At 57.0% G+C, this 69299-nt stretch overlaps 1 protein-coding gene, 1 long non-coding RNA gene and 1 other non-coding gene across 12 annotated transcripts; 1 reads left to right on the plus strand and 2 right to left on the minus strand.

Moving 5' to 3' along the window:
• Positions 1-4480: 4480 nt before the first annotated feature.
• PAQR5 (progestin and adipoQ receptor family member 5) lies at positions 4481-56752 on the minus strand. Of its 10 annotated transcripts, none has more exons than XM_074354001.1 (9): positions 56582-56746; positions 40654-40776; positions 34695-34860; positions 25419-32707; positions 24200-24405; positions 20454-20580; positions 12450-12546; positions 10559-10700; positions 4481-7700 (listed from the first exon to the last, which is right to left on the minus strand). In XM_074354001.1, the coding sequence occupies exons 4-9, from the start codon at positions 25766-25768 to the stop codon at positions 7459-7461; spliced, it is 1164 nt and encodes a 387-aa protein (XP_074210102.1). In that variant the 5' UTR covers positions 25769-32707; positions 34695-34860; positions 40654-40776; positions 56582-56746; the 3' UTR covers positions 4481-7458. The 10 variants fall into 10 exon arrangements, 8 of the variants coding, with proteins under 8 accessions (XP_074210102.1, XP_074210104.1, XP_045372890.2 ...); XM_074354003.1 differs by having other exon boundaries at positions 25419-25546; positions 56582-56742; XM_045516934.2 differs by lacking the exons at positions 40654-40776; positions 56582-56746 and adding exons at positions 35531-36923; positions 37402-40642 and having other exon boundaries at positions 25419-25546.
• On the plus strand, positions 21704-41391 carry LOC141575226 (uncharacterized). The gene is made up of 3 exons (XR_012502648.1): positions 21704-21831; positions 31574-31764; positions 41255-41391. It is a non-coding gene; the product is annotated as an uncharacterized LOC141575226 (long non-coding RNA).
• LOC123616937 (U1 spliceosomal RNA) lies at positions 32395-32552 on the minus strand. The gene has a single exon (XR_006725032.1). It is a non-coding gene; the product is annotated as a U1 spliceosomal RNA (small nuclear RNA).
• Positions 56753-69299: the final 12547 nt, after the last annotated feature.

Raw genomic sequence — 69299 nt, forward strand, 5'->3', positions numbered from 1 at the left:
TGTGCTCTCATGGAACGCTAGTCCCATCTCCTCTACTTCCTGCAGGACCACACACCAGTAAGGATGGACGTAATTAGTATCTCCTACCCATACTGTTCAACATAAAGATGCTTCCAGTCTTTGCAGCTACAAACATGGTTACAGTGAATAAACTTGGAAACTCATCCTTTTACACAGAATTGCTGTGTCAAAGAGTATATGCATGCATAGTATTTCATGGGTATTGCCAAATATAAAGGTCCGAATGTACCATCACACCAGCCACGTATGAGAGCACGTGTTTCTCTACCATTCTCAGACAGCAAAGTGCTACCAAACTTTTCTGTAGATGTTGATCTAATAGAGGAAAACACATCACTAATTTTTTTCCTCTTATGATGAATGAGGTTGGGTCTGTTCATATGCTCAAGGGCCACTTGTGTTTCTCTCTCTATGAACCATGTTTGTATCCTTTGCTTCCTTGTTATATTGGGTTGTTAGTTTTTCTTATTGATTGTAAAAGCTCTTCACATATGAAGGAAATTGGTCCTCATCCAAAATCTGAGTTCAAATATTTTTATAGTAGCCAGATTTATGAGGCTTTTCTTTTGTGGCTTCTGTTTTGTGTCATACTAGAAAAAGTCTTCCCTGCTCAAGATAATTTTTTTTATCTTATACTTTTTCCTAATGCTTTCATTGATTTGTCCTTTATGTTTAAGTCTTTGAACCATTAGAACTTTGTTATTAAATGAAAGGCTGGAATCTATATTATTTAGGAATTGGGCTGGGCTGCTGGTTACTCTGCAGTCTGGCTTTGGCCTCCGTCTCTCCAGTGGAACTCTTCTCACCAAGATCAAAACCTCCTTGATGCTAAGACTATTTGACCCTTCCACACCCTTATCTTACTTACCTCTTAACATACGAAAAAGTATTTCCCATTCCTCTCTTCTTGTGCCTTTGTTTTTTCTCGCAGCGTGCCAGCCCTTCTTTCTCAGCCTCTTCTGTGAGTTCTTTTTTTCTCCCTTAAATGTTGTGACTTAGGGTTTTGACCTGGTAGTTACTAGCCACACCCTCTTCCCAGGCACCCCCAGCCACTCCTATGGCTTCACACAGGATTCACATTTGCTCTTCTGAGCTCCAGACCCGTTATGTCCAACAGCCTATTGAATTCTCCACCTGCATGCCCCATAGGCGCCTCACACCTAACACATCCTAATTTCTTCCCCTGAACGTGTTCTCCCTCAGTGGATGGCATCACCATCTATCCACCACCCAAGCCGATTGTCAGGTACCATCTTTGACTTGTGCCTCTCCTTCTGTTCCACCACTCAACTTGACAGCCCTACCACCTAAATAGCCTTCAAATCTCCCCCATTCCCTCCATTCCCTTGGCCACCACCCCTCTTGTCTGAGTGACTGCAGCAGCCTCCTAGCAGGCTTCCTGCTGCCGTCTTCCAGTCAAGGCTCCATTTTGCCACCAGCCCACCACTAAATCACAGATCTGATCACGTCGACCCCTGCTTGTAACTTTGGTAGCTCCCACTGCTGGAGACCCACACAGGCCCTGCGACTCTTCTTTCCCCAGCTCATCACCTGTCCCTTCCCCTTGCACCTCTTCAGCCTCGATGACCTGTGAGGCCCCGAGCACCCTGGGCTCACACACCACTCCCTCTGCTGTCAAGCACTCCTCCTTCCCTTCCTCTGACAACGGCTCCTTACCTTCAGTTCCCAGCAGATCTTCTGCCAACAACCCTGCCCTGGAAGCCTGACCCCTGCTATCTGTCCACCGCCCCCTGCTCTCCCCTGGTCACTCAGCCTGTTGATTTGCTTTGGAGCCGCATCCCAATTTGCAGTCACTGCTTTCAGTCCCCTCTCCCAGCTTATCCCCGCGTCCTCACCGCTGCTTCCGGTGCCCAGCAGGGAAGGTTCTCCGCCAATGTTTGGAGGAATGAAAGCTTCCATCCCTTCACAGGACACCCCAGTCAAGGACACCACCCCCAGCCTTCAGACAGGTTTCTTCTTCCTCCTTCACTTCTATCCTCATTAAAGCTCACTGACTTAACTTTTTAAATGCCAATTCGTTGTATCATTTCTCCACTCAAAAATGGTCAAGCACTCCCCATAGCCAGTAAAAGATTTGCAATTTCCCCTAGAACTCGAGATCCAGACCAGAAAGGAGGGTAAGAGCAGAGGGTAAAACTGGGAGGCTTCTTAAAAGATCAGGTTTATTGAGGTGTAATTTACATACAGTAAAATTCACCCTTTTGTGCCGTCTGTGTATCTGACAAACACACACCGTCCTGTGACTACTGCCACAATCAAACACACAGTACTCCCGTCACACAGAAAATTCCCTGTGCTGCCTCTGTCCCCAGCCGCTGGCCACCACTTTCTGGATCTCCTTCCTTAGAGTTCTGTCTTGTCCAGAATGTCTTTCTTTTCTTTTCTTTTTTCTTTTTTTTTGAGGGTAATTAGGGTTTTAAGAATTCAGTTTGTTAATGGAGGTGCTGGGGACTGGACCCAGGACCCTGTGCATGCTAAGCACACGCTCTACTGCTGAACTCTGCCCTCCCCGCAAGAACAGCTCTGCTGTACCTCAGCTTGTGCTTCTGAGACCCGTCCACGTGCCTCGTCCGTCGGTAATTTCTCCCTTTTCATTGCGGAGTAGTGCCCCCCCCGAATGACGGTTATCCATTCTCCAGCTGATGGACATCTAGGCTGCTTCCGCTTTTTGGCAATTGTGAATGAAACTGGTGTGATTATTTGCATACAGTTATTTATGTAGACATTTCTGTTTCTCTTGGGTGGACTTGCTGGTCTCATGGTAAGTTCAACTTTAGACTCAGGGAGGGGGTCTTGTGCAAATCACTGAAGAGGGGCTGACACTACCCAGACTGGAAACCATAATTAATCCAAACACTCCCTTAAAAAAGTCCAGCTGGGGGAACTGAGCCATGAAGCACCAGAAGTTGCCAAAGCCCAGAGGGTTTGAGCGAAGGCGGTAACATGGAGACCAGAGGCCTGCGACACACCCAGCACACCCAGCGCAGCCAAGGCCTCAGAGGCCTTGGCAGCGCAACCCCACATCCCCAGGCCTGGGCAGAGCTCTCCCAGGCCGCTTGTAAAATGAATGAGTGGGCATTAATGTTAATGTTATACAAACTCAAAAAACAAATTAATAAAATCAAGCTTGGGGGAGGGTGTAAAACTGATACAGAAAACCCACGAATGATCGGAGCCACATTGCAAGTGAATAACACACTCACAGAGAAAGGAGGCTATCCTTTCCCCGAGTTATTCAGACGGTTTCAAATGCAGTGTATGCCCTTGGGCTCAAGACAAGAAGAACTTGAAACACACATTGAATTCTAATTAGTAGGCCTTTTTGGAGACCCGGGTTAGTAGTTCTGAATCGACATTCTGCACATTCCAGGACTGAGCAAGTAAACAAACACACTGCAGATAATGGAGCCTTCCGCTGGTGGAGCAGAGAGTTTCCTAAGTATCTAATGCGACAAGGGTGAAGAATACTGGGGAATTCTTTGTACAATTTGGTGTTCTATCAAAAAAAAAAAAAAGAGAGAGAGAGAGAAGGAATGGTTGGCCTGTATCAGTGCTGCTTAAACTCCCTTATATTATTAAACATCACCTGAGCTTTTGATAAAAATTCAGAACTCCAGGGCCACCTCCCCCACCTTCCTCCCCCAGCTAGTCTACACTTGAGAATGTGCATCTGACACCATCAAACAAGTTTTTGAAAGGCTGGACTGAATTATCTCTGAGGTTCCTTGTTCCATGCTCTGGAGGAGGCAGAACGTAAGCCCGTTTTAGACTTGACACAAAGAGAAGGTGTGGGACAGCTATTTGCCGAGGGGCACTTGTGGCAGAGGTGAAGAATTTATACGGGTACCAAGGGGCTGCAGGAAAGTCCCTTGGGCCATCTCCCAGGAGGGTTCAGAAGAAAGTTTAGAAGTCATCCAGTCCAGCCACGCTCCTGCCTTCCGCAGCTACACATTTCAGGAATGAGTGGCCTGATTTCCAGCCTTCCAATAAGACACATGCCTGCTGGCCTCAAGGCCTTTGCGCTTGCATGGATCTGAAGTACTCACCCCACATGCTGGCAAAGCTGGCTCATTTTCGCCCATCAAGTCTCTCCTCAAATGTCAGTTTATCGGAGCGACCATCCGATCTCGCCGGCCCTTCCCCACACCTCCCTCTTCCCTCACCAGACTTGTTTTCTTGACAGCATGTACCATTATCTGAATTTTTCTATGTCCCGTGTCCCACTGACTGCCCAGGGCATCAGCCTCACGAGGGAGGGCTGGTTTGGGCTTTGTTCACCCCGTACCCCCAGTCCCTGGGGCGGGGTTTGTCCTACAGGCTCCAGGCACTAAGTAAGTATTCGCCGGCTGATTTAACAGTCCGCACACGTAAGGGACTCTGCTGCCCACAACGAGTGAACGTGTTTGCAGTGTGTTCAGTGAAATGCACCCAAGCCAGGTGAGAACCAGGAGGCCTTTATTATCATAAATAAATTTTTTCTTTCACACAGTTTAAGAAAACCAGACATTAGTGTAAGCTGGAAGAACACCTCTGAGTTTGGAAACAGGTTTCTGCCTTCTCATCCCTAATGGACGGTCGACTGGAAGACCAGAGCCTGGCGTTCATTCAATGTTGTAAAGTGTTGTTACGCGGCGTTAACAGGGGTTACATATAAAAAGGGCACCAGGGCCAAAACGAACTTTAAAGACAGCAGGTCCAAATGAAGAGTTTCTCCAACATATCTGACAGCAGCAGTGGCCCCCAACCTGCCTTCCACAGAACGTCTCCACCAAGAACACTTTGAGGAAGACTGCAGACCAAATATTTAAATCACTGTGTATCCAAAAGGCTGCTAAACATCCCACTGCTAATTCTAACCCACAATGACAAGTTCATGTCTTTAGAAAGAAGAGGAGACCTCTCCTCTAGAAGCTGAGCAATGGGAAATGCAGCTCCCCCATCTGGGAGTGGAGGGAGAGGCGCTGACTGAGCGGCCTCATTCAGACGTGCTCAGTCTTACCGCAGCGACGACGCCCGGTAAATGTCACGGTGGCGCTTCTCAAGCAGGGGGAGGAGGACGAGGCACACCCCTTTAGGAGTTGCCCACCTTGACCCCTCCCTTTAGGAGACAAGGCCCTGGGGAGCAATCACCACAGTGGGAGGATGGGAAGCCTCTAAAGCGTACTGAGACAAAAAAAATTGAGAACGGCCACATTAAAAGACATTTCTCCAGTGAGATTTCAACTGACCCCCTGCCAACCTTGTTGAATTTCCGGAATGGCTTAAGCAAAACTACACCCACATCCAACCTCATAATACTTAATAATTAATAGATTTGAACCCATACAATATATTCTCACTCGACATTAGAAGCTTCCAAATCAGTGTATTACAAAGCGTTATAAAATTGTAGTTTGTAACACTGTCCAAAAGTATACGATGGGACTAGGTTTACCAAACTTATAAAAACATTATGGGACACTTGGTCTGATATTGTTGACTTAAAGTTTACCATTTCATCTTCCTCACTAACCGTGCTGGAGAAGCAACGTAACTTTCAAATAATCCTAAAGTCCTTCAAATTAGTCACCCGTTATCTTTCAACTGTTTCTGGGCTAAGCGAAGAACATTATTTCACTCTCTACCAACAAGAGAATGTAAAAGGCTTCACGCCTCTGGCATCACTAGAGTAGGGTGTTTAAACTTTGTGCCTTTGTTCACCATAAAACTGAACCGAACTTACAGTAGGACGAGACAGAAGCCCACAGACCCTGCTGGAGTAGAATTCCACTTGCAACGTCAGCCTCTTGCCAAAATCAAATTCTGTTGTGCAGCTTGCAATTAATGTACCAAAAATTTACCAGCCCACATCATTTTATCAGTCCACTGTCCCCAGAGGAAGTAAACAGGTAATACAGCTAACGAATCATATTTCTTGACCACTCTCAGCCAACATAAATTGTTACTTGTCCCCAGAGGACTGAGCGGTGAGCAGCTGACAAGCCCATTCGGGTGTCTGGGCCAGTCCACCACAGAGGCAGTATTCCAAGATATGGGGGTGCTCCTGAGTCAGCTGTGGCGGGTGGCCCCTTAAGTCGTTCCCAAGTGCACGTCAGGGGTTGACAGGCCTCCGTGAAAACCTGTTTTGCGTCAGCATTTCTGTACACTGTGAAGACCCCATGAAATACGGGACCTTAATTAGTCACGCAACAGATGAGAAAACACTCGGCCTTTTAGCACCGCATGGAGTGGAAAGCAGGGGACTGACTCACCCTGAGGTGGTGAGCTGCTGAAGTTAGACCGACCGAAACCAAGCCAAGAGCCCAGTGCCCTCTGGGATCTGTGACGCCAGCGCGTCTTCGAGCTCGGCCCATGGCCCTCCTGGCTTAGAAGCACCCAGGGGACTTGCTCCAGCGCAGACCCTCTCCAGGAAACCCACGTTTTAAGCTAGTAAAACAGGGTCTCTGGCTGTGCCCAGGGGAACCTGCATTGGCACAAGCTCACCAAGTGTTTCCGTCTCTCTGGCAAGGCCTTCAGCGTCCTCCGCACGCGAACGCTGCATTTTGCACCTATGAAACGCTGAGGCAACATACAGTCACTGGTTTAAAAGCTGAGGGCCGAGCACCGCCAGCTGGGGCTGGCTCAGCCGGCGCCCCAAGGGGCACACTTCCCCTGCACTGCCTGACACCTGCGGCACCGAACCCGCGACAAGAAAGCAGAGCAAAGCAGAACGCACGACCCCCAGTCCCGGATTTTAAGAAAATCCAAGTCCATATTACTTAGGAGCTGCTCTGCGAGGCGGGGCGGGCTCGTGGGGAAAGAGGGCTCTTCCTACCCGGCCCCTTCGCAGGTGGGGAAAAGATGAGACCCCTCCCCAACCAGGCTCCTTCCCCCCGGATCGCCTTCCCAGCCCGGGGCTCCCATGCACCGGGCCTCCTCTCTGTCAGGTTCCCCTACTGGCCGGTAGTTCCAGCTCATCCTCCTCCCACGGTGGGAGCCCTCGGAGAGACTCTGCTGCGTGAGACTCAGCAGATGAAGCGCATTCTGTCCTCAGGGGCCCACCGCGAGGGCAGGGAAGCCCAAAGCAGCTACTTAATGTGCAGCTGCAGGGCGGTGGGCCCGCTCCAACTGCTGAGATAGAGCTGGCGAGCTCACTTTAAACAAAGCTAACGCTTCGTGAAACATTAATGGTGTGCCTGCCTGAGGACCTACCTGGACCCATGTTCCCCCTTTAAAATCACACATGCAGAACCACTGCACACCCAGAGACATCCCCCCAGTTGAACACCTTATTGACAGGAAGCCACTCAAAAGTGCCGACACCAAGCTCTATAAATATTTCCAGCCACTGTAAACTGGAACCACACCCCTGGCTTAGGGGCGTAGGATGTTGCAGGCTTGGTGGTGACATTTGGCACAGAAGGCTTATGGTCTGAATCATGTTTCTTTTTTAAGTAATTCTGGCTCGGGAATCCGATACAGAGCAGCTGAGAAATAAACTATGTTGCTCAGGCTGCAGACGAGGCACAGGAGGACGGCTCCAGCTATGTGAGGGAGCAGCAGGGGCCTGGAGTTGGCCAGGAGCCATTCCTTCCTCAGAGTCTTGTCCAGAAGTATGGCTTCCATCTGCATGTGCGTGGCCAGGACCGCGCACACGTGGAACAGCTGGTGGCTGTGACCTACAGCAAACACACAGAAGGCCACCAATCAGCAAGAAAAGACGTCCGGACAGGTGCACAGTACGGCAGGTATGCAAAAACCATCGCGCAGAGGAAAAGAAGCCGATACATGAGGCCACATACTGATGATTCTGTTTATACCAAACGTCCAGAAAAGGCAACTCCACGGGGGCAGAAAGCAGACTAGTGGTTGCTCGGGCAGGGGCGGGAGCTGGGACTAGCAGTACCTGGGCACGAAGGAGCTGCCGGGGGTGATGAGAATGTTCCAAAACTCGTTTATGATGGTTGTACAATGTGGTGAATTTACTAAGAAAATCACTGAACTGTATACTTGAAATTAAAGAATTATGTGATAATATATGCTTTAATAAATTTATCTTTCAAAGGTAACATGAGAAAAATAAAAAGGCCACCAGAACAAACCAAATCCATTTTTAAAACAACCTGTCCACCGGTCCTGTTTTTCACGTGAACAGCTCTACTAACAGCAAGGGTACCTCTTGGGGGCCGGCACTACGCAGCTCAGAGCCCGACCTCAGGGCCGGAGGAACAGCCGGTCGCGCTTTCTGTGGCTGCTGATGCGGTCCTCCTCTGCCTGCTGCTGGTTAACCCCAGACGTGACCAGGGCTCTTCCTCACCGGGCACACGTCCACAGAGGGTGGGGCCCAGCAGGCGGTGGGGGGAGTGGCAGGGAGGTGCTGATCTGGTGGGAAGAGGAGCACACCGCCCAGGGCTGGGGGCGGCTTCGGGGACGACCCTCAGACACCAGGAGTAAGGGGAGACCACACGTTTCACGGGCTGACTTCTGTCTCCCTCCCCCAGATGTGCACCTGGAAGTCCTAACCCCCGTACCTCAGAAGGTGACCTTCTGAAGACAAGTGAAGATGAGGCCAGTAGCACAGGACCCACCCTGCCTGGCGTCCTTGTAAGAAGAGGCGATTAGGGCGGGGCACGCACGCGTGCAGGCGGATGGAGAAGGCCGCCTGCGCCAGGAGACACCGGCCCTGCCGCCCGCCCGGCCTCAGGCCTCTCCCCTCCAGAGCTACGAGGAAAGGACCTGCCGGTTCAGCCGCCAGGCTGGTCCCCGTCACCGCAGCCCTAGCTCACTGACGCAACCCGAGGGGTAAACAGGGTTCTCCCTCAGTTCGAGCAAAACAGAACAGCAGCGAGAATTCAGTGCTGTCCTCCCAGGAGTAAGCGTTCAGTGACTGCGCCCCAGGAAGGGACCAGCCTGGCCGCCGCGCTGCCGAGCAGGAGCAGGAGCAGGAGAGCCGAGTGGGCGGCGGGGGACCCAGGTCTGCATCCCCCGGGGGAAGCTGAGCCGCAGGGCCAGCCCGGCCTCACCAACCACACTCACAGGCTGTGAACCGTCTCCAGACCTGCGTGTGAGCCGCTTTGGTTCCTTATCCAGCCGAGAGCCGTGCTCTCCAAGGACACAGGGCTGAGCTGGAGGTGACTGGGGCGCTCACCAACTGAGGCGCAAATCTGTCCCCATTAGGGCAGGAGATAAAAAGGCGAAGCGGCCACGAGTGCTGACTTGACAGACGGGGCTGTGGCTGCAGCAGGAAGAGGTCCATGTACTGCCCAGGCAGGAGTGGGAGGGGCTCCCTGTGGGCCTTGGAGACAGACACCACCCCCCCACCCCCCCACCCCCGGTCTGGCGGAGGGCTCTCCACAACCAGTGGAAGATCTGTCCTGAACTGCTCTCTGGCAGTTTCCCCCTCGAGGGACGCCTTTCTGCTCTAGGCCCAAGAGGACAGATGAGGGCGAATAAATAAACCGTTACTGAGAGTCCAGAGTTGGCAGAGCAAGGCCCAGGGCCGTTTCCTGCCGCGCCCAGACCTCCCACCACCCGCCTCCACTCCGTGGGGCCGGGCTGGGGTGTGGTCGCGCCGGCGGGCTCCCTCCTGCTCCGGGACCTCCTGTCTCCCCTCTTCTGAAACCTGCCCTCTAAGCATTTTGCTTCTTGTAATCCCTTCGGCCGGAGAGCGGGATAGGCTCTCATCAGAGTGAACAAAGCAAACTGTTGGCCACATGTCTTAGGTGGGAGGACGTGGGCGCTCACGGGCAAAGTGGGCTTGGGGAGGCGGGGGCTCCTGCCCACCACGGCAGACAAGCGAGCCCCACGACCGCTTATCTGAGGAGCTCTCATCCCAGGATGCATCAGCCTCGCCAGCAGTGGCCCAAGGCCCCTCCTCCAACCAGTCCCAGAGCTGGGGTCCGGGAGACACGCTCTGCCCTGCCACCCACTTCCCGAGACAGAGAGGAAGGAACCCTGCCGGCAGGAGTGAGTGGACCACTGTGGCCCTGACACCTCCTCTCCACACTGTTTTCCAGCTTGAGTGAGCTCAGGTTCGCCGGAGAACCACACAGCTCCCCAGGGAGCGCCCGGCCCGGCCCACATGATTCTGGGATGGGACATCTGGTGGGAGGTGCAGAGAATCCGCACATTCCCAGAGGATGCTGACGCTGGGCCACCCCGAGAACCACTGCTGCCACCATCCCTGGCCCATCACACCCACCTGAACAAGCAGAGGACTCTCCCCTCCTCCACACAGCCCCCTACCAGCTGGTGCCCTGGAGGCTTCCGCACTCGGGCGCTCCTGTTCCTCCGCAGCTGCCTTCAATCTTCACTTAATAATGGGATTTCACACCAGGGTAATCGTGGGACTCTCCCGGCCCCACACCGGCTAGGAACGCTCCAGAATCCCAGGCCCTCCTGCTCTCCATCCCCCGCCATCCCACCTGACCGCTCACTCCCCGTGGTCTGTGCCCGGAGAACTTTCTGAAGAACTGCTTCTCTCCCTGCCCAGCCTCCCTGGTGATGGGACCCCCAACCCCAGGCCGCCCGCACTCACCGATGTAGTCGAAGCGGCCAGGGGCCAGGCGCTCCGGCAGATGTGCGGAGTAGAAGAAGGAGGCCAGGAGGGTCATGGCCATGTGCTTCTGGTGGTACAGGGTGGCTTCATTCTGTGCACTCCCCCCGGGGAGCAGGAACAGCTGCAGGTATTCAAAGACACGTCAGGTCTCGCGAGGAGGCCGCGGGCACCTCTGCACAGGCGTGTGGACTCCGCCAAGGCCCTCCCCGGCCCAGGCCTGTGCTGGAAAGGGGGCCCCGGGGGCTGTGTGAGCAGGCCTCCCGTTCTGAGCGGATGGAGACCCAGGGAGATTGCAGTTTAATCCCCCACGTGCTCGTGACGGCCTTTGGGTTATTTCATTACATAAAAAGAAAGAAAGAACAGAAGGGAGGAAAGGAAAACAGAAGAGCAGAGGAAAGGAAGACGGTCCTGTCAGACAGGGCGCTGCCCCTCCTCGGGGGGGTGGGCCAGCTCACACTCGCGCTCACGCCCAGCAGCACGCCCCCTCAGCGATGCTCTCCAGCCAGCGCATGGAGGTCCAGAAGCCCCGGGAAGGCTTCCGGGTCGTCAGAAAGCACTGACTCCAGCCGCTGTCCTGTTTGGAGTGAGGTATGGTTTCTGCGTGTCCGCCACTTGCTGAGGGCACCAGGCCAGGCCGTCCACCTGCATCATTCATCGGAGCTTCAGCAGTGACCCCAAGGCAGACTCCGTTTCTCCCCTTTTGCACGTGAGGAAACTGGGCTGGAGGGAGTCTTGCCAACCACTAATCAGTAATGAAGTCAGGCTGATTCCACGACCGGTTAGCTCAGCAACGGCGCCGATTAGGAGAAGACCTCCCCCCACCCCCCGCTGCCTGCTGCCCGCTGCCCACGGGGCTCTGCTAACACAGGAACTGCGCCGTGGGCTTCCGCAGCCCGTGGGACCGGCCTGTCCTCTCTGCCCTGGTTTCCTGTGCTCCTGCCAGGAAGGCGTCGTGGGGATGGGCTGCGTCCCCATCCCTGGGTCTCCCCCAGGCCCACACAGGCTGGGCATGGGGCACGAGCTCGGGGCCTCAGCTGGTGGAGCGGCTGGACGCCTCTCCTTCACCCGGCCCTGCCATCTCAGCTCAGACTCCCTCTGGGAGGGGACTCCCACTCTGGGAGCCTGGGCCAGGCATTGCTGAGCCCACCAGATCTCTTTCTTGATGAACCCCCTCTTGCCCTCTGTGAAGGAGGAGACATCAGCCTCATTTACAGAGGAGGAAACTGAGGCTCAGAGAGGTTGTGTGCACTGCCTGAGGTCACAGAGCCAGTGAGCAGAGGGACTGGGATTTGAACTCAGGCCCATCTGATTTGAGAGCACATGGACTTTCTTCTTTGTGTTCTTCATCTAATTCCCATCTATCCTTTAAGACTTTCATTGATACTTTTTTTTCATTACTACTAATACGTGAATTGACGAGACTAGATGACGATGTATCCACAGGAATATTGCCACGTGCCAGCACTGTCCACACTGTCTCGTGTGATCCTCCCCGCAGATGAGGAAAGGAGGTTATTAACCACCAAGGCACCAAGACGACAGACAATTTGCCCAAAGTCTTGCGGGGAATAAATACTAGAGCTTTGCCTCCAGAGCCTGCTCTCCTGGTCGCTCTGCTAAACCTCAGGCCCCTCCTCTGCCCAGCCCTCCAGGACTGCTCCTGGGCCCCCAGTCAGCACTGGCCACTGACTGGCCTCTGTGTTCATGCCATCTGCTAACTAGTCTGCAAGTGTCATTCTGGAAGCAGCTGGGGCTCAACTCCCACGTGTCCTACTGTGACCAGGACAGTGCTTTGACCCTCAGAGCTCAGGACACAGCTGATTGCCTGGTGTTGCCAACAGGCAGAGAGGGGATGGAGCCGGGCCCTTACCCTGGAGAAGATGGGGAGGGAGTCCCAGGTGTAGGGATAAGCGAAGGCCAGGATACGGAGCAACTTACAGAGCCTGGGCTTCTGGATCTCAAGAAACCTAAATCGGGGAAGGAAAGGGGGGAGAAATGAGAATGAGAAAGGGTTTCAGTAAATCACACACACACACACATACACACACTCATGCGCAGGCGCGCGTGCGCATAGAAAATAACAGCGGGCCAAGTAACCAACCGAACACAAGCATTTTGGCACAAGCTCCGCCTGCGGCCAGCAGCCTCTCCCCAGCCCTCTCCGTTCCTTCAGTCTCAGATGTGAAGAGAGTTGGGGCGGGATGGGGGGCGACAATCTCCTGGCACCACGAGAAGCAGTGGTATCAGGATGAGACAGGGACAGGCACTGAGCAGCAGTCCTTCAAGAGCCATGTCACCTAACTGCCGAAAGGCCTTCCAGACCAGTAACCCTCGGGCCACGGGGCATGCGGGTAGTGGTGGCACGGGCTCCCGGGGCCAGCACGCCCGCAAGGGCTGAGATGCCGAACTAGTCGGAGCCGCCAGGTGACCGCCCTGCAGAAGCCGCAGGTGCAATCAGGAGTTAATCAGTTCAGAGATTCCTGGAATATTTAGTACCACACTCAGGGACAACGGACGGGGAAACTGAGTAAACACCGTCTTTTGTTCTTTCTTTCATCGCCGCCCCCGCCTGCCTCCAGTTCAAAGGCAGATGAAACCAACATTAAAATCAGGGTCCTGACTGTCCCAAAGACAGGTGGGTCTTCCGGGATGGACACGATGGGTCCTCAGCTAGCGTGGGCCCAGCCTGGGAAGAGGGCAGGGAGATGGCAGGCTGGACACCAGGAGGATGGGGAAGGGGAGGTTCCACACAAAACCACAGCCCTGAACTGGGGCGCGGGCCAGGGAGCACTCACGCGGCCAGGCTGGGCCTGGTGGCAGGACAAGTACCTGCTTCATCCGCAGTGTCTGTGGAGGGCTGGTCCTCCCTCACTACCCACCCGGGCGCATGGCGAAGCCAGAGGCCCCCACGGGGTGGCGAGCAGGGCCAGGGCTGGTGCGGTCTGTAAGGCGACCCAGGCGCTGGGGCCAGCTCAGCCTCTCCCACTCCCCCTCGTCCACTCTCCGGAAAGGATGGAGTGTGTGCCCCCAACTGAGCCTCACTTCTCTTCCCCGACGCCCTGTCTCAGCCCACAAGCCTGCCCTTCCTCCATCCCGGGCCCACCGCCCCTGCCCTAAGAGCCAGTGCAGTCACCTGACTACAAGCCCCCTGTGCCCACATCCTTTGGGGTGGAATGTGGCCGAGATGCCCATGTCCGCCTCCTGGGCGGTCAGGGACCCCTCCTCAAGGGCAGAGCTGGTCTGGATCCCCAGCACCCAGCTCAGAAGCCTGTCTGAGGACGCAGATGTCACCTGGCTGGTGCGTCCTGCCCAGCCCTCATGGCAGCTCGGCCCGGAGATCCCTGCTCTGGGTAAGAGGTGGCCACCGTGGGCCCCGAGAAGCCCTGCGGCCTCCAGAGATCCAGAGATCAGCTCCAACTTCTCTCAAGCCCACGGGCACCTCCCTCCTCCTTTCCTGACCCTGCAGACACTGGGCGGAGAAGGAAGAAAAGCTTGAGGAGGAGGAGGAGAAATAGGGACCTTAATATACTGTCTTTCAGAAGAGACGCCCAGCCTTGGAGAGAACCACAAACCCCGGGAAGGTGCGGCCACACGGGGCTGCGATCCCACTTCAGTGTCCATCTGGACACCCTGGGTCCCATCCTGCCTCTGCCCTTCGCAGCCAGGTCACCCAGCAGGTGGCGTACCCCTGTGTCCCAGCGTCCTCGTGTGCAACGGGGACCACAACGGGACCCCTCACGGGCCTGCTGCAAGGGTTTCATGAAATGGTCCTCGGTGGGAGCTTACGGCTGCGCCCAGCACAGAGACTCACCAAAGGGCAGCTTTAAAAAAAACGTGCATGGAGGGACCCATCCTCTCCCCTCCCCATCTTGTAGCTTCATTGTACCAGAAAATAGAAACAGGAGAGAACAGAGTTCTGGGTGATTTGCCTAAAATCAGATGAGCTCTTAAGAGACAAAGCGAGGATTTATGCCCAGGGCTGTCTGGCTGGTTCCACGACCCTCCCCTCAGCACACTGAACAGGCCTCAGACCACCACCCAGCCTTTGTCCTTACAGACACCCCTCTGCCCCAGGGGACAAACAGAACGCACTCCCACCGCCCCAGAACCAGGGCCTGTCCGCACAGCCTTCTCGGTCCACGCTGGCAGACCCTGCCCAACCACGGCGAGCCAGCTCCCTCCGTCCCCATGCACTGCCGCCACCTGGCACCCCTGGCGAAGAGAGGCTCGCTCCTAAAGCATGCTCCACTTACACGGGCAGAAAGCCGGCTCTGGCTGGCGAGGGCCATCCCCCAAAGCATGGATTTTCTGCAACTCGAGACATTTCGCCCAGCCTGAAAAAGTACTTCCCCAAGGGCAAGCGAACCAGCCTCTCCAGCTGCAAAGCCGAGTCTACAGGGGAGAAAAGGAGAAAAAGCAGAACAGAAGAGCGACAGCAACAGAGGATAAAGGGCAGAAGGGCCAGCAGCCGCCGAGCGGGGACCACCACTACCAGGGTGCAGTTCCAAGTCAGACCACAGGGTGTCGCCACAGCCAGAGCGCCCAAGAGGCGGCGCCTGCGTCCCCCAGAGCATCGAGCCCCAGTCGCCGAAGCCCCGCCCGGGAGGCGACCCCTGCGCCCCAGGGTGGGCGCCGACCTACAGGGAGTCAGGCCTCCTCCGCCTGAACCAGGCTGGAAGGAACCGCTGGATTTCAGGAGCAGCCTCCGTCAGCAGAGGACTCACACAGCACCAGCCCACTCAAAACCTGACAGATCTTGTTGCAACAAAGCTGGAAGCATCTGCAAGTCCTGGAACTGCGCTCGGAACAAGGGGGCCTTTGTAGCATCGCTCTGTTGCAGAGCTGCGTGCGTGTGCGTGTGCGTGTGCTGGGGTACGGCTGCTCTGTGGTCGTGTGGCTTACGTGGCAGGGACGCGGACATTCCCACATGCTGCCCCGGCCCTGCAGCGCCCTGTCCTCTGGCTGAGCCCTCTGACCTCCAGGTGAGTCCGCTAAGCCTCCCGTCTCGGGCTCCGACCTCCAGACCCTCTTCCAGGCCTGCCCCGTGCCGCTCTGAGCTCACTCTCCACCAGGGGTGACAATTCATCTGTCCCTCGCAGCACTGACCACAAGGCACTTCACTGAGCAAGCATTTGTCAAAAACCAATGGCTGGATGCTTTGGAAGGATGAATGGAAAAGTGCCTGCAGCGCCTCGTGAGGTACAGCAAACACTGGGTAACTGACGCCCCCGAGGCAGTGGTGCCGCCCTGCTGGGCCTCCGGTGGTCGGCAGGCATGAGCAGGCGGGGTCTCTGTCACCCCATCTGGCTCCAAGGGCCACGGAGAGGCCACGCTTTCTGCCCCGCCCCCCGCCCCGCGCCAGTGCTGCAGAACAAGACAGCAGGCTTCTGGAGCGTGTTCGTCTGAACTAAAGGCCATGACAGTAAGGACCAAAACACCAGTCAGGGGAGTCCACGGCCCTCTGTGTGGAACTGACCTAAAGGACGTGTGTCGTAAGGGAATGATGTCATTCGGACCGTGCTATCCTGGGAAGCACGTGGTAACTGGAGCCGCACCCCTGAGGCCCATGGTCTCCTTCTGCTCAGGCGGACAGGGTGGTTCTCGGCCACTGCTGGCCGCACCACGGGCTGATGGAGCGGGGTGGGGGGAGGCAGAAGGGGAGGGGAGAAGTCTTGCACAAGAAGCCCTGCTGAAGCTGGCACCACACCACCCCCAGGCCAGAAGGAGCCCAGGGGACATCTTCTCAGACGCTCTGTTTAAGGGCCGTGGCTGGCCCGAGGCCAGCAAGTCTGTGAAACCAGGGCCGCCCCTCGCCCTCCTCCTGAAGTTGGTCAGTCGGGGCCAGAATCACCCCCGGGCGTCTTCCTCACTCCCCTGATGCTGAAGACGGAGACGGAGGATGAAAACAAAGGGGACTGGCCTTGTGGAGGAGGGACCCACCCCCGAGGGAAGAAGCGAGGTCAGGGTGCAGGGGAACCGGGCGGGCTCTCAGGGTGGGCTGTCCCTCTCTCAGGGGCTCCGAGCACATGGCATGGGGCCGTCCTCCCTTTCTGCCCCCAGATCCTCCACTTAAGCGGCTGTGGACGTGCCAGGACGCCGCGCAGGGCATGGAAGCTGAGTCCACAGAACCGTCCTCCTTGGCTGTTTACTGTACTTCGTGAGCACAGGGCAGTCCTGTGTGGGACACACGAGGTGCTCCCAATCCCCAGCGGCCTCTGGTCCCCCTCCAGCTCCTCTCCCCCTTCCAGCCGTACAGACTCCGGCAACTCTGAAGCTCGCTGCTGCCTCCCAGCACCATCCCAGCCGGTCCGGGCCCTCGCCCCCGTCCAGGCTGTTGGCTCTGTCCAAAGGGCCCTCCCCTCCTCTCCAGCCAAAGTGTTCAGCCTTCCTCAGTACTCAGTCCTAACGCCACCTCACCGAGCCTGTGCATCCAAGCAGCTGTATTACTGTTATTTGCTCCTGCCATATTCTGTGATGCTACGTGCCTTTAGGCCCTTCCCTCTGGCCTTTAAAGGAAATGATGACTCCACCTGGACTTTCTGCGTGTCTGCAGTCTGCTTCTCATACCACATGGGGCACTCTCTGAGGACAAGGACTGAACCTGACTCATTCTTGTATTCCCAGAGCTGAACGTGATGCTTGGAGCATGGTAGGCATTTAAAGAATGTTGAGTGGCTGGTTGGATGAATTGATGGAAAGATGGGTGGATGAGTGGGCAGACGGATGGATGGGTGGATGGGCAGTTGTGTGGGCAGATGGATGGATGGGTGGATAGATGGATGGATGGATGGATGGATGGATGGGTAGATGGGTGGGTAGACAGATGGGTGGGTGGATGGATGGGTGGGCGGATGGATGGGTGGATGAACCGGTGGGTGGATGGATGGATAGGTGGCCAAGTGGATGGAAAGATGGATGAAACAGCCAAAGATGTGCCCCATAAATAAACAGAAATACTCTGTTTCATTGACAAGGGAGAAGCCCCAAGCACAGACATTCAAGAGATTCCTGGCCAACCTGTCCTGCCAGGCAAGTTTGTCCAAAGGTACCAGGCATGTCACACCCAAAAGACACGTTCATTGTATCTGAACAACCAGGGAAGACTCCTGGCTAGAAGAAAACAGTATATCCTCGTAGGTGATTCAGGAAGCCTAAAAAAAAAACAAAAGTAGCAAACATTCTGAGAATTCGCACTGGGGGTTCATGGGAAAGCAGTCCTAGATCATGAATTCTGAGGCTGGGTCTTCCACACCCACGAAGCCGTCCCTGCCCGCTCAGCCCACCGTGCTCGTCCCCTCAGATCCTCAGTTCCAGGCAGCAGAGCCACACAGCCCAGCAGGCGCTGACTAGCAGGACAGAGGCTCGTCCAAACATCTGGTCCAGGTGTGTCTGGCTCAGGCCCACCTGTGAGCCCCCACATCCAGGCACTCTGCCTCTGTTAGAGCAGCAGACAGCGAGACATGAGCAGAGAAAGGGGGACACAGGCCACATGGCAGGAATGGGGCAGAAAGGAGGGGCACGGGCCAAACGCAGGACACCACACACCATGTGAGCACCAGGGTCCCTGGGCAGAGAAAGAAAAGCAGGAACCTTCGGGCTGATAAGGGGCCACAACTTTTGGGGGGATGAGTGGCCTGGAAACTGACAAAGAAAGGTGAGAAAAGGCAGGAATCTCCAGTTTCGAATGTAACCTTTTGCTCATTATGCCCTCATTTCAATAAAATTAGCCTTGCAGATCAGAAGTACCCATCACGCACCGAGGCCATGACACTTCCAATCCAGACTAAATGAGGACAGAAACCCCTCCTCCCCACGGGAAGGTGGAGCTGGGATGATAATCAGGCAATATGACCCCAGACCCTTCCCTCCCCAGTGAATATTCTGCCCATTCATTTTTACACCCTGTGTAGCTAACTTGCCAAAGAAACTCAGGGCAGCCGCTCCCCTGAGCCTGCTGCCCTCCCCTGAGAGTGCACTGTCCATCCTTTAGGAAATCCTCACTTTACTTTTTTTAACCACTACGTCTTGTCTCTGAACTCTTTCTAGGACGGGACAAGAACCTGGAACACCGGTTGCACCCACCGGAAGCACCGCCAGGCCACGAGTCCTCTCTCTCGGGCTGTTTTTAGCATCAGAGTCACTTTTCTACGTGTGCTACACCTTGTCTCACCCAAGGCAGGGACCCGCTCTCCTCTCCCCACCGTGATCTGAGCAGCCCTCCCAGCTCTGGCCTGGACACGGAGGCAGTGCTTCAGAAAGGGCTCTTAATCGCCAGAGTCCTTGAGGAACTAGGGGGGAAGGAACCAATAACCCATGACGTCTGGTTCCACTTTCTGCCCCCCTGGGCGACCCTGTCTCCTCCCAGAAGGAAGGGCGCTCTGATTTCCAGGAGGAGGGAAGAGGGAGTTGACCCCCCCACACAGCCCTTTCCACAGGATGAAGCAACACAGGAGCCAGTCTCAAGAATAAACCTGGAGACGAGAGGTCCCCCTCCCCGGACGGGCCCCCACCCTCCGTCCCCCAGCCCGGGAGCCCAGCAGCCTCAGGGCAGGAAGGCCCACGGCAAGTTGGGGAAAGCTGCCCACCTCTCAGTCTCACAAAACCTAAGTGTCGCCCAAAGAAAGCCAGAGCCAAACCCTTGTAGGGGAGGCACAGAGCCTCCCTCTCCATCCCCGCGTCCTCCTGGGGAGGGGAGAGCAGGCGGCTGCCAGGAATGAGCGTCCTCTGAGGCAGCAGCATCTAACAGGGAGATTCAGACGGGTGCAGTGGAACCGCGGGTGGCGGCCAGGTGACCAGGGGTGACGCTTCTCCTCACCCACCATGGGAGGCCCCCGCCAGGGACACGTCACCTGGCACCGTGTGCACAGGCACGTTACCCCAACACCACCACTCGAGAGACTTTCTAAGTAACTTGGGGCAGTTCGCTTTTACCAAGAGCTACGTACACTACAGTAGTCATTCTCAGAACAACGCTCTAGCACTCACACTCCAGTGAGCTTCCCGGAGCAAAAGGGAAAAAAGAAGAAGAAGAAGGGATTAGAGCCAGCGAGCTGGGCATGACGCGCGGAGGGCAGCTGCCCTGGGATGTGTCGGGCGCGTGAACGTCCCTCACGCATCCCGCGTCCAGGCAGACCTGGGTCCCCTGCACTCTGCCTTGCTGTGGTTTTTACAGCTTGGTGATTTGTGGCAACCCTCGTCGGATGGTTAGCATTTTTAGCACGAAGTATTCTCTGCTTACGGAGTGCACCTCGTTCCTTCAGACATGATGCTATTGTACACTTAGCAGACTGCAGCACAGTGCGCACATACTTTCACACGCACTGGAAAACCACACATTTCGTGTGACTCGCTTCATTGCAGTGGTCTGCAGCCAAACCCACAGCGTCTCTGAGAAGCGCCTGTATCCAGAGGCAGACCCGCCCAGTCCCTGGCAGCAGGATGCCCAGCTCTGGGCGCCTCCTCTGCGTGCTGAGTGTTCCAGGTACATTGCCTGTAATCCTCACATCGGCTCACAGGGGAGCTGTGTTGGCCCCATTTTATAGAGGAGCAAACAGACTCAAGAAGGATAAGCGTCCCATCCAGCAACAGCACCAGCACAAGGAGAGGGCATAAGGGCCCAGAGCACAAGGAAAGGAGGGGACCCCCTTGTTCAAAAGTCGTTCAGGATTTCAAGACGACGACAGCAGGGCATTGAACCAAGCGTGGAGCCCTCTCGGTCACGGGGCCCTGAGCACCTGCACAGGCTGTGTGGCCGAGAAGCCGGTCCTGTGAGCCACAGGCCCCGAATGCCTCCTCCCCACCGTGCCCTCCGACCGTCCGGGCAGCTGCCTGCTCGGTCCCCCACCCCGTCCCACCTGAGATGCGGGGCCGGTACCTGGAGTAGCACGAGAGGCTGGTGCTCATGACAGCGCTCAGCACGGCCAGGCCCACGTAGTAGTCGTGGAAGGTGCTGCGCACCAGGGAGTCCGGGAACACGTAGGCCGAGTAGGCGATGGCGGAGCCTGGGGAAACAGCAGCCTTGGGCAGGAGGCCGGGACTCGGCACCTCCTGGGCCCCGGGGGAGACCAGCCCCAGCACCTGGCCGAGCCCTCGCCCGCCCCACAGACCGCAAGCAGGCCTGCCACTCCCCCTCGCCTGCGCCATTGCCCCTCCCAGAACGCCCCCCCTCTCTCCCCTGCCTACCCAGATCCTACCCAGGGAGTGGTCCTTGAGTGCAGCGAGGCCCGAGGGCTTGACCATGTATAAACTCACATCATCTTTGCAGCCCCTCTCTGACACCAATCCTGCACGTGGCCCCATTTTACAGGTGAGGGAGTGGAGGCACAGAGAGCGTGGGTAACCCCCCGGGAGCACGCGGCTACAAAGCAGCAGAGCCAAGCTTCAAGCGCAGGCAGTTTGGTGACGCTGCCTCCTTCTGCCCACGTGCTCTGGTCCAGGCCGACCCCCAGTGCACTCAGCTTTGCTCTGAGCATGCACACCTCGCCTGCCCGAGGACACGGGCGCTCCCGGGGACGGTCAAGGCTGCAGGTGGGGAGGGCCCCGCCGGGGCGAGGCCGGCGGCCGGCCAGCTGAGAGGCTGGGCGTGGGAAGCTAGCCAGGGTGTTTTATCTTGTTTTAGGTTTTGGAGCTGGCAAGGGCAAGGGACTGAAAGGCCTTCTAGAGGCCTGCCTGCTGCGGCTTTTATTTGGAAGAACAGGAGCGGTCACTGTCCTTTTCAAAGGGGCCAGAGGTGTCCGGGGGCCTGGGCCTGATGGCCTCCCCGGTCCTGTCAGCTGCTGAGGCCCCTCGGGGAGAGGCAGTGCAGACCTGCCAGCCCAGGGCCTAAGACCAGGACTGGGGTCACCTGTTAGCCAAAGACCTTGGAACCTTGGGATCCTAGCTCAAGGCTGAAGCAGGCCTCAGGCCGCACAGGTTCAACCTCTGCCCCTGATCCCGCCTGACGGCTGGGCCGTAAGTGACGAGCCCGAGGCTGAGCAGGCGGGAGGGCCGGGAACCGCCACCTGCCGGCACAGAGCTCCCCACTCCCGCAGGCTGCCCGTGCGACTCGGCTGGGAACCGCCTCCGCGGACAGATGGCCCCTTCCCTCCGCCTGACACCGGGCGAGGTCCCCACTGGACCCGGACGCGCCCGCCCCGTGCACACTGCCCAAGGCAGAGCTCCACGGCCCTGCAAGAGCAAGGCGGCCTCAGCCCTCGCCAGAAGCTGCAGCGGGAGGCGGAATCAGCGAGGGCCCCCCGGCGGCTCCAGCTGAGGTGGGCACTGGGGGCGAGCGGGCAGGCAGCAGAGCGGCTGACCTCGGAAGACGGGGGGTCCTGACGGGGGCCGGAGGGCGGGGGGGCTTTCCAGGGAGCGGGAGCAGGAGCAGGAGACAGCTTTGGACACCAGGGTACGGAAAGGGAACTTGCCCCTTCAGGCGGGAAGAAGCCACTGGAAGTTTCTGGGTGGGGGATTAAGACGGCCAAACCCTGGCTCCGGCCCTGGCTCCGTCATTACGGACTGCGCGGCCGGGCAGCCGCCTTTCCTGTGCCCGCTGTCCTCACCTACGGCGGGGGCGTAAGGCAGTCCCTGCGTCCGGGGACTGCTGCCGCGGTTCCCTTGGCAACTGGGGTCGTTGCTACCTTGTGACACTGGCTAAGCGCCAGGCTTGTCTGAGCTGCTCACTTACAAACGTACTTAACCTTCACGACACTCCCGTGACGCAGCTGCTGTGCTGATTCTGCGCGTGAGAGAACCGAGGCTTGACGAGGGCAGGAAACTTGCCGAGAGCATGTAACCTCTAGGGCGTGGTGGCAGCTGGACCACAGGCCCCTGGTCATGTGTCAGCCGCTCAGCACGGAACCTGCCGCATACTGATTGCCCCAAGGCACCTGCTCCCATCACGATGCGCTGGGGGCAGCTGAGCAGGAGCTCTGCACGACGCTGGGTGAAGGAGCACACCCAGGTGACCGGGAGCCAGGGGAGTGTAAGTGGGAGGGTGCCCTGGTCAGAAGGCGTTGAGGAAGCCTCCCCAGGGCAGGTGGGTACGGCCCAGGGAGACGAGTGAGTGCGTGACCCAAGCTGAGGGGGGCACAGCCGGTCCGAAAGGTACTGAGGAGAAAGGCAATGGAGCCTGCCCACTGATCGGGCAGGATGGCAGAGGGGGTGGGTGTTGAGGGGGAGTGGCAGGAGGAGGTGAGGGTCATTCACAGGTTTCTGACGTGGAGGGCGGGGTGGGGAGGGTGTGGCCCGGCTAGGCCTCAGGGCTGGATGCGGTGGGGACCTCAGGCAAGCAGCTTAGACTAGAGAAAGGCTTTATGAGGGCCTCCTCCAGAGGTGTAGGGGGGCGTGTGGGCGCTGAGGAGGCCTCCCAGGGGGCCTGGCCACGGAAGAGCGGGGCCCCGGGGATGGATTCTGAGCTCACCCACCCAGGGAGGAGGGCAGAGGAAGGGACCCAGCAAAGCAGGACGCAAAGGCAGCCGAGTGGGAGGAGGACTGGGAGAGGGGGATACACATGTTACACAGGGCCAGAGAAAAGGAGGCAGGCTTCCAGAGAACGGGGGCCCCGCACCACAGGCTCGGTCCCGGTGGTCGGGAGGAGACCGGGGCCTCAGCAGCCAGAGTTCCATCAAACAGCGGGGACCGGACAGCAGAGCACTGAGGAGTGGGAGGGCAGGCAGTGAAGACTGTGTGTGTCCCCATGTGTGCACGTGTGTGTGCATGCGTGCATAAATACGTCTGTGGACGCGCGCGTGTGTGAATGTGTCTTGTGTGTGTGTGTACGGATACGTGTGCACACATTCGTGTGCGTATGTGTGCGTGTACGCGTGTGTAACTAGTGAGGGGGGAGAGGAGGGGTGGGGAAGAGGAGGGAGTGAGGCTCCTCGCACGCCCTCTTGGCTGAGGGAAGATGGGGACTTTGCTTTCACACCTGGAGTGGGGTCAGGAGGGAGGCAGAGGCTAGAACTGGGGTGAGAGGGGACAGACAATGCCCAAGGTGGGGGCGGTGAGCAGACAGGAGGAGGGGCATCACTTAGAGGGAAACACCAGGAGGCTGGGGTGTCACCCCCCACCCCCCCAACTCTGCTCCAGGAGCACTTAGAGCCAAGGGCTCACTCCTCCCGCCTCAGCAAGCAGGGTCCCTGGCCACGCCTCCTCTGCTGGGCACGCCAGAGGCCAGCACGACGCCCCTGGCCTGCGACAGCAGGTGGTTAAAGTGTCAGAGAACTTGCAAGTCCACTGTTAGAACTGTTCAATCATTAACAATGATTAAAACTTTAATGACGTCAGCTGACAATTAGAGGAATCGTGTCAGGGGAGCAGTAAGTCCTCAGCCCACTGTGCCTGTGCAGAGGCCCTGCCGAGCACGGGGCCCCGCCTCGCATCGGCCCCCACCCCTGTTCACGCCGCCAGCGGGGCGGGAGGGCTACCCCACAGCGGCGGCTCACACACGGCCCAGGGCTCTTGTTCAGCCAGCCAGCGTTCAGTACCTGCCAGCACACCTTCAGACGAGTTCCTTATAAAACGCTCGTCAGGAACTTGGGCCGTGCGCTGGGACTGCTGTCACCCTCCCGCGGCGCCACAGCCGCAGGGGGAAGGGCGGGAGGCGGCGGGGTCCCGGGGGGAGGGAGAGGCCGCACGTACCCAGGCTGAAGAGGCTGACGGCGCCGTAGTCCAGGAAGTAGCAGATGTGCCGGGCGTTCCCGGACATGCAGCTGAAGGTGTGCGCGCAGCTGGACGCCAGCGGGTACACGCAGCTGGCGCCCATGTACACGAGCAGGGGCCAGGAGTAGCTGTCGTTCGGGATGTCCGTCGCACGCAGGACGCTCACAAACCTCCACGTGAAGAAGCTGGAACACAGGGGGCCCTCAGCCTCCCGGGCCGGGGCGCCTCTCACAGTCCCGACCCGGCGGTCGTCTGCCTTCTGTTCCCCTGGGGTGGCCGGTCCCTAGCGGTCTCACTCTGGTGTCAGGGCCACAAGCAAGGGAGGGGGAGTGGGGTCCTTCTCAGGTTGGAAAAGGGCAGGAGGGGGAGTGAGAGAGGCCGCAGCTGCACGTGCCCGACAGACCCTCTTACCGCTCCCTGCGGGAGGGAGTCTGAGCCCAGCCTGTGCGGGACCCGGCCAGGGGACGTGAGCAAGCCACGGCCAGCACTGGCCGGGCTGAGTGACCGCTGAGGGCCTGCCGGCACTGATGCACTATGACCCGGCCCCTGACCCCGACTCCACCCCCCTCGTTCGTTAGGCACAGGCCCAGGTGTGTGCAGGTGGCCTCCAGCCCCAGCTTCCTCAGCCCCTCCTCACCTCCTGCCGATTCTCACTTGTGCCCACGCGCTTCCCAGAGTCACCGCTCTGCTGGCTCCGTCAAAGAGCTGCCTGACCGCGCACCTCACGGCCACCGTGGGCACCCCGCACCCCGTGTCCTTTCCCAGTGTCTCCTCCAGAAACCCTCGGGGCAACCCCGGGAAGGGCGCAGACGATCACGGCTGCTTTGCAGGTGGGAAAATGTGAAGCTTGGAGAGGTTAAGGGACTTGCTCAAGCTGGGGAGTTTTAACTAGGGCTTCCAGAGGGTCCAGAAAGCCTCCAAGACTGAATAAGACAATGCTATCAAATCAGGCCCTGAAGCAGGGAAGCAGGGAAAGACTGGGGAGCTGCCAGGAGCCCCTCAAATCCGACTGCAATCTGTGCCCTAGAGTTCACCCCAGCGGGAGACCCCAACATCTCCCAACTCCACGTCTACGCCCCACGGGGGAGTCCCACAAACCCCAGCGTGGAACCCCAGCTCTCTCAGCCCCGCTGTGTTTAAGGAAGCCCCGGTTCCCAGGCTCTCGACCGAGATGGCTGGTCAGGGGGCGGGGAGTTACCAGAAGGGCAGCAGGTGTGTCCAGATGTTGAGGGTCTCATTGGTCATTTGGAAGAGGCTGAGGACACAGGCAGTGGCGGAGCTCTGTGGATGTCGGTAGCCAAAGAGGATACCCTGCTCATGGAACACCTGCAGGGGGAGACAAAGGGGCAGCCAGGCGAGGCGGGCGTGGTGGGAAGGCCTCAGGAGGCACAGCTCCGCTAGCATCCAGCTTTCTCCCCGGCTGGGCCTGGAACACGTGACCCCGAGCCCTTCCCACAGCTTCGAAACCCCTGGTCCTTCAGGAAGCCTGCAGCCAGCTCTTGGAAAGGATTTAGGGCCCCGACTCCCAGGCACACTTACTCCTGTCATGAATGTTGCCTAAGAATCTGGCTTCGCACCCTCTGCCTGGGGCCTGCAGCCTGGTCTCCAGATGCCTTCGTGGTTGGCTGACATGTGTGCTGCCTGTCCGAGCCGACAAGCCCTGGATGTCAGGGGCTGGTGGGGTGGTCTCTGCCGGAGACCCCCCCAGTGCCGGGATATATGAACCGAGGCGCCTCATAAAGGCCTCTGATGATGAAGACGGTGATGACATTAGCAGGGAGAGAGGAAGGCGGCCACAGCAGGGCCCACACGAGGCGGGCCCCCCGCCCCACGCGGCCCGCTCGGCGAGGCTCCTAGTCACCACCCTCGAGGAGAAGCTTGGACGGAGCAGGGAAAGCACGGGGTGTCAGCCTGCTTGGAGGACTGCACTGCACCCTTGAGAAATGGTAACTGTGGCGACGAGGCAGGGAAGACAAAAGCTCAGGGTAAAAGCAGAAGGCGCGTCGCGTTCCTGCCGTGAACGTTAGGACTAGAGACACTTCCGACACACGGGGGGAGGTTGGGAGGGGCGTGGGAGGTAAAAAGCCTCATCTGCGGAGGTGGCAGGACTTGCAGGAGGTTCTTCCGCCCCTTTGTGCGGACTGGATCGGGGTTTCTCAGTCTCACCACCACTGGAGGCTGGGGCCGGGCAGCTCTGCTGCGGGGGGCTGGCCTGGGCACCATGCGGCCGCGTCTGTGGTCTCTGCCCAGCAGGTGCCTGCAGCACACTCTGTGCCCCCCTTCACCAAGTTACCACAACCAGCAACATCTCCCAAAGCTGCCGGTGTCTGGGGGACGTCCCCCCAGGTAAGGACCAGGGTGCAGGTGGGTGTCATTATAGCCTCTGAAAGGGAGACAGAAGGGAGCAGACCAACAGAGGCAAGTAACAATAATGAAAAGGTTAGTGATCGTGACGTGGACCGAGCCACCGTACATTTCATTTACTTCCTTTGGGGGGAGGATTAGGGTTTTTAACTGTCTATTTATTTATTTGAATGGAGGTACTGGGCCTGAACCCACACTCTACCCCTGAGCTACGCCCTTCCCCCTCGAGTCACAGGCATCTTAAAGGTTCTGATTTTCTAGGGCTGTGGGAGGAGTGCGGGCTGGGAGAACCCCCATTTGGGTTACCAATTCACGGTAAGAGAGGCTCTCAATCCAAAAACACACCATACCTGGCACCCCTGATGCCATGCCCTGAGGCCCAAGTCAAGGGGTCTCACGGACAGCGGGGACAGCGAGGGGCCTCAGAGCGGAGAGTCAGTCTGGGCCACAGAGGGGCCCTGCGACCGAGCGCTGGGCCACGACCCCCAGGGCCTCAGCGTCCTCGCCTGCGAAATGGGAGGGGTTCGCGTGCCAGATGTGAGTATGCGCCCTTCTTGGTTCAGTTCTGGGTGAAACTGGTCAACGGGGCGAGGGGAGGGAGGCGAAGGTGGCTCACAGTCCAGTGAAGACACACTACTGGAGTTAGGCTTGGGACCTAGCTCACTGAAGCGAACTGTTCCAGTTTTTGATTCACCGTTCAGTTCTGCTGACGTGCCCGGTTGACAGCGGACAGGCAGGAATCCTGGCTTGCAGTGGCCCCCCATCAGGGCTGCTGACATGGGGGACAAGTGGGCCGCTGGCTTTCAGCCTCTGACCCTGCAAGCAGGGTGGCGTGTGCTTGGCAGGCGTGCGTGGAAGGCCCTCCAGTGGAAACTGCGGGTCTGTCATTCTACCTCTCATGTTTCTTTCTTTCTTCCTTTAAAAAAGTTTCTTTTTTTTTAAGCTGCAAAAACTTCAGAAAGGAGCGATCGTTATTAATTGCTCACTCCTTCACATGAATATGCTCAGCAGATCCTATGTAGCAGGAACTCCTATGACAAGTGGCCTGGGAACCCCGGGCATTGGGGTGGACAGGGAGGAAGCGAGCAGGGCGGGGCTGCAGGACAGACAGTGCGGCCACAGCTGGACCGTGGATCGCCGGGACCCAGAGGGGGGGCACCTCATCTTGTCCACATGACTCGGGGTGTCTACCATGCTTCTCTCTGTGGACCCTGCGTTCTGGGAGGCAGGAGAGGACGCCGCCCTAGCCAAAAACCAGAGGGGAACACAAACTAGACCACTGGGCCACATTTAAGAATCTGGCCCCAGAGCTGGGAGGATGCCTTGCCACCAAAGCCAGGGTTGGGTCCCTCTGACCTGCTGTCCTGACCCCAGACATGGATGGGGAGGTCCATCAGCCACACCATGAGGGGCAGGGTTTAAAGCAGCCCCTCCCCAGAAAGGACAGATAGATAAAAGATGGATAAAAGAAAGGGACCCCTCTGTCCCGGAGCAGCGACGGCCCCCCGGCTCTGCCACCCCCACCTGACCCTCGCTCACCAGCCCGCACCCCGGGTCTGAGCCCTGTGGCAAGCGCCGGGCGGGCAATCATCCCTGCACCGTGCGGCTCCAGCCTCAGCGAGCGCTCTGCACGGAGGAGACGGCACAGAACACAGACGACTTAAATCTGAACAACAGACAAAACCTGTGAAAACAGTTTTGCATTCGCGCCAAAAGGGCAGGTGGCAGTGGCTTCCTTAACCCTCCGTAGCCAGCCTTGTTCCCAAGCAGCCCCAGCGGGCAGGCGACGGCTCAGCCACACAGCAGGGGCGACGTGACCCCACCTTCCTCCCGGTAGTCGCAGGCCAGGCAACTCAGAGCGAAATGAAATCAAGCCGTGCGCAGTCTGCCACTTAGGAGTGAGACCCCCCCAGGCAGCGGGTCGAAGGCCGTCTGCGGGTCTCCTTTCCCTGCCCGCCAGGGGTGGCTTCCAGGAAAGGCCCTGTGCCCTGCCAGCGGACGCCCGAAATTCCACCACGACTTGTTAAGCCCTTGGTTCTGCCAGCTGTTCAGCTGCACCTGGGGAAGAGCAGCGGGCATTCTGGCTCAGCGCTAAGTAGGAGCAGCGCACGGTGACAGCCGGCTAAACCGAGAGGCTGAGCGAGGCCCCGTGTCCTGTCTGCATTTCCCGTGTGGATCTCATGGAGCCCTCAGAGCCTCAGGAGGGACAGCCTTTTATTGTCCCCATTTCTCAGGAAAGGAAAGGTTAAGGCGTTCACCCAGGATTCCAGTAGTGGGGGCGAAGCTGAAGCATCAGTCCCACATCCCAGCCTCTCGCACTGTCCCTGGCGGCCGCCCCGCGGGGCTCATTGGAGAGGAAGCGCCCATCTCTCCGCCTGCGGCGACTGAGGACCGTCACAGACTTCCCTGGGCCTCAGGGACTTCCTCTTTAAAGTGCTGTCGTGGCCCAAACTGCAGCTCCCACAAAACCCACGCTGAAACCCTGACGCCAGCACCTCCGTAGCCGTGCTTGGAGACAGGGCCTTCAAAGAGGTGATCAATTAAAGCGAGCCCATTCATCCAATGCAACTCAAGTCCCTCATCAGAACAGGAAACTTATTCATTAATTTATCTATTTTTTTTGAGCAGTTTCATGTTTATTTTGTTTTTTTATTGAAGTAGAGTCAGTTTACAATGTTCTGTAAATTTCTAGCGTACAGCATAGTGATTCAGTCATACAGATACATACATATATTTGTTTTCATAATCTTTTTCATTATAGGTGACTACAAGATATTGAATATAGTTCCCTGTGCTGTACAGTAGGACCTTGTCATTTATCTATTTTATATACAGTAGTTAGTATCTGCAAATCTCGAAGTCCCAATTTATCCCTGCCCACCCCCTTTCACCCTGGTAACCATCAGTTTGTCTTCTGTCTGTGAGTCTGCTTCTGCTTTGTAGATAAGTTCATTTGTGTCTTTTTTCTCTTTCTTTTTTTTAGACGCCACATATGAGTGATGTCATATGGTATTTTTCTTTCTCTTCCTGGCTTACTTCACTTAGAATGACAATCTCCAGGTCCATCCATGCTGCTGAAAATGACATTACTGTATTCTTTTTTATGGCTGAGTAGTATTCCATCATATAAATATACCACAACTTCTTTATCCAGTCATCTGTTGATGGACATTTACTTTGCTTTCGTGTCTTGGCTACTGTAAATAGTGCTGCTATGAACACTGGGGTGCAGGTGTCTTTTCACATTAGAGTTCCCTCCAGATACATGCCCAGGAGTGGGACTGCTGGATCACATGGTAAGTCTATTCCTAGTTTTTTGAGGAATCTCCATACGGTTTTCCACAGTGGCTGCACCAAACTGCATTCCCACCAGCAGTGTAGGAGGGCTCCCTTTTCTCCACAGCCTCTCCAGCATTTAGTGTTTATGGACTTTTGAATGATGGCCGTTCCGACTGGTGTGAGGTGATATCTCATAGTAGTTTTGATTTGCATTTCTCTGATAATTGGGGAAATTGAGCATTTTTTCATATGCCTATTGGCCATTTGCATGTCTTCAGTGGAGAATTGCTTGTTTAGGTCTTCTGCCATTTTTGTATTGGATTTTTTTTTGTTGTTATTAAATTGTATGAGCTGTTTATATATTCTGGAAATTAAGCCTTTGTCAGTCACATCATTTGCAAATATTTTCTCCCATTCTGTAGGTTATCTTTTTGCTTTGCTTATGGTTTCCTTTGCTGTGCAAAAGCTTATAAGTTTAATTAGGTCCCATTTGTTTATTTTTGCTTTTATTTCTATTGCTTGGGTAGACTGCCCTAGGAGAATGTTGCTAGGGTTTATGTCAGAGAATGTTTTGCCTGTGTTTTCTTCTAGGAGGTTTATGGCATCTGGTCTTATATCTAAGTTTTTAACCCATTTTGAGTTTATTTCCTTGTATGGTGTGAGGGAGTGTTCTAGCTTCACTGACTTACATGCCATGTCCAGTCTTCCCAACACCGCTTGCTGAAGAGACTGTCTTTTCTCCGTTGTGTGTTCCCGCCTCCTCTGGCCGTAAGCGTGTGGGTGTATTTCTGGGCTCTCTGTTCTGTTCCATCGATCCGTATGTCTGTTTCTGTGCCAGTACCGTGCTGTTTTGACGACTGTAGCTCTGTAGCGTTGTCTGAAGTCTGGAAGGGTTATGCCTCCAGCTTTGTTTTTTTTCCTCAGGATGGCTTTGGCAGTTCCGGGCCTTTGCGATTCCTTATACGTTTTAGGGTTCCTGGTTCGAGCCCTGTGAGGCACGTCCTGGGTGGTCTGACAGGGTCACGTTAAGTCTGCAGGGGGTTTGGGCAGTGTGGCCACTTTACCAGTATTAATTCCTCCCATCCAGGAGCGTGGGGTGTAGTTCCACTTCTTTGTCGTCTTTAATTTTTTAATCAATGTTTACGGTTCTCCACGTATATGTCTTTCACTTCCTTGGTCAGATTTATTCCTAAGCGTTTCATTTTTTTGGACGTGATTTTAGAAGGGATTGTTTCTTTACTTCCTTTTCTGGTATTTCATTGTCCGTGTAGAGCAACGCCCCGACGTCTGTGTGTCGCTCTTGTGTCCTGCTGCCTTGCCGAATTCTTTCGTCAGCTCCAGTAGATCCGTGTGGGGCCTGTAGGGTCTTCTGCATGCAGTACCTTGTCACCCACATACGGCGACAGTCACCTCTTCTAGAGGAGGAAATGCAGGCCCACGGGGGGACACTGGGGCGTGTGTGCACAGGGGATGGCCACGCGAGGACTCGGCGGGAAGGCAGCGTCTGCCGGTTGAGGAGAGACCTCAGGAGAAACCAGCCCTGTGGCACTTGATCGCGGACGTCCAGCCTCCAGGATGGGAGAAGGTGACTCTCTGCTGTTCAAGCCTCCCCGTCTGCGGTGCTTTTCATGGCAGCCTGAGCCGGCTCACACAAGTGGGGAGGCTGGGTGCCACGTCTCTAAGCCAGAGGCTCTCCGGCTCTTCCTGCAGGTGTCTGCGGACCTCCCGGGGATCTCACTGCAGTTTGGCAGGGCTGGGTGAGCCTGCATTTCCAACACTTTCCCAGGGCCTGTGATGCTGCAACCAGCTCTGGCTTCACCGCCCAGACACCTGACTCAGCATCATGCTGTCCCCTCCCTGCCCGGAATCTAGCTCATCCCAGAAGAGGAGGTGCCCTTTAGGTAAGTCACCATGAGCCCAGGGGCGCAGACATGAAAAGCCAGGGAGGGGCGGTCAGGGACCAGCGAGGAGTGAGGAGTGTGGCCAGGGGTTAGTGGGAGGGGCATGGAGACGGGGAGGGCAGGGAGCAGGCCGCAAACCGCTGCACCAAGTATGAGTCGTCGCTCAGCACAGACCTGCCGCACGCCCGACGCCGGCCGGACGCCAAGCCCCTCGTGCAGGGCGACCAGACTCATTCCGGCAAAAGAGAGCACGCAGGCTGTCACCTGAAAAAGTGCAAAGCACCGCCTGCACACGCCCCACACGCAGTCACTAGGACCGTGAACAGGCTGGATTAACAGCAAGCATGGCTGGTGCCAAGCGATCGTAGGTCAGTGTTAACTTAGAACACTAGGGTGACACTCCTTAAAAACAAGTGTCCAGCATTCAGTCCAGCATAAGGATGCTGTCACGCACGCAGCCCAGTGTTTACACAAGACGACGGCAAAGTCCCTCTGCTCGAACACGTGCGACGGATAAAAAGTCATGGAACAAATTACCGCCGTCTACGGGGGGGGGGGGTCCCGAGGGCATCAGCACCTCAGTGAACAAAAAAATGGGGAAGAAGGACACACAGATTGTTTTCTTCTCTTCAAGGGAAGCGTGAACAGTCCCCCACTGCCACAAATTACGCAGTCGCGTTTCCCACGTCTGGGGAAATCGCAGGGCTCAGCACGTCCGGAGGCAGTGGATGAGCCTCGCCCTGGGAAGACCCCTTCGTGACCATGGTGTCTGCCCTCCACGCAAGTACATAGATGGTTTTAAAAAGTACACTTTACCCAGTACAGGTTGGGTGTCCCGGAGTGAGAAGGCCCACTGAAGGGCCAGCATCATGCAGGGTGCTGATCGACAGAAGAAAGTCAAGAAGCTGAAACAGTGAAGCGTCCCGTTGGGTTCAGTCTTTGACTGAAGAACCAGAAAAACAACCTTCAGTTTCAGGCATTGATTTAAAACTCTACCACAGGTGAGCTTGTGATAACCACGCAGCATAACTGGAAAGGCTGTGACAGGCCACACAGAGGCCTCCCAAAATGTCCACGTCCAAGCCTCCAGCACCTGGAAGTGCGTCAGGTCATATGGCAAAGGGGAATTAAGGTCACGGATGGAATTACAGTAGCTAATCAGCTAACCTTAAAATAGGGAGATTGTCTGGATGATCCAGGTAAGCCTAATGTAATGACAGGGACTTGAAAGTGGAAGGAAGGGAGAGGCAGAAGGAGATGTGACTACGGAAGAAAGGTCAGGAGACGCACGGCTCCCGGCTTTGAAGACAGAGGACGTGGGCCGGGAGCCGGGGACGGCGGGAGGTCGCCAGGAGCTGGGAAAGGCAAGGAAGCAGACTCTCCCCCAAAGCCTCCACCGGTATTTTGATCTCAGCCGAGTGAGGCCCATGTCTTCTTCTAACCTACAGAACTGTGAGAGAATGAATTTATCTGCTTTTTCAAGCCATCGAATTTGTGGTAATTTGTTATGGCAACAAAAGAAAACTAATACAACACCGGAATTTGTCCCCAAATCCAAGAACAACCTTACTGCAGAGATGGGTCAAATTTCTGACCAGAAGAATTGATGCCTCCTTTGGAATAATTCAGAGAGCATACACAGCACTCTCTGAATCTTCCCCGATACGGGACATCTTGCCGAAATGTGTATCAAATTGGATCATAAACTATTCTTATTTAGGCGAAGGGAATGCCAACAACCGTCACTAAACACTCAGATTTAACTTAGGCAGGATGTGCAAGGTACTGAAAGAAACCAGTGAAACACAGAGGGTCCTCAAATACAGAGCAAAGCTCATCTTGGTGGGAAATGACATCAGCTCTGAGTTAGAGCAACGCCCCAGGAAGAGACGTGCGCGGCCCTTGAGAGCGGCGCGGGGGCCCCCTGCTCCCTGGGTGGGGGAGCCGGCCTCGCTTCCCACGCGTCTGACACCTCCCGCGGCCCTCGGCCCCACCCCCAACAGCTCCGCCCTGCGCCGTCCCCCCGTCCCCCTGGCCCACGCAGGCTTTAGGGAGAAGGTTTGCAGGCCTGTCTCCCCTAAATCTTCCAGTAAGTCATTTGGAATTTATTCTCCTGGGGAAAGTCATACGGGCGTGGGGGTCAGCAGAGTGGAAAGGAGCTGTCCTCCCAACGTCCTCCAGATGATGTTTCCACCGTGAAATAACACCCACTCAGTCAAAAAGGAAAGAAATTTGACTCTGAGACAGGTGTAATGAGACGTTTGCTCTGCAAGGAGGACGTGCCCCGCTGGGCCGGCCCACAGGCAGACGGCCTCACCTCCCGCCAGCACCGCAGATGACCAGTCCCCGGAGGCGCGTTCGGGGCAGCCGCCCCAGGGCTCCCCGGCCCAGGAGGATCAGCCACCTTTCTCGCTGCCTCAGCCCACACCTGGCCTGGGCCTCCAGCACCCATGGGAGGGGCCTTAAAAAACGTCCCCCCACCCCGTGCTGCTGGCTTCATCTCTTCAGCTTGAATCTAGTCCTGGTTTTTTTTAGAAAGCATTTTCATTTTTTTTAAGTTTTTTAAAAACAATTTTTTCCCTTTTCTGGGGGGATTATGTTTACCATTTATCTTAATGGAGGTGCTGGGGACTGAACCCAGGGCCTCGTGCATGCTAAGCACACGCTCCACCACTGAGCTACACCCTCCGCCCGGAGCCTGCAGTCTTAACAATGACTTTGCTTCAGAATGAAATGCAGCCATCACAGGGAAGGGCTACACCTTACGTGGTTTCGGGGTCCCTTCTGTTTCCAGGCTCGGTGTAAGTGAGGGAAACAGGAGGCTGGAATCCCCTGACGGAGTCTGGGAGGGGCTCTGGGAGAGAGTGGGCCTCACAGAGCAGTCACCGGGCCCCAGCCGGGAGCTCAGCCACCTGAACGAGAGCACGTACCTGGGGCACCTGCTCGGCGCTGAGCAGCCTCGGGAGCTTCAGGGTCAGCATCCTGAATCCGGGCTGGGAAGGCCGGTGGGTGACAGCCGGTTCCTGTTGGCAGGTCTCGCTCAGAGTCCCACCATGGCCCGGATGCCTCTGGCCAGCCAATGTCCGAGCTGCTTCACTGAAAGGGGGCAGCGAGAAGAAACCCAGTGAGTGTCAGCCAGACGCCAGCCAGATCAGACCGTCAGACTGTTTGACCATGGACATGCCCTTGCTCCTGATGGCAGGATAACCAGGCTTCCTCAGAAACGCCCGCAAAGCAGTCAGACTGCTGAGTCACTCATTCCACGAGTGACAGAGGGAGGCAATTAACTCACAATACGGGCAAGCATAAAGCTGTAGCGCTGGACGGGGCCTCAGGTGTCGCCCAAAGCCCTCATGTTGCACAAGGGGGTCAGAGGGGTGGAGTAACTTCCCTGCGGTCACACAGCTCGGGAGTGTTGGGGCTGCTGCTCACTGCGTCGTGTGCTGCCCCTGGGCAGACAGCGTGAGCCCAGGTCTGCGTCCCCTGAGAGCGGTGCTCCAGACCACCCAGAGAGAAGCAGCTCTTCCAGAAGGTTAAGCAGAGCGTGGTCGCCCGGAGACACAGAAGAGCCAGACCCAGCGAATCCAAGGCGCCGCTGGAGACAGAGCGGCAGGACTGTTTAAGCGCAGGATGAAGACTGCTTAACAGCAGTGAGCACCGTGAACCAGAGGAACCCAGAGCCCTCCGGGCAGGCCCAGGAAGCAGAAGAACACAAGCTGGATTCAGCAAAGACAGAGCAGAGCTGGACATTGACCACAGTCAGTGCCTTGTCTGCTCCCGTGGTGCCGGGCTGAGTCCTGCAGCCTCCTTCACGCCCCCACGCTGACCCGGGGGGCCCTGTCCCTGCCTCTGAAGGCCCGAAGGCCTTGCCTGCACCTCTCCGGCAGCACCAGCCACCTCTGCCTGCGAGCAAAGCTGCCTGCCTGGGCCTTGTCTCTCCAGCACACACTCGCCGCCCCTCCCAACTGGGGAGGGCCCTCCTGAGATGCTTGGGAACTCAGGGTGTGTGCCTGGCGCAACCCCGACCTTCAGCAAATGCTTCCTTCATGATGCAATGCTGTTCATCCTTTGAACTTAGAGTGCGTTTTTGTTTTTGTGGTTTGTTCATGCCTTTGCCTCATTACAGTTCTTCATGTTCCATGTGTTACCATCAGGAACTGTGCACAAAGCACAATGTAGTTACGTTCCACCATAAATGCCCTTCTTCCTCACAAACACGGGTGGGAACGTCATTCACAACAGTCAAAATGTGGAAGCCGACCAAGTGCCCCTCAGCAGGTGAATAAACACGATTACAGACAGGACCCGGCTGGCGCACACACTGGGGTGTGACCGAGTGAAAAGGCACGAAGTTCTGACGCGCTGCAACGTGGATGGAGACCCGGAAACTACACGCCAGGCGAGATGAGCCAGTCACAGAAGGACATACGCCTGATTCCACTTGTCTGAGGACCTGGAACAGGCGACTCACAGACACCGGACGCAGAGCAGAGGCTGCGGGCTTGCTCGGGGCGCAGAGCTCCTGCACAGGATGAGAAAACGCTCTCGAAATGGGCAGTGGGATGGCTGTGGAATTGTCATGTCGCTGAATTATACACTTAAAAATGATACACAAGTTATATTTCTGAATCACAGGATAAAGAAAATAATCTTTAAAGCACATGTACGTTGTACCCAGGTTAAAACCTGGAAGCCGATACTTTGCAAACAACGGAACAACACTGACGTGAGTGGACCTGGTACACCGTGGTCCTCCTGGCTTTTTGACCTAAATCGCCAAGCTTTTATTCCCAGAACACTACTAGCTCACCTGGTGGCGGGACTGGAGATGACCGTCCAGTACCTGGGGACATTCAGGCACACCAGAAAAACCCCGAACCATAACAGGGCCAAGGCTGGGTCTCCACAGACCTGGCCACCCTGGTCCCCTGGTTCTCCTGGATCTCAATGTTGCGGGCAAGAAAAAGGAAAGAGGTGGTCCCTGCTCGCTCTCGCAGCGCACAGCGCCAGGCAGGGCGGCCGACTGGGCCTTGTGAAAGCACACGATTCACCCATTTCTTCCTTCAGCCAATGTGTCCGGCATCTTATTCGCATGACGAATAAGCCCTTAAGGGCGAGGGCTCCGAGCAGAGCCAGTCGCTCCCTGTGGGCCACCTCGGCTGGAAGGAAAAGGCGGGAATTTAGCTGAAGTCAAAGCTGCACAGCTTTGTGACACACATGGCATCCCCTGTGCCTAAACTCAGCCGTGCGGGCTGTACAGTAACTGGAGGGAAGAGGGGGTCACGTCCACCCCCAGGTCAACCAGAAGATGTCTCGGGTGGAATTTTTCTGAATTACAGTAAAAACAAAATAACAAAAGCCCTTTCTTTGAGAAGGAAAATAGAAGCAAAAGCTTCCTTTTAAGAAGAGAAGTGGCTCTGATTAAAGGGAATTAAGTCCCAGCACAGAGCCGGAGGACCTAGCTTCTCTTTGCTGCTGAGAACAGATGAAGAATACAGAGCACTGACAACGGTGCTCACAGCCCAGATGCTACACAGTGACCCTGCTTGTCAGCTCACAGGGGACACCGCTCTCGCAGCAGCGTCTTGGGTCATGCTTTCCCACCATTCAAGGGCATCAGGCCTCTCCCATTAATACCCTGTTACTTCGTGTCTTAAACGTCCACTTTGTTGTTCGCGGATGTGCGGAGCGTCTCCGGATGATCAGGGACGTCGCGGAGCACAGCCGAAGTGTGGGCTCCGCCTACTGCCAGGCATCCCAGACTCAGGATCGTCGCGTGAGCCCACTGGTCTTTCCAGTCTCTCTCCATCACCAGCCAAGCTCTGAAGTTCACCGGCGTCGTGCAAGTCAGAGCATGATTTCCAGCATTTCAAACGGCAGCCTGGTTTGTTGCCTCTTCCCAGGGTTTTAGAAACAAGACTGAATAAGACAGAAAGGCTTTGGAGAGTTCTGAAATCAAAACACAGTGTGACGCTCGGCCAATGCGTCAGCCCCGCGCTGCAGCTCAGAGAGGCCCACGGCACCGCGCGCACCTGCCAAGCTCTCCTGAAGTAGCCCTAAGAAGCGAGGGAGAGGGGAGGGCGAGGCAGCTCACAACAAAACACCACCTGGAGCTTCAGGCTCGTCCCCTCAGAGCTAAACGAGGGGACTTAACAAGAGATGACACTCTGGGCACCTGCCTCGTGACCCCTCGCAGGCGAGTGCTCGGGCCCTGCTCCTGTCCACCCTCCTCACAGCAAACTTCCACTTACACTCTGCACATCCCGGGCCTTAAAGGACTCGGGCGGCAAAACTTACCACCCCCCGAATATGTTTACATACAAGGCGGCCGAATGTAAACGGATGGGCTGTCCCCCAGCGAGAGGCCCCAAAGCGTGCCGCCCCTGGAGACGCAGGGGCAGCACACACCCTTCATCACCACGACTTGCTCAGCTAGACGTGCGCACTTAGAACCCCTTACTGTGTCCAGCACGGTGCTAGTTTTTAAGTGTCATTTTCCACTCCCAGGTCATAGAAACAAGGATAACTCGCACCAGTGCAGAGTAAAACCCTCATCCGCATCTTTGACAGCAGGATTTCAGCCGCCACTTTTTGGAGTCAGCTACCACTTCCATCGAAGTTATTCAGAAGCAGCACTTTTTGAAGCTGTGTTTAATGCTGCTGCTACATCTGCCGTCGTGACACTGTGGGCAGTCTGCTTTCAAACACTTCACACAGTGTGATCTGAAGGCGTTAGCTTTAGCCCACACCTCTGGGGCGGCGGCTCACCAGCATTTGAAGACTCGCCGAGGGCTCACATTCCAGAGGCCTCAGCTTTGGCTGGGTTGGGGCTATTTTTGATCAACACCAGAGGGTTTGCTGGTTATCGGAATGGATGCCGTCTCACTGGGGAGATCAGTGGAATCAGAGACGCGCATGTTGGTGAGAAGTGTCGCACAGCTGCCCGCCCCCCTCCCCCACCCCGGCGGGAGCAAGGACAGTGACGGGGCGCCCCGGGGTGGCCGCCCCTCTGAATGGGCCCAGGTGGGCCCTCGAAGGAGGCTTCAGGGCCTGAACCAAGGAGAAGTCCAGCGGGCGCATCCACCTCACGTGAGCCCTCAGGAAAGGCACCGAGAGCGCCCAAGGGGGAGGCTGCGGGGACTTCACCCGCCAACAGAGCGGCCACCTCACTGTTTTTGTGCCTGCTTCCTGGAAAATACTTGTGTGGGGGGAGGCACGGGGCGGGACTCAGCCTGAGACCCCCCCCCCCACGTGCTGTGGCAGCCGGTGCTGAGGCCAGGGTCCGCCAGCCCTCACGGACCTTGAAGAACCGACGCGTTTGAGGCTGCGTTTCCCGAACTTCAGATCCTGCCAGGTGGAAGTCACACCTCGGCTTCATGTACCAGTTAAGACAGAAAACACTGCTGCCAGCTCTCATCATGGGGCAGCGCTGGCGTCAGAGCTGTCTGCATGTTCGCTTGTTTGCTTGTTTTGAATGTGCCCGTAGGAACGGACGGAACGCAGCGATGGTAAGCGAGGGACTGGCTCGGGTCAGCTGGCACGGCGACTCTGCAGACTCACTTCTCTGATTTCCACGGGGCTCAAAAGCTCCTGTACAGCAGAACCAGTTCTTCCAAACGGGAGAGCAGGTTCCCGAGAGTAAACCCCAGTCGGAGGTCCGTGGTTTGCCCCTCCCTCTTTAAGCTGATGGTGCACTTCAGGTGCCTCCTGAAAGGATCCCAAACAAGCATGCATGGGGACGTTTTCAGGTGACCATGCCTTCCCCAAGCAGCCCAGAGAGCTTGTTGTTCAAAATAAAGGAAGAAAGGATGAAGAGAACTCTGGACGGAGCCGACCGCAATGCCACTCCTCCTTTTCTGGAAAAGCGTGACGTTGGAAAACATCCGACTCCCCGCTGGGCAGACACAGCAAGGGCAAAGCACGCTGTCTGGGAGGGAGCGTCTCCCTCGCTTCTTTCAGAAAACTAGAAACAGGAGATCAGGGAGCTCCTGAGAGGTCATCTGGTGCAAACTACCACGGGACGCGCACGTGTCACCGACGGCATTGCAGGGGCTCGGCGAGGTCAGGATGAGCCGAGGTCTGGGGTCGCCAGGGGAAATGCACACAGAGACGTGCAGCAGGACTCAAAAGACCGCAGGTCCCAGCACCAGCCCCGAAACCCCCACCGGGAGGGAAGACCCCAAACCCCGCAGAGTGAGCGGGTCCCTCCACAGCTGCCCCCGGGCAAGGCCAGGCCCCGAGGTGCCTCCCAGCCCCCACACTCCAGCCGAGCCTGGCCGGAGCTCTGGGCCCTGGTGATAAAGGTCGGGTTTCTGATCCCAGATCACGGCTCAGAGCACCAGCTCCCCCGGCTGGGAGGTGGTGGCACCTACGCAGGGGAGGACGACGGCCAGGGCAGTTTCCAGTCAAGTTAAGTTGGATTCACACAAATTGCAGTTTGAAAATACGTGACCACATTTTGGAGAAGTCAAGGCTACAGATCAATTCAGGAGGCAGAGGGGTGATTTTCAAAGTCCCGCGGTTTCTCAGGGCAGAGGAGCCCAGAGGAGCCCGCGGGATGAGACAAAGGCTCCCGGGACTGAAGGGGCAGCGCTGACAAAGCCGGGGCGGGGGTGGGGCGGGGGGTGATACCAAGGGTTTGCCCAGTACCTCGGTCTCCCTGGCAACGCAAGGGTAGGAATCGTGGTGAGAAAAAGAGGCGGTCCAGGTCTAAGGAGGCTGGAGGTTGGGGCAGGTGCTGGGGGCAACACTGGGGAACCAGCCAGGTAAGCAGCAGGGAAGCAGAGAGCACCCAGTCTGCTTGGGTTAAGGTGGTCCCTGGGGCTGGGAGCAGAAATGCAGAGCATATGGGAAGACGCTCGGTCACTTAGTCGCTCAGCATCCATTTACCGCTGCCCGCTCTGTGTCCGAGGCTACGGCAGGAGAGGAGGTGGAGAAATGAACGTCACGACGTCTGTCCCTGACGAGCTCACAGCTGGTGCAGGTCACCGCCGACCACTGTCCCAGGCGCACCTGACGGTAGAACTGCCGTTAGAACCACATGCTGCTGGGGGACCACAGGACAGACGTCACATCAGGGAGCTGGGGAAGACTTCTTGAAGAGATGGAGCTTCCGCGAAGTCTTGAAGAGTGAACAGGCAGCCTGCAGCCATGGAGGGGAGGGCATTCTAGGCTGAGGGTGCAGAGGGAGGAGGAGTTGTCCACAGCTCAGTGTGGAGGGGGCACCTTGTGTGGAGGGGCAGGGGGCCAAGGTGGAGCCTGGAAAGAGCCAGGTGAAGGCACAGCGTGGACCCTGCCTGATGCAGTGGCGGGGGGGGGGGCGGGGTCAGGACTGGAGGTCTCGGGGGTGCTGATGGGAGAGAGGGCGGCGACCCTATGCTGGGAAGGAGAATTAAGAGGGGATGCAGGCCACTGTCAAGTTCTGATTCCACCTTTACTGTGCGCCCTCGGGCAGATTCCTTAATCTCTTCAATTTGAATTTTCTTATCAGCTAAATGAGGATAATAAAACTATCAATGGCTCTCATGAGGACGGAAATAACACCACTGCCTCCTGAAGTACCTCAGCTCTGCGTTCCTGCTCCGTAATACTCCTTCCTCCTTGGCTTATGATTTTGCCTGAAAACGGACTGTTTCCCCTTGGCTCTGCCCCACCTCCCTGGCTGGAGCTGAGGCTGAGGGGCCGGCACTCCACAAGCCCGAGGGGCTGCCATGGTGACCTCCCCGCTTGGCTTCAGGACTCAGTGAGTGGACGGAACCTTTCCTTTGTCCCAGCTACCCGGCTGTGCAGCATATTTACCACGAGGCGACTGCTGCACATCTGAAAAAAGCTGGATGATAGGTTATCGCACGTTGGAGAGAAAAGTTGGAAACGATACAAATCGCTGGCAAAAGAGAGCTGCTGGGTAAGTCGCGGTCCGTCCATGTAAAACTGCACTGTGTGGCTATTAAGGTGCGACAGGTCTGTGGTTACGGACAGGAAACGGTGCCATGACATGCCGTTAAACGAAGAAAGCAGGTTATGGAACAGCACAAATCTTGTAACGCCGTCTGTATAAACCTGTGTTCCTTCCGACTGCTCACGTTTACGGCCAGAAGCGTGTTGGGAAGGGCGCTCCCCTCAGGCTCGGCGGTCTCTCTGTGGACGGTGGGTCCACATCACGGGATCTGCTTTATTTTCTCCCTTCTGCTTTTCTGTAATGAGCGTGTGTGTTCTTACCAGCACTTAATTAATTGATTTTTTAAAAAAACTAAAGCAGCAATGCCATTGAAAGGAAATAAATGAACGGGCCCTCCCACTTGGCCAGTTCTGGAGAAACAACCATGTGAGCCAGCCCAGGGGCTGCGAATGTTGGCGTGCCTTCACACCCACTGAGCGGGTCAGCCTGCCTGCTGGCCCCGGGCAATGCTGGCCTTGCAGTCCCCCATTCAGGGTCCCTGGGGCCAGGTTCTAAAGCCAAACAGCTCCCCGTCACGGCCAGGTGAAGGCGGAGGCAGGAGGGGCGCCCTGCACTGGGAGCACCGCGAGGTCGTCAGTACTAGGCACACAGTAAGAGCGTGCTGTGCACCAGGCCCTGCGCTAGCCCTGGAGGTACCTGGAGGTCCCGGCAGACGCAGGCCGCCCCCATCCCCCCGGGACTCCGGTCTAGTGGAGGGAGAGCCCAGGAAGGGCCAGGAAACCCCAATGACCCCTCAGAGCTCCTGCAAGGCTCTGCCCTCCTGACTCATGGGCCACACTTTGTGCTTCTACGACAAAACTATGGAGTCCCTTCTGGAAGGTCCCGGGGACGCCACTCCCTGCAAGGCACCCCCCTAAGCTCCCACCAGCCTTGCTGCCCACTCGCGCCCCGTCAGCCCTCGCGGTCCTGAGCACGCCAGGCTTTAACACTTCACGCTTTCGCACCTGCGTCCTCGGGGACAGACGCCTCTGCCTCCACTGTCTCTTCTGGATGAAACTCTTCCCATTCCTCCGGGCTGAACTCAGCATCACTTGAAAGGGTCTCTGTCATCCCCTTTGCAAACCTCACAGTGAAACACAAGGCTCTGGCTCCCCTCAGGTCTGTCTTGCTCACTGCTAGGCCCTAGATGCCCGCCCCAGCGCCGACGCAGCGCCACTGCGGAATGAGCGCATGCTCACTGAGCAGCCGGACGGCTCTGCGCACGGCCGCACCCTGGAGCCCAGCGGCAGGGTCGGGCCCATCTGTCTAGGAACCTCCACCTAGCGGCTGCACACTCTGTTCAAGAATCCCGCACCTCCATGCCAAAATGGTCTACTTTGCTTGCTCTAACATTTCTAAGATCTGAAATCTCAGATCAACTGTAAAGAAATTTTTGAGAGATTTGGGAAAACCTGAGCACTGAATATTTTATGATAACAAGAAATGACCCATTCTTAAGATGTGATAATTGTATGGTGGTTACACTTTTTAAAGGGCCCTTTTCACTTAGAGATGAACGCCGCAGCAAGCCCACGGGAAATGACACGGAGTCCAGCTGGAGCAGGGCGGGTGGGCGCTGCGGGTGGAACGAGGTCAGCTGGCCATGAGTTGATGACTGTTGAGGCCGGGCGTGGAAGTTCATTATACCAATTTCTCAATGTGTGTGTGTTCTTAAAAGGAGACGATCACGATGAAAAAAACAAAAAATGCTGAAATGTGAAATATGCTTCAGCCGTTGCACAGCAGCACACAAAGCAAAACGCTGTTGCAAGAGTAGTTATTACTGCTCTGTTCCCAGGCTTTCCTAACGTGTGGGACACCAACGTGACAGCCGTGAAACGCACACAGGAAGCATTGCACCAAAATCTCCACCCGAACGAGCTGAAGCTGAAGAGCTTCAGGACAAACCGGAAATGCCTTAGGGACAAAACCCACCTCCTTATAAATAAAAGACTGCAGCCCCAGAAAGAAAAGTCAAAAGGCCTTGTCAGCGGAAAATGCCCGCGATATCTCACAAGCATATCTTCTCCCCAGCTAGAGGTGAGTCCGGAAAAGCTTCTTCCAGAGAATTTTATAGGAAAAAAGACACAAGTGACATAAGGATCCTGCCAACCTTGGTTTTAAGATCCTGCTTTAAAAGGGATCAAATGACATTTCACCTTCCGTTTTTCATGGTTAGATTTTGTGTTTTTGAGGTGTGTAGGTTTCAGTGTCTTAAATAGTTCATTTTTGTTTATCTGCTAATACAGGCCAGGGTTACAAGGTCTGTTTTTATAAGTTTGTGTTCACTTGATGTTCTAAAATGTTACACATTTTCTGTCTTTAAAATTATTAAATATTTTCTTGGACTGATGAAACTTTTAAATACCTTCTTATAAAGCACAAAGTGTGCTTCAGTATCGGGTGACAGACACAGTTAGATGGCCCCGGCCATTCTACTCCGGGGTAGGCACTTCCACGCACTGCCGGAGCTGGACGGGGGTGCCAGGGGTCTAGCCGGCTCTCAACTCCCGATGTGCCTCAAAACCGCCCAGGGGGTTGCACAGCACACTGATGCCTGGGCCCGCCGCCCAGCCAAGTCAGGCCTCCGAAGGTCAGGGAGGGAAGAGGGAGCTCCAGTGGTTGCACAGCACAGCCAAGGTCGAGGCGGCTGGGATTCTGGGCCAAGGTGAGAGCCGAGCCGGTCCGCCGCCGAGCCCTGGAGAATCAGGACCAGGTGCCTAGGCTACGTGGCTTGCTGGCCTCCAGGCTGGGTGCAGCAGGCAGGTGCCTCCCCCAAGGTTGGGAAGGGGTGAGTCTCTGCCAGGCTGATGGAAGGTGCATGAGGCCCTGACTGGGGGGTTCCTTTCACTCCAACAGGAAACCGTCAGGCTGCTGGGGAAGGCACGGTCCTGTCTCCACCCTCCTCCCAAGCTGCTAATCTGATCAGAAACTTCAAGTCTGAGATGGAGCTGTGGCCGTGAGAGAGCCCAGACCACAGGAGGAAGGCAGGCAGGGAGCCCCGGTGGGGACTTGGGCTGAGGGCAGGCGCCTTCCCCCATCCTGGGGAAGCAGTTCTGGAAGCCCGGAGGAGGCACGCAGCCCCGAGGGCAGAACCAAGACCCCAAACGTGAGCTTCTGGGAGGCAGGTGTTGGCTCAAGTCACAGAGGTGCTGCGGTCCCAGGGTGGGAAGGGCCGCTCCCAGGCAGAGCTCCCACCAGGGAAACGTCCAGGTGGGGTCTGGCGTGCTGACGCTGGGGGTGGGTGAGGTTGGGGTGGAGGCAGGAGCCTCAGAAACCACCCTGGCCGTAATTCCCAGACCCAGCCATGCATCCAAGCCACCCAGGGGCTTGCTGGGCACACAGAACCACCTGAGTGCGTCTGTCTCAGGCTCTCTCAAGCTGGACGCTTGAGGGGTGGGGGAGCCTGGGACTCTCCCCCGTTATCAAGCCCCAGTGGTGACCCCACACATGCCCAGTCAGGAAGCACCTGCCCTGACCTTCCAGGATCGTTCACCTTCACGCCCAAAATCCACCGGGCAGACATGCCCAGAGCCCAGAGAGGGTAGGAGTGCGGGAGCTGAGGACCAGCACTAGCGGGCGAGGGTGCAGAGCAGGTGCGCAGCGGTGGGGAGGGGCAGGCAGGACGGGAGAGTCGTCATGGGCGCCGACCAGCAGGGAGCGGCGCAGAAGAAAGCACAGCCGGCCCCGCAGAGAGTCCCTTCCTCCTGGGGAGACAGACGCGCCCAGTAACGCAGCCGCAGCAGCAAAGGGCGGGCGGGAGGGAGACGCCCCCGAGGGGCCGCCTGCCCCCTGGACGCCCCCACCGGGTGCTCCCCAGGTGCCTCAACGCCACACGCGCAGATGAGTCGTTCCCGACCACCGCGTCGTGCCGGTGTGCTTGGTGCCTGCTTCTCCCTTGGCTTTAAGGTGCTTTGCCCTCATCCTCCAACTGCCTGGAAAATTCTAACTCAGCTTTCCATGTCCGCCCAAGCCCCACTCCATCAAGCTCCAGTGCCCGCGCCGGCCCTCAGCCCCGGGGCCTCCTCTGGCGCCCCTGCCGCACCTGAGGCTGCATGGATGCTCCTGGAGCACGTCCAAGCCCTCAGGACAACAGGCTCCCGCCTCGTTCACTGCTGGGTCCTTGGAACCAAGCACTGCACCCAGCACGCTGGAAAGAACTCAGAAAACGCCTGCCCAGCGGCCCTGAGGAGTCCAGAGAAGGAGCCCAGAGCAAGGGTGTCAGGCAGTCAGGGAAGGCCCCTGGAGGAGGCAGCACTGGAGGTGGATCCCGAATGAGGGACCGCTTGCTCTGGCGGAGAAGAGGGGAAGGGAGAGGCACTGTAGGGCAAAAGCCCCGAGAGGGGGTGGGCTGGCTTCCAGCAGGGGGTTCAGAGGGACCAGAGATGGGAGGACAGCAGGGGACGGGAGACTCGGCCCCCTGGGTGCATTCCTCCTCCCCCAGTGAGCTCAGAGCAACCTCTCCCCTCCCTCCTCTCTCCCCTCCCCCCCCATCTGCATTCTGAGCAGCTTTCCTTGGCGATCACTAACTCTGAGCTTCACCCCCTGGGACTGAGGGGAATTATTTTCTGATCAAACTGGCAAGTGAGCCGTCTCCTGTAATTATTACCCAAAGAACACACCCCACGAGCAAGGTGGGGACGAGCAGGGGCAGCCAAGGAGCTGGGAGGTGCGAAGGAAGAAGGTCCCTCGCACGGGGCAGGGGCCCGGCATGTGCCCAGCCCTTCAGTGGAGACCAGAGGGGCGGAGAAGGACCCAGGGCCCACCTGACTTTGCAAGCGGTCGCACAGCCAGTGAGGAGCTCAGACAGGTAGGCGCCTCGGGAACACACAGCTTCATGGGTGAGGAGTGAGTCTGGGCCCTGGAGTCAGGGGGCCCTGGCGCTGAGTCCTGAGGCCTCTCCGGGCCTCACTCTCCTCCTCTGAGTGGGGGCGATGGCGTTGAACTGACTGAGCCCTCGGTCTATTCCGACTCTAATGGGCATTTTACACCCCGCTGCACCTTGACAATCTGCCTTCAGGAGGGCGCCTTACAGTCCTCAGAGTGACTGTGTCTTTGGTCTGTTTCGAGCACTGACATGAGCCTATGTGTAAGACCTTGGCACACAGTAGGGGTCCCGTACAGTCACCTGCCCATAGGGACACTTATGACACAGGATGCTTCTTCTCTGGGCGGCCACAGGCCACAAGGTGGACCACAGACAGAGCCTCCTTCCTCCTCGCCAGCAGGGATTCCTGCCACCCCAACTTCAGAAGCAACACACTTCACAATCTGAATGCAGCGGTGGATTAAGAGCCCCAGGGGCCGAAACGTGACGCGCGGCCATTACTCTATATTATTAAGCACAGGCTCTTTAAGGGCTGAGGAAAAATGCATTATTCAAAACCCCATGAAGAACTGGGAAAAACAGGTGCTTTCAAATCAGCCCCCAAGAAGGTGCAGCCAGAGCTCGGGAAGCTGGGAACAGTGCACCCTGCCTTGCCCACGCCTCGGCTGCCGGACTGCCTCACCTCCACCTCCCAGGCTCCAGGCTGGCCTTGCACCCCTGCCTGGAGGTCTGCCCAGAACCCAAGAGGCCACCAGAGGCAGCCGGGGGGAACCGGTGAGCAGGCGACAGTGGGTGCAGATTCTGGCTCCTGCAGTCCCTGGCCATCCCTTCCTGGCCCCCAAGCCCCCAACGGCCGCTGGTTATTGTGGACAGTGATCCGCTCTGCCCAGGGATGGAAAGCTGGCCTCTATCTGCAAAGTGAGAGAGGAAAATATCATTTCCATGCTTAAAACACCTCCTGCAAACACGTGTCCCCACAGTGTCCCACAGAGCACCGTGAAGCTGGAAGTTCCGCCAGGGGGATATACGCTTGGAGACAGGTCCCATTTTATTTCCTTGGCCCAGGAATGTCACATGGGCCTGGCATCTGCATTAGGAAGTGGAAAAATGGTCACCTCTGCAGTGTGAGTCGAGGGCCACCCACTACACTGTGAGACTAGAAATTTCACTATTAGAGATTCATTTCTTTGGGCTGTTCAGGAAAGGCCTGAGGAACATGCTGGTATTTTGGGGAGAAGAGAGGTGTCACGAGGTTTAGAGATTATCAGAGGAATTTTCTTCCCCTCTTACTTTTCATGCCAAGTCCCAGGTCTTCCTTCCTACGCAGAGTGAACTCATTTCCACAGTAGCTGGTGGCCAATGGCATTGCAGGGAGTGAGTCAGAGCAGAGGGTTGGAGCGCAGCAGCAGAGACCCAGCTGTGTTAGGGCCCACCATAAACAGTTACTGCTTATGAGAGTACTGGGCAAGGGGTCCGAGGACCTGGCCCATGTCTGACTGAGCTGTCTTGGGGGCCCAGGCGACTCTGCATGAGCTGTGTGACCTTCTGGCCTCAGTTTCCACATCCCAGCATGAGAAAGCGGAGCACCAGGAGGTGCTCGGGGGGCGGCTCTGAAGGCCCAGCTGGGCGAGACCAGATGTGTGAAGCCCCCGGCTCTCCCAAAGCAGGGACCATTTAACCCCCCAGAGACCAGGCCCAGCCTCTGTCCTCACACCAGCAAGACATGGAACTAAATCCAGGAGCTTGAACAAAGGCAGCCTGAATGGAACAAGGCCCACTTTATCAGGGCAGGTGTCTTCCCTTCGATGGACAAGGAGGGGTGTTGGCAGCACGGCCAGGCAGGCGGGTGGAGGCCCACACAGAGGCTGCAGCCCCCCCTCCCCTCCCTGGCCGGAGCGCTTGGCTCCTGGAATTCACTTCCTCGGACTCCCGTTCTCTTCAGACCCTGAAGAAAATCTAGAGAATGGTGAGTCAAGACTTGATCATTTTAAGGGGCCCAAAGGGCAAAACTGATGCTTCCAGAAGAGCAGCTAGCGTAGAACTGGGGCCCAGAGACATTAGGCGGCCTGCTCAGGGTCACACAGCGAGCTGGTCCTCGGGTAAGTCCAGAAGCCCCGGGTCTTGTTAAGCCACAACCCAGAAGCAACGTTCCAGCAACTGGGCATCTGCTGGACTTGGAGGAACTGTCCCTGGGAGGACAGTGAAGATAAAGCCAAACCAGACCAGGGGGGAGAAGGGAGGAGGGGAGAGGGGAGAGAGGAGAGAGAGGAGTGAGAGGGAGGAGGGGGGAGGGAGGAGAAGGGAAGGAGGAGGGGGGAGGGCAACAGCCCACTTTCCCTTCTTCCGGAATCTTCCCCCAGCCTCAAGCTTAAGCCAAATGTTTCATCCTCCTTCACACAATTTCCCTTTTTTAAAAACACATTTTTTTAAACCATCAGTCAGGTTCTAGAGAGGATGTGTACCAAAAACATCTAAGAAATAAACCACTGACACCACACTTCAGAAGTGGACGCCCCCCCACCTTGGCAGCCTCTCGCAGCTGCGGCCCCCAGCTCCGCCTGCCACAAGAAAGGGCTCCAGTGAGGCGTTACTGGGCCCTGACCTGGGGAAGGAGCGGTTTCCTGCCCTGAGGCCCCTGCAGGATATTTGGGGCCCAACACCCCCAGCTGGAAGCACTGCCAAGGCCTCACAGCCCCTCACAGCAGGGCCGGTCACGTCCGTCCAGCCCACAGCCCTCGGGCCCCCCTCCCAGCAGAGAACCTGCAGCACACCTGCAGAGCCACCACGGGGACACCTCTCCTGTCCCGTCCCTTCTCAGGGGCTCACCCGTGGCCCCCCTCCGGCCGCCATCACCTCCTCCCACCCCCCAGGGGCCTCATGCTCAGCCTCCCCCCGGGACAGCTGCCCTCCCCCGGCTCCTGCCCCCTCCCTCCTGGTGGCCGTCTCTTCCAGACCCGCGGTCTGCTCAAGCCCCTCCTCCTTCCAGACGTCGGCTCTGCCCAGCTGGCCTCCCTTCATCCTCTGCTCTGGCATCTGGGGTGGCAGAGCACGGCGGAGAACTGGGACTCGCCGTCCTTCCTGGGGAAGCAAGACCTACACGGCCCAGCCCCGTTCAGAGGTCAGAGGAACTGGGTCAACACCAGCTGAATGTGAGGTTATTTCCCTGCAAATTCCACTCTCAGAAAGCTAGATAACTCTCCAGGCAACAATGAAGGAAAAACCGCAAGGCAGCAGGAGTGACTACCAAGTGTGTGGGTGGACTTCCAGTGGGTTTACTGACGTTGAGCACGGAGGACTGGGAGGAAGGCCGGCATGACCACACACACACACACACACACACACACACACACACACACACACGACTCTGTGTGATCCGAGGCCGTGTGGACCAGATCCCCCAGCTCAAGACAGCCAGGCCACTGCCGACCCTCCCACCATCACTGCTCTATTCTCCATGTTTTGAGGACTTTTTGATTCTTTTCTCAAATCAACTGCCACTGTTGGCACCAGCTGACAGGGATGGGCATCTGATCCTGGGGGAAGGCGGCTCTGGGAGGAAGGAGGGGGCTTTCGGGGGGAGGCAGAAAGCACCACGGTGGCGGGGGCTCACGTGGGGCAGGAGGGGACACCTCTGCCGGGAACGGTGGGAGGAGGGTGCCGGCGCGGGGACTGGTGGCAGGAAGTCGGGAGAGAAGGCAGCTCGCTGAGTTCACCCAAAGAAAAGGTTTTGTTAACGTGACATCAGAATGCTGGAGCCTGGTTACATTCATGTCATTTCTAGGTCCCTCATCACCTGCAACTCCCAGCCCCACCCTGAACTCACAAAGGGAGTGAACACAAAGTCAGATTATTCCTGAGAATTTAAAAACTGTTTTCAAGAAGCATGTGCAGGACTCACCCTGCATCACTGACACTCTGGCCCCCTCCTTCCCTGTTCATGGTCAGACCCACCCCCCCCATGGTATATTTTTCTCCAGCCTCCCCATTCTGGTCCCCCGCCCCCGGCCCCCATACACCCATCCTCCCAGTCTGCTCCTGCCCTTCCACCCCCCTTCTCCAGGCCCTGAGAGCCAGCTTCTTTAACCACTCACACAGGGACGGCTCTGGAGCCTCCCAGGGGCCTGCGGTTACTCACCCTCCCGCTCCGTTCCTGTCCCGCGGCCCCCGCTGTCTCAAGTGCACCCCCAGGACTGTAACTGATGGAGGCATCTGAATGGCACACGGAGAGGCTAACGCCATTGAAAGAAGGACTTATTACTTGCATTTCCCAAGAGAAGGGGCCTATCGTGGCACACGGGACCACGGGAGGGGTCCTAGGCTTTGGTCAAGAAGCAGGCGCGAGGGGAGGGCCTGAGGCCAGAGCCTTTACCGGGGTTCCCCTGGGAAAGGCAAAGTGAGGCCGGTTAGGCCTGGCTAGTCTGAGTAATTCCGGCAGCTCTGGGGCATCGGGGCTGCCTCCAGCTGTCCGGACCCAGCGCAGAGCTGGTTCGGGGCAGAAGAGATACTGGTTTGGCGTGTGAGTGAGAGAAGCAGGGGTTCCGAGGGTAGGGTCTGATCGCAGGGGAGATGGAGACAGCACTGGCCGCTAGCTTGCTCAGTCAGACACACGCTGTCTGAGAGACCAGGGGACCCCCATCCACTCCCTTCCCCTCATCTGGCTCGTGCGGTCACTCCCCCGTGGGCACAGTCCTTCTGCCCTCAAACACCACCACCTTGTTAACACAGCCCCATCCCGGACAAACTCAGCCCTCTGCCTTCACCCCCGAAACTTGCTGCCGCCAACACCCCCGGCATGGCCACTCTCCTTCCACCTGCCCCTCCGCGCACTGCACAGATCCTGGTCCTAATCCGGAACCCACCCTCGCGCTTCCTCAGGGACCCCCGTGCCAGGGTCACCCCTCCCCAGCCAGTCTCTCCCGTCAGCATTCACACCTGGTCCAAAATGACACAGTCCTGATCTAAGCCACGCTGTCTCTCCTACAGATGAGGAAACTGGGCCTGGGAAGGGACAGGGCCAAAGTCAGATCGTGTCAGAGTGAGATTCAGGGCTCCCCACCCACCACACCAGCTCCCAAGGCCTCAGTGACTGACTCAAAGCCCGGTGGCAGGCTGGCAGAGTAGCCGGATTCAGGACCCTGGGATCTAGCTATCCGCAATGGCTGGGTCCGTGGCTCCAAACGAATCCCACTGGGTCAGCCCGACCCCAGGGCTCCCAAATAACCAAAGAGGAAGAATGTCTTAAGAGGCTACAGTGTGTCCAGGCAAAACGCCCATTGGCAGCAAGTCTCCACAGAGCTCTCTGGGGCTGGCCCTGACCCGGGGTCAGGCCAGGGGTAAGGACAACCCTGTAAGATAAACCGTGGCTTAGCAGGCAGGACGCGGGCAGAAAGCACACGTGCGGTCACCGCTTTGGGAGAGCGCTTTTCTCCTAGCTGCCAAAAATGATTGTATCTCTCTCGCACCTGCTGGCTCCTCGCTGCCATTCTGCACAATTTCAAAATGACACCTGAAGTCACCCTTGTCCTCTTCCCCCTGGAGCCAACACCATGTTTCCCACCATGAGCCAGACACTAGGGCACAGGTCCAGGCATCAGAGCTGACGATGCAACCCCATTATTTACGAGGGGCTGACTCACACCACATCACAAGAGGCGTACTTTTCCATCCACTATTGCTGGAAGCACCAGACTTGTCGTGATGGTGGCGATAAAGAGAAGCCAGGGACAGGAATGCATGAGCTCTGTCTCGGGTCAGGGCCCCACCCTCTCCCGAGGAAAGGAGCTGGTAAAGAGTGGCTACAGGCAGAAATGGGGGAGGGGGAACTTCAGTGGCCTCAGACAGAGGAGGAGTCACCATTATGGGTTCATTTCTTCAGGCAAAGCATTATCATTGTTCCCCCTACCTGCACAGTCCCCTTCCTCACCAGTTTTCCCAATGTGCTGGTAAACTCCTACACATCCTTCACAGCCCAACTTCTGGAGTCCCTCCCCCAACATCAATTCCAGCTCTGAACCTGGCAAGACACAATGACAATGGGAAAAGATCTGGGGATCAATAGAAGGGAAAAAAGAGCCAAAGCTCTCTGTGGTCCAACACGTGGGCCCGCAGCGGAGCGGCTTCCCTGTGAGGGGTGGCCTCCAGGTCTCCGTCCTGCCAGTGTGGCCTCCTTGGCTGACTGAGGCGGCACGGCATGGAGGCTAAGGCTGAGTCTGGTGCCCTCTCCCTGCAAGTGTCATCTTGGGCAGCTATGCCACCTTCCTGAGGCTCAGTTTTCTCATCTGTAAAATGAAGATGGTACAGTTTCAGCTTCATAGGGTTGTTGTAAGGATGACCTAATGCACGTAAAGTGCTTAGACCGGGGCCTGGCCCCCTAGGAACATCTACTGAACGCCTATTACTGTGATTAGAAAGGCAGCCCTCCCGCCCCCAGCGGTCAGGAAAGAAGGCGGGGTCCACACAGCAGCGGGAGTGAGGCGGAGAGGTGCCTCCGGGGACGCACTCCAGGAGCCGGTCCTCCTGAGCCAGGTCTTCCCCTCCAGTCAACTCCACGGAGCCTGGAGCTTTGCCTCCAGACACAGACAAAACTTCTTTGCAGAGTGGCGGAGGGTAGAGTTCAGAGCACAAGGTCCCGGGTTCAATCCCCAGTACCTCCATTAAAATAAATAAATAAAGCTAAAATAAACCTAATGACCACCCCCCCGCACCCCGCCACCAGCAAAAACAAACAAATTTTGTTTGCAGAAACAATGGTGCCCAGAAGAATGACGGGGGGAGGGCAGGCTGAAGTCGCTTGGATTTGTGGCTGTGTCTCCCATATTTTCTATCCCAGAGGAAGTTCCAACTTCTACCCCCGCCACCCGCTCCCCCACCGCCATCTCCATCCTGCTCGTCCAGACACGTGTCTCAGAAAGTCAAGCTCTTGGGGCCTCCAAGGACGCCACTCATCAGAGTCTTCAGAGAGGCCTCCGAGCCCGGGCTTTGGGCAGAGTACCGCCCTCCCTCTTCCGGCCCACAGCTCTGGCCGGACCTCCTCGGACCGGTTTGCTGTCCTCGGCCCAGCTGACCTGAAGCGCCACCTCTCTCCCCACCGCCAGGGACGGTGCCCCGGGGAATTTGGAAAGGCCGCCTGGAGAGGGCACTGTTTCCACCACTAACAGGCACCGCTCACCTTGGAGAGCAGCCTTAGGAGGTGTCTTTGGGGAAGAGGCGGGGGGGGGGGGGGCCGGCTGGGAGCGCCCCTCCCTGGCTCTCGCAGCTCCCCCTGTGTGGACCGCGGTCCGTTCGGCCGAGGCGCTGCCCCTCTGAGGAACTGGAGGCAGTCGGCCTGAAGGCTCTTGCCCAGGTGGCTCCTGAACCCCTAGCAACCTGGTGCAGGGGACAGGGACCAGCTCAGAAGGACCCCAAGTCCAGTCAAGACAAGCTCCAGCTCCGCCTTCAGGAGGTCAGTCCTCAGCTCTGGGCCTCAGTCTCCCCGCCTGTGCCGCAAGGAGGGGCAGGCTGGGCGTGTTCATTCACTCAGCAAACGCTAACTAAGCGCCCACCGCACCCCGGGCCCTGCCCCGGCCCCGAGGGTGGAGCAGGGAGTGACACGGACAGAGAGCCCTGCCCTCGGCGGGCAGAGCTTCTAACAGGGAGGACGGGCGATGAACAAGACTTAAACGTGGAACACGGAGGCTGGATGGCGGTACCTGCTACGGAAAGTGAAGCAGGGAGGGGCGCAGGGGTGTGAACGCGAAGGCTTGTCCCAGCCGAGGGATTCTGGGCCGAGAGCTCTCATTCCGCGGGGTTCCAGTTAAGAGCTAGGAACTGGCAGCAGGAAGCTGGGCGGGGCCCTGTGTGTGCAGGGACCAGTGGGGCGGGAAAGGGGGTGACCTGCCGGGGCCTGAGTACCAGCTATGCTCTCAGAGGCCTCCTCCAAGGAACAGGAATGGCCAACTCGAAGTGTCCTGGTCTGTCCTCAGGCCAAAGCAGGCACCACGTCTGCTAAGGAATATAAGGTTAAAAGTCTGCAGGGCACTGCCACGGAGTCTCCCATGCCCCCGCCTTCCCACTCGCTCCTGGCCTTGGACCGTGGACTCCTCCCACCCCTGTATGGTGTAGTGTGCCCTCTCCTCACATGGGGATCAGGGAGAGGGATTTTTTCGCCAGTTTTAGCAATTTCTCTTCCTCTAGAGATGATTTTTGACCAGTCAGTACTTCCTGGGAACCTGCGGTGTGCTCAGGAAGAGGCAGCTCTCAGAGGGATACCCAGCTGTGCGATCACTCCTGAGGAGGAATTTACAGTCCACCGGGGAGGTCAGGCTAATGGACATTCACGTGGGGAAATAACAGTCATCTCTTAGTTTGCTTTGAATCTTACAGAGCCCTCTAGGCCACTCATTCTCACATAAAACCATGAAGATTCTGCTGTCCCCATCTTACAGATAAGAAAACTGAGGCTCAGAAAAGCAAGTCCTCTTCGCTCAGTGCATGTCCGTCCCATGAACTTGTAAGGAGAGGGAGGAGGCAATGAAGATTAGTGTTTCCAAATAAGATTTCCTGGAGAGATGGGTAAGACTTTGGTGTAGATGGGCCAATGGTCCTCTGCCTCCAACCCAGAGCAGGGCCAAGCCGGGCATGTAGCCCACTCCCCTCTGCTTCTCCCAGGCCTGGCAAGAAGTGGGCTGGGGGTGAAGTGAAGGCCTGGCTGTCTGGAACAGCACCTGCGGCAACGCTGTGCTCCCTGGCTTGAAAAACAACTAAGTTGCCCCAAGAGGGTAAGGATTTCAAGGACCCTCGGTGATGGCGTTGGGTGCCTTTCTGGTCCAGCTTTTCAGAGTGCCCTTTCTGTTCCCCAAGGGCAAAGATCCATCAACTGGAAAGTCTCTGCTATTTCAGGTTAATTCATTCCATTCTTGTGGGGCACCTTCCCCGTGCCAGGTACCATGGCTACAGCCGTGAGCAAAACAGGTCCCTGCCTCCTGCAGTCCTCACGGCTCAGCAAAGGGCTGGCCCTCTTGGAGAAACCCCTGATCAGATTTTATTTTTTCCTGGAGGTGCGCTTTTCAGCGGAAGAACTTCAAGGGAGAGGGGAGAAGAAATGAACCCTCGCTAAGTCAGGGGCCCAGCAAAATGGAGAACCAGCCACCTGCCTGAGGTTTGAGGTCCAGTTTCACATTTTTCTCCAGCAAATTACATAACCTCTTGGAGCCTCCTTTTTCGCTCATCTGACAACGGAGTGAGACCCACCACCTCGCTGGTTAACGGCGGTGGGGGTGGGGGTGGGGGGGTGAAGTCAGGGATGTGTCCATGTGAGTGCTGCCAGCTCTCCTGATCCACTGACCCCCCCATCCGTTCTCTCTGCTGCTCCGTCCAGACCATCGTTCACCCCCTTCCTCCGCACAGCTGAGCCCCCCAGCGCCCAGGCTGGAGGAAGCCCACTCTATTCAACTGTCGGCTGAGCCGCCTCTGGGTCGCCGACTCCACGGCCGTGGGCCACCCTCTGTCCGGCGCTCACCTTGGGGTGGGCTGGGGGTGCCGAAGATGCCCCGCTGGGCTGTGGCCGGCAGGAGATAAGGCAGCCCAGAACGGGGGCTGGGCACCCACCTCACCGGGCCCGGCGGCTCCCCGCCCCTTCCCCTCACCCTGTCTGACTCAGCCCAGCCTCCCAGCTTACATCTGGCCCGAGGAGGCGGGAAGCGCAAGTGTAAACATCCCTTAAGACACGGCCAACTCTGCGGTCCCCATCTGAGGATTTTTTAAGGGACTGGGGGCCGAGGGGCAGAGACGCAAACGCTCAGGAGAGGGAGAGACGAGAAAAGTGACAAGGCAGCCGTCTTGTGGCACCAGCAGCGGCTCCCGGCGCCGCAAGACACGGGGCGGAGGGCGTGTGGGCGACAGTGGCCGCGTTTCACCGCCACCCGGGGCGCGGCCGTCGCGGCGCAAACTTTCCAGGCGCCGCCCGGGGAGCGGCCAGCCGGCTCCGGGGAGCCCGGGGCGGCCGCCGAGGCCGGGTGCGCGCGGACGGGGAGGCGGGAGGACGCGCGCCTCGGGGCAGTCCCGCCCTCGGTTACCTGGGTTCCAAGTGTCCCGGGCGTCCGGCCGAGAGGGCGCAGGGACGCGGCGGGCGCTGGGAGCCCCGGACTCTCCTCCCGCCGCGGTGGCCCCAGACGGCCGGCCGGCGCTGCACCTGGTGGGGGGGTTCGCGCGCCTCCCCGCGGCCCCTCCCACCCGCCCCGCGCGGGGCGGGGCGGGGCGGGGAGGACGGGGCGGGCGGGGGAGGGGCCTGCACCTGACCGCGTGCCGCCCACGCCGGACCCCGTGACCTCCAGGGGTCGCCACCCCCACCCCCACGGCCCCCACCCCGCCGGCCTGAAGTGCGAGCGAAGCCGGCGCCCAGACGGAGCAGGGGGTGCGCACGGGCCCCTTCACCTCCCTGCCCCCACTGTCAGGGACAGAGGCCTGGGCCACCGAGCCTGCCCTGAAGAAGAACGCATGAGGTGGGGCACCCGCAGCCCCACCCCACCGTGTCCTCCCCACTGTGGGAGAGGCTCCTGGCTGCTCTCCGCCCTGTCGGCCCCGTCGTCAGGTCCACCCCGCTGTCTCAGGAGCGCCCCAACCGAGGGCACTTGGCCACCCTCACCCTTTCCCCAGGCCTCCATTCCCCAGGTCCGGAAAGTGCTGGGCCTGGACCTCTGCCACTCAGCGGACAAGGTGACAAGAGTCGAACGGACACAGAGGACAAAGAGAAAACATTCCTTCCCTCCCCACCACGCAGACTCGTGGCTGCGCCCCGGTGCGAAGGAGCAGGCGGCCGCTGCCTCCGGCCCTCCCTGCGGCCCCTGCAGGAGAACTGCGGAGAGTCTCCCCGGGCGCATCTCCCCCGTGGCCCCTGGCTCTCTGAGCTCCCTCTGCTCCGCCTCCTGGCCTTGTCTGCCAGGCGTGCAGGCCGTGGGAGGAGCCCTGGGCCTGGGGTCCATTTTGCTCTGCATCCTGGGGCAAGTCTCTGTCCCTCTCTGGTCCTGTTTCCCTATTTGCAGTCAGTGGGTTGCAGCTGACTGTCTCTCAGGTCCTCTTTATGAGGCCTCAGTCGTGCTATTGGGCATCTGGCTCATGAGGTTTTCTTGGTGGCCATACACCTTGTAAAGGGGCTTGTGCGTGTGTCCCCTCAATCGAGATCAGCTTGTCCTCTGAGACCTAAGTCTCTGAAGGGAAAGTGGTGGGCTGTACAGACAGGCACAGTCATCCTGTGCAAACTAGAGCTTGACCAGGAATGGAGCCCCCAGTGCCAGCCTCTGCTGGATTCAGGGTGGCTCGGACAAGACCCCCGTTAACAACCCCTGCTTTGCCTTCCCAAGAAGGGGACACGAGGTGAGACACGAGATACGGAGCCCTCTGAAGGGGGAAGGCAGAAGGTGTGTGCTTTCTTTTGGTGCCCGTGGCAGTGATGGGCTTCGGAGGCACAGTGGGGTGTGAGGTGGCCTTGTCCACATCCTGTAGACACTGCCATGGACACAGCACAGCACCCCCCACACACATACACTAGTCAGGGTGAACATAAATGCAGTGCCCAGCACTCCGGCCCACTGCAGGCCTCTGGGCACTCATCTCAGGAAGCTAGAGGGAAGACTGTCTCCCGACATAAAGGGAGGTGGTGGGTGGATTACCGATTAAGTAATCAGCATGTCTTGGCCGAACACCCGGCCAGTAGGTGCCACACACACCCTTCTCTGCTCTTAGGGAGATTAAAGTCCAGCTGCGTGATTAAACAGCAGCCCTTTGGAGAAAGGGAGGGGGGACTCTCGTGGGCAGTGAGACACAGGGAGGGCAGAGCGGCGGCGAGGAGGGGGGTCCTGGAGGGCTTAGACACAGGCCATGTGGAGAACATCAGGCTCACCTCCCGCGTTTCCTAAGTGAGGGAACAACAGAGGCCCAGAGAGGGGAAGTGCCCTGCCTGAAGTCACACAGCAGTGAGTTAGCAGAGCTGCAGCTTGGACCAGGATTTCAGGACTCTGTACTGGGTTTGGGCCTCCTGTGCAGCCCAAGGAAATGGTGAGCAGAGGAAGAACAAGGCTGTGTACCGGTGCCTGGGGCCAGCATCCTAGCCGGGAAGAGGAACTGAGCTGACGTGTGGAGGCGAGCAGAAGGGAGGGGCTGGAAGGCCAGGCTGAGAGCTGTAGGCCTTGGCCATGGCCACTTTTGAGGCCACACCAGTTGGGGAGATATGGGCATGGGGTGTTCCTGGAGGCACACAGGCCCCCAGTTAGCCAGCGAGGCAGTAGACGATGTGTCAGAAAGGCAGTGAGGTAACATGGAGTCAGGTGGCCCTGAGCAGTTGTTTCTCCTCCCTGGCCCTCAGTATCTTCATCTGTAGGGCGAGGATCGTAACCATCTTCCTTTCCCAGCACCATGGTGACCACAGAGTGCATCTGGAGGCTCTCTGGAAGCTGCAGAGTGCAGCCTGAGTGTAATGCACAGGGTTCTGCTGTTTCCCTGCCCACACTGGGTCGGGCGTGGCAGGTCCCTTGGTGGCAATGGGTGGATGCAAGGGAGGTGGGGAAGACAGGCGAGCACAGTTCTTCAGATACCTTGTAAAACATAATTCAAATGCCCTTTTTGGGAGAACAGTCCTGCCCCATCCATGGGACCTGGCGTCTCTCTTTCCCCCCTGCCCTGCCCTGGCACCTGCGCATTTAGGGGCAGGAATCCGAGGTCACTTTTCCCCACTGGCGCCTCCACCTCGGGGGGCTCGCCAGCACCTCCTGGGTGGTGTCCTCTGTGTTCAGAAGCTGTCTGGCAGCAGAACAGTGCAAGAGAGACTCTCGTCCCCAAGGAAGAGCAGAACTCGGCTCCCCTGCACCCGACCTTATCTTAACCCATCAGTGCCCCCGCCATCTTCCCTGCAGTGGCGTCATCAGGGCAGGGCTTACAGCTCCACTCTGCGAGAACTGAGGCTGGGAGAGGTGCCAGGACTCACTCAGCAGGACCTGATCTGGAACCACACCTTCCTCATGCTGTTGGAGCTGCCCTGCTGACAAGGCCCTTCCCAGGCCATCATCTCATCAGGGCTGGAAACATTTGCCTCCTTTTACAGAGGAAGAAATGGCCACTCAGGGAGAGCATGTGCTTGATGGCAACTGCTCCAGGCGCTTTCCTTTCAGCCGCTGTGGGCAACGCTGGGACTGGTTTCCTAGGGCAGCTGGACACATCATCACAACCGCAGTGGCTTAAACCGCAGGGGCCTGCCGGCCCCCAGTCCTGCGGGCTGGGAGCCCCACACCCGGGGGTCGGCAGGGCCGTGCTTCCTCTCAGGCTCCCCCAGCAAGATGTGTTCCGTCCAGCTTCTGGTGGTCCCCGGAGCTGCTGGGCGGTGGTGGAATGACTCCCCATGGCTTTCTCTCTGTGTCCTCTCCTCTCGGTGTAAGAACACCGGTCATTGCATTCGGGCTGATCCCATCTCGAGATCCTTAGCCTAAATACTTCTGCAAAGACCTCTTTTCCTAATGCAGTCACAGTCACAGGGACTGGACTTAGCTTTTCAGGGGACACTGTTCCACCCACTGCAGTGGCTCTCCTCCGTCTGGTGGCACCTCGTGGCCCCCGGAGGTCAGTCTCCTTTCCTTCTTCCCTCAGTTTCCCACCTCATCTCACCTGCCTGGAGAGACTGCCCGCTTCTTCTCCAGCCCGGTCCTTTGGGGGAGAGAGGAGACTAACGCCATACGGGGACCTCGCTGGGGGCATGGAGCTGGGGGACCCACCTCTCTTTGACTGCCTCGCCCCACCCCACAGCCAGACCATAGCTATTTCAACAGCACCCCGCACCCCTTCCATCGTGGGGGGCCTGTGGGAAAGGCACCCCTTTGGGAGAGAGTCCTCCTCCCACCCTGCGTCCTGGCCCCTCTTCTCACGCCCAGGTGCTGGCAGCCCTCTGCCAGGGAGCAACAGAGCCTGCATTCTGTGCTGAGAGCACTGAGTCCCAGGCACAGCCCCTGGGCCGGGGCACACAGTCCCTCCCCAGGCCTGGGTCCTGTCCTCAGAGCAGGATAGAGGGAGGGGAACATGAAAGGGTGACCCTTGCGGAGTAATGTGGAGCAGGAAGATGCTGAGAGGGGAGGAGGCGACCCACCTTGTCTGGCCATCGGGCCTCCCCAGGGAGATACCATGAAGGTCCGCCATCCCAGGTGCCTGAGGGAAGTCCTGTGCCGGGTGGGCCCCTTGGGGCTGGTATCCCTCAAGATCCAGAGAATGCAGAGGGGCCTTCAGGCTCATTCGACCCAAGGTGCAGAGATTCACAGAGGGCAACGGGGAGGCCAGGAGCGGGACCCGCAGACCGTGGTGTCCAGGGCGGCCTCTGTCTCAGATGTCGGCTTCCCAGGCCCCAGCAGTATCTTCACAGCAGCCAAGTGGCCCCAGTCACTACACAAAGGGCCGTTGTTTTCCCTGCTAGGCTCAGAGGGGCTCTGCCCCTGTGCCCCAAAGCGCCCTAACAAGCAAACGCAACACTGGGCCCAGCAGTCCTCGACCTCAGCTGGACGTCAGCGTCAGGCACCAGTTCCATGGGGCTCTCGGCAGGTGGGCTCGGTATTTTTTGCCTAACTTTTTAAATGGAGGTTCTGGGCATTGAACCCAGGACGCCGTGCGTGCTAAGCACACGGCCTGTCCTCCCCTCCCAGGGAAGAATCTGAATAGTCTGTTCAGGCTCAGGGATGCATGAGCACGCCTTTTCCTGACGGGGCTGCCTCAGTGGAGTGTTTGCATTTGAAAGAAGCTAACGATTCAGACAGACCGTGTACCCAGGCCAGGGTGGCAGAGCGATTTCCCCAGCAGGGTAAGGCCCTGAAGGCCCCACCTGGAGGGGAGCCCCCTTCTCCGCACACCCCCCCTACCCCCACCACCTGCCTTCTCAGCTCAGGGGCCCGTTTTGTGCGGCAACAGAGGCAGGAAGAGCTTACAGGCGAGGCCGCGGAGCCCGTCTGCTCTGCCCGTGGTCACGTTCAGTAGCAAGGATCTATGTGGGCCAAACAGGGCCACTCCGGCTGGGCTCACAGCCCGGAAGAGGCAAGCAAAGGTCTGAGCCTAGGTGGACCCCAGCCAAGGGCAAGGGCCTGCGCCCCCTTGCTTTGGGGACTTCCCCCGGGGTAGGGAGGTGGCCCGGTGCTGTCCAGAGCGACCTCGGCGGCAGCCTGGATGGGCACGGACACCTCTAGACAGAGTGCTGGCCCGGGAGGAAGGGGCTGGCACTGGGCCTGAGGCTTTCTTCAAGTCTGGGTGTGGGCCTTTTGAAGTCTGTCTCAGGAAAGGCCGGAGAAGCCAGTCCCCACCCAGCTCAGAGCTGTGAGGGTTGGGGCCAGAAGTGCCCGCCGTGCTCTCCTGGGGCCGCACCGGCTGGGCAGGGCAGCTCGGGACCGCCGGTGCGCCCGGTGACGTACCCGGTCTGCTTAAAGCGTGGAAGCCCAGCTTTACACAACACATTCAGCAGAGCACAAAGGCTTCGCCTTGACAAGAACTGCAGGGGTAACAGGACCCCTGCTCGCCACACTCTCGCTACAGGCCAGGCGCCCCGGCTCTGTAGACACGGTATCTCGCTTGACGGCCGCCAAGAGCCCAGGCCATTTACCCCCATTTCGTAGATTGGGAAGTTGAGGCAGTGGCTTCTATAAGGTCAGGCAAGTAGGACTCAGCTCAGGACTGGTCCAAAGTCTGCGCCTTCAGTTACTGTGCCACACTGTCCTTGGGAATCAGAAATTAAATACATATAGACAGCTTTCCTGGAACACGCGCGCTCTGAAGTTCACCACAGCACGTATCCTGTAGGTAACACTGAAAACACGGGTCCTCTTCACCTCAGCCAGCCAGTCTCCAGCTCACACAGGACGGAGCCTTTGGGAAATGCCCACTTGTCGGGGACAGGGGTGCCTGCGGTCAGTGTCCTGCATCAGGGTAGAAGGACGCAGAGGTGTGTGAGCCACTGTGAGAACGGCAGGCCCCCGGAAGGACCCGTGACTCGGCAGAGGTCACCCGTGGATTTACGGCTGAATTTGCACTAGGTTGCCGTCTCTCCTCCTCCTCAGAGACTGTTGTGCAATGATTCTCAGGGTGGTTTCTGACGCGAATACTAGACAGTCCCTCGGGTCCAGCCTGCGTCGGACCTGGCGTACGGGGTGTGTTTCATTTGCCCTTTAAAGACCTAAGTACAATCAATGTCTTCCTTCTAACACGCAGGTCCGCCTGAGTTCTAAGAGCTGTCCTGGCCTCTGGGCGGCGGCTGGGAACCTGCTAAAAGCAAGTGGTCACCATTGTCCTCACTCTCAGGCAACGTCCTGCTCCACGGCTGGGGCTGGGAATACTCCTGAAATCCCTGCTAAATGTTTCAGCGTGGGGAGGGAGCCGCTTCGGGGAGGGAGCTCTAATCAAGGGCTGTGTAGATACTTAATTTAGCCCCAAGCCCATGTCTTAGTTGCAGAACACTGATGTCCTCATCATAATGTTCCTGGGTCTCACTAAGGACAGACAGCCCTGTCTCAGGCTCGCTTCAAACCCCAGGTCAGCAGACTCCAGGGGAGCCTCTTTCTGTCACTTGCACTCTGTTCCCGCCGTCCTCCCAGCCCGCATCCTTGTGACCCATCACCCCCGGCACATCCTTGCCACCCAGGGCTGGGGGTGGGGGGCGCAGATTGCATCGTGTCTGCTTACAGACTGGGAAGTGGAGGTTCAACGGGTCAGGGAAGCCGACCGAGCCCAGGTTTCCTCACCCAGACCCTGAGCATTTTCTGCCCCACCTTGGGGCCCACAGGGAGGCCCCCTATGACTCCTGCCCTCTCTGAGTTCAGTTCCCTGTAATGAATGACTAAAGCCAGTCAGCAAGTTGCACGGAAAGAAAGGGCTACGTAAGCCCTAAAGCCTCGTTCACACCCAGGGCTGCAGGCTGGGGACCAGGGGGCCTCTGGGCGGTGGCTGATCGCCAGGCACCCCAAGCCGAGTCAGCACCCGCCCCGCCCCGCAGCCCACTTCGCCGCCTCTGTCCCGCCCTCACTCACCCTCCAGGGCCTAGTGCCACATGCCGTATCTCTGGTTCCCACGACAGCCACAACCCGACAACCCAGTGAGGCCGTGATGCCATCCCACGCTGCAGACGAAGTCACCGGGGAGGCGTGGAGTGGTGAGGTGGCAGGTGGCTGAGTCAGGACGGACCCCAGGGTGCACGTGCTCCGGACACCAATCCCTCCAGCCTGCCTCTCTGTCTCCCCCTCAGAGCCGACCTTCCCGCTGAGGGTCTGCCTGCCCCAGTGCCTGGTGAGGGCTGCCTGCCAGCCTGTGACCTGGCTGGTAAAGCCTCACTGTCGAGCCTCACCTGCCCAGCACACTGCACCTGCCAACCCGCGCTGCAGGACCAATGTGCTGAGCAGCGCCGTGGGGCCCCATCACCCGGGGACCAGGCCAGACGCTCCGATGCTCACAGGTGGGCCAGGGCTCACAGGGCAGGGAGGGGAGGCTCCCTCTGGCCCTGGCTTCTTTCTTCATTTGCTCATTCATTCTTTCTTCAGATCCTTGCTGAGCATCCTTTTCTCTCTCGACTTAATTAGATAATTTATAAAAGCGATGTGTGTATGTTGGGAAATATTTTGGAAAATTCTGGGAAGTATAAATAAGAAAACAAAAATCTCTTGTCATTGTCATACCCAGAAATGAGCCCTATTTACATTTTTATACAATTCAATCTTTATTTAATACGTGTGTGTAACATACACAATTTTCCTTCAAATTGGGGTAATACTGTTAGTATGTTTAAGTCCTGTTTCTTCCACTTAATACATTGTTCCATAAGTATTTTCATGTTATTCTGAAGAGTAAAATATAAATTTTGGAGGGTGGATAATATGCTTTTCGCACAAATGCCCCATAATTTACTTGTGTCCTTGTTTTTGAGTATTTAAGTTCTTGCATTGTGGTCTTAATTCGCGTTAGCCTGAGACGAAGGATGTTCAGCGCCTTCCTGTGTTTATTTGCCTCCCTTATCCCTTCTTTGGCAAAGTACCTGCTGAAATCTTTTGTCTGTTTTTGGATTGACTTACTTTTCTTATTGTTGGGTCCTTTATATATTCTGAACATAAGTTTTTGTCAGAGATGTGATATGTAAATATTTTCTCGCAGTCTGGTTTTCATTCCCAATGTCTTTTGCAGAGCGAAGGTTTTTCATATTCATGAAGCCAATTTGTTATTAATGTTTTCCTTTTACAGGCTGTGCTTTTGCTACCTGAGGATGCTCCGCCTCACGCAGAGTCACAAACGTCTTCTCCTGCATCTTCCAGGAGTTTCATGGGTTTGCATTTTACGTTTAGAACGATGGTCCATTCTGGAGGTAATTTTTGTGTAAGATGTGCAGTGTGCAGGGTCCCTGTTTCCAGCTTGCCCCGACTCTTGGAAAGAAGTCAGTCCATCTCCCTGGGCCTCAGTTTCGTCCCCTGAGAGCGGCAGTAGCAATCCTGGTCTCAGGCGCTGTTGTGAGCCCGTGGGGGTGGAGCTCGGTGAACGGATTCTGGACGCACACACTTACAAACCGAGGGGCTTCGTAAGGCAAGGAGGCGGGTCCGAGTGAGTTCTGGGTGGAGGAGCGCAGCTGGCTCACTAGGGCAGGAATTCTTGACGGGTTCCCGGGGAGCGGAATCTCTGCAAACCCCGGGAAGCGGCCACCAGACGGCCTGGGGTTTGTTCCGTGCTCCGCTGCCGTGCTGGCCGTGCTCCCACTGCGGTCCGAGGGGGAGAAGTGAAGCGGGATGGCTGAGTTCACGGTGGGGGGAGTAGGGTGGGTCCTTCTGGTCGCGCTTGTCCGGGCTTCCTTCCTTCCCCGCGGGATCCGCCGTTGGGATCCGCCACCGGGATCCTGACCCAGCGGGGGCCTCGCTCTGCGGCAGGCAGTTCGCTGGGGAAGGCGCCCCGCTGCCCTGCAGGTGGCGCCCTCGCGCCGGCCCGAGGCGCGGGGACTTGACCCGGCGCCGCAGCGGCCGGCCCCGCCCTGCGCCCGCAGAGCCGAGGCCGCGGCGGCATCAGAGCGAAGGCAGAAAGCAGCCCCGCCCAAGCTGCCTGCCCGGGCCCGCAGCGGCCTCCCTGGGTGGCCCTCGGCGCGGGGGCCCAGCAGGACCCGGCGCAGATCGCTCGCTGTGCGGGAACACCCCGGCACGCCCTTCCTTACTCTTCCCACCCGAACAGTGAACAGTCTCTCCTGCTTCGCAGGGCCGCCAGGACAGCTGATGAACGCTTAGTAAACGTTAGTAATCGTTGCTACTCAGCAAACCCACGTGTCAAAGCGCCAGGAAAGGTTACACTGCCAGCCAGGTCGCCACTGGATGCTAGAGTCACACGCGGCTTTATTTTTAGAGAATATTTAAGAAGATCACAGTCTCAAAAACTTAAACTGAGAATTCCAGGTTTAAGTAATTTTGATTTTAAGTTTTGGTATCCACTTCTTATCATCTGTATTTGGCCTTTAAAGTTTAATAGATACTTTTTAACACGTTACAAAAAATTATTTTTCCCGTACATTTTCAAAAAAGTAAAATTTTTACGACTGATTTAATTTACATTTCTACAACGAAAATGCATTCAAATTTTATACTCTGGATGGAATTCATATTATTTTTAATTCCCTTGGATCATTGAGAATCCAAATAGACATCATGATAGGAAGAGCAATTATGGACCAAAAAAGGCGAAAAGAAATAGAAAATCTTGAAAGAGACAGTCTGCTTAACATTTTTAAAACTGCCAACAACAAGTGAGCAGCTTTCACTGTAGCCCCCAAACACTCCCCTGATTACCAGAAGTGGAAAAGGAGCTGATGGAACAGCCACCTGTGGATTGTCCTCAGCACAGGTGAGTAAACGCCACCAGGAAACAGAGGTGGGGTATGTCTACAGCTCAGTGGCAGAGCACGTGCTTAGCATGCAGGAGGTCCTGGGTTCAATCCCCAGCACCTCCATTTGAGAAAAAAAAAAAAGACAAAGGAACATCGATGGGATGTTCTTAAAAGAATTAAATTATGTGCCCTCTACGCAGCCAAACATAATGGCTTATTCTGAGGTGGGAGAGGCACTGGTACATACACAAAACAAAGTAATAAGGCCTAGGTTTAGTAGAAATGACTAAAAAACAGCTAAGATGGGTTTTTTAAAAACCTGAAACAAATAATTTTCTAGGATATCAAATTCAAAATGAAACGATTAATTTGGAGAGTAAGAAATGAGAGATGAAATTGAGCATAATTTTTTAAAAGTAATTATTACTCAGATCAGTTAGGCTGTATGAGGGACAAAGGCCACACTGGATGACTAACATTTGTTGTACAAGTTTTGACCTATAGAAAAAGAAAACAAGGTCAAAATTAAGGAGAATTTCACTGGTTTTATACCTTTTATAAAAAGCAAAGGTTTTGATTAAAGTGACAAACGGAATAAACAGCTTTCGATTACAGGCATTGCTTTTAAAAAAATGTTTGAGAGGGACCTGCAGTGACACCACCGACACGGTCATAAAGAGAAGTGGGCACGAGCCAGAGCTCTGGCCCCACATGCAGAGGCGTGCGCTGTGCGGCGTGCAGGTTTCAGCTCACACTGGGGGAGCGGCTTCAGCTGTGCTGGTGGAATGGCACTCTCTGGACAACTCAGCGATTATGTACGACTTTTTCTGGATCTGCTCCAAGACGGAACATCTGGATGAAACTGCTATCAAACCTGACCTTCCAGCCACTCACAGACCTGATGGGAACGCCGGCGACATGGTCTTAAAGGGGCTGGATGCAATGTGGGTGAGATGCAGGATCGCTAGGAGACTCCCGTGGAACCGCAGAAGATCCTCCCATAGAGGGAAGACCATGACTTCCGCAGAAAATGGAAGGACTTTCAGAAGTTTGTGCTGTCCTTAATTATCTGGTGTGAGCTTGCTGCCAAAAATGCAGCAGAAGGCTATTTTTAAAAAACAGACACATCTAAGTTGACTGTGTCATTTTTTAAAGGACTGTCACTTTTAAATGTTTAGAGAAAAACAATTTTATAAGTAGAAAGAACCTTCATGTAAAATATGCAATGAGAGTAATATTCCAATAAAATGTAAGGAAACTAGAAAACAGAAATAAACGCTCGTACGACCATAAAGAAGAAGGTTCACGTTCAAATAGTCCAGTTTACAGAGGCCGTTTTCTGGCCGTTACCGATCAAGGCAGAGTCTCAAGTGAGCAGAGATGTGAACAAATGAACAAAACACTGGTATTTTGGGGTTTCTTTATGATGTCTCAGTGCTGAAGAATGTGGAAGAACTTAGGAAGCGCTACATGGCTTCCTCATGCTGGTCAAGGAACGTTAACCAGCACATTGCTTCCTTTATCTAGAAAGTCCTGCTGTGGAAACGTACCAGCTGAATGAATGAAGTGCACTGGGGGCGCAGCCCCTCCGAGCCCCGCCGGCCCGTCACAGGCCAGCTTCGCGTGTTCGGCCTGGCGTGTCGGGCAGCGGCAGGGCAGACGCTGCTTCAGGAGGTGCTGACACCTGTAGAGCTAGAGATTTCTCGGGAAAAACAGAATATCGTGTGGTGTTTCCTGCGATGGTGATGAGTTATTATATGGAAATTCATTGCACTTTTTAACGTAACAGGTAAGACGTCTGGCGCACTGCCGGCTCTGGGTACCGCTGTAAGGGGTATATGGAGAATTCCAGATGCTTCATCTCAGAAAATCGAAGTTTCTCCATATAGAATTTAAAGAAAAACTAAGAATTCAAGAAAGGTTGTCCAGTTTGGCATTTCTGGCCATAGAACAAAATTTTGTTACCGATTATTTAACAACACAGTGATTTTGTTGAAATAAAGGGAGAGAGATTTTATGAAATAAATGCATGACTTACGTGTTTTCATTTTCTCATTCTTTCAAACATCACAAGCCCGCCAACGCAGGGCCCCGACGTGCACGGCCGTGCTCAGTCCAGCCGTCTCTGTTGCTTTACTGACTTCCAGGCATCTACCACCAGTTCTGCCATGCTGGACACCAGAAATTAACACAACATTGTAAACTGACTATACTTCGATGAAAAAACTGGCAAAAAACCCAGTTTTCAGCCACATGAGAAACTCTAGTTCTCAGTGTTGTCGTTATTGAGGTCTATTGGCGAAGGCGGGAGGAGAGAACATTCTTCTTTGTGGGGCTTGTGAGGCTGATTAAGAACTTTTAAATATTTAGGCCTGTTGAAGCGGGGCCTCCGTTTGTGCTCCGGTTCCAGGCCCCAGAAATGTCAGGAGACAGCCCACTCCAAAAGCAGGGTGTTCGGCAGACGCCTCACCCTCCTTCTTCCGAGAGGCTGTGGCGTAAAGGGGGGCACTGAGTGTGGGACAGGAAGACCCACGTCCCTTCCTCATCCACGCAGCTGAGGTGACACAGCCTGCCTCACGGCGCTGCTTAGAGTTGGCACGCCGTGAGTGGAAGTGCCCCTTGACGCGGAGAGGACTGTCCGGGTGGGAAGCGTTCCTCCCGTGGCCCAGGCCCCTGGTTCCTGCCTTACCTCCTCCCCGAGGGACGCCACTGGCCGCAGCTGCTGACTCCGGGCAGTGCTGGGCATCGTAAGTTATGTCCCTGCCCTCCACTTAGCCCTAGGTGGCCCCAGGGTGGTCAGGTGACTCATGAGAGACCACAAGGCGGACAAAGACCAGCTGGGACAGAGAGCATCTCGAGCTGCCCTCCCCAGCACATCCTGTGGCTCTCGGCACCGGGAGCTGCCGGCCTTCCCTCTCCTCTGCCTGCTCCTGCACCGG

This window comes from Camelus bactrianus, chromosome 27 (genome assembly GCF_048773025.1).
Source record: "Camelus bactrianus isolate YW-2024 breed Bactrian camel chromosome 27, ASM4877302v1, whole genome shotgun sequence".
Taxonomy (NCBI): domain Eukaryota; kingdom Metazoa; phylum Chordata; class Mammalia; order Artiodactyla; family Camelidae; genus Camelus; species Camelus bactrianus.

What these genes read in the sequence shown, in the direction of transcription:
- PAQR5 (XM_074354001.1), bottom strand. Translation starts at nt 25,768, where the DNA reads ATGACAGGAGTAAGTGTGCCTGGGAGTCGGGGCCCTAAATCCTTTCCA. An exon ending in AGCCTCTCGTGCTACTCCAG is followed by an intron (nt 12,547 to 20,453) that starts GTACCGGCCCCG and finishes TCCCCGATTTAG; the next exon opens with GTTTCTTGAGATCCAGAAGC. An exon ending in CCCTCCCCATCTTCTCCAGG is followed by an intron (nt 10,701 to 12,449) that starts GTAAGGGCCCGG and finishes GAATACCTGCAG; the next exon opens with CTGTTCCTGCTCCCCGGGGG.